The sequence below is a fragment of the Megascapheus bottae genome, chromosome 6 (genome assembly GCF_031878675.1).
Source record: "Megascapheus bottae isolate mThoBot1 chromosome 6, mThoBot2.hap1, whole genome shotgun sequence".
Lineage (NCBI taxonomy): Eukaryota > Metazoa > Chordata > Mammalia > Rodentia > Geomyidae > Megascapheus > Megascapheus bottae.
Window position 1 is genome coordinate 15,625,630 of NC_143514.1, and position 72,089 is coordinate 15,697,718.

The following is a 72,089-nucleotide window of genomic DNA, read 5'->3' on the forward strand; positions in this document are numbered from 1 at the left end:
TCTCTCAGCTCTGTTTCCCACCATGTGCTTAGGGACTTCCCAAGCTCAGACTCCATTCCCACCAACTGCCCATGTCTTCTGCAAAGAGACCAGAGGGGCCCTCAGCATCTGTGTCCGAAGGGCAGGCCACAGTGAGGCCTCTTCACCCCTAAGCCTTGCTCTTTGCATAGCAGCAAGCAGAGCATACCCCAGGTTCCACCACACACTTCTAACTCACCTGCCAAGGACACCCAGGAACTGCAGCGGACTTGACATGAACAAAGACGTAGGCACACACATTGCAGGCTGACATTGAACCATCTCATCTTCTGGATGCAGGCCATCTGGCCATCGAACAGAAAAACATAACTGGATGACTGAGCCAGAAGGTCACACCACACACTACTCTTGCCTTGCCTTGCCTTGCCTTGCCCTGCCTTGCCCTGCCTTGCCCTGCCTTGCCCTGCCTTGCCCTGCCCTGCCCTTGACCTTGCCTGTTCCCCATTTCCTGTTTCTCTTTCTCCCTCCCTTCCCTCCTGCCTTTCCTTCCCTTCCCTTTCTCCTTCTCTTTCCTCTTCCCTGCTGGCTTCCCTTCCCTTCTCCTTTCCCTTCTCCCCTCCTTCTTCCCTTCCCTTTCCCCTTCCCTTCCTTTCCCCTCTCCCTTCCCCTCTCCCCTCCCTCTTCCCTTCCCTTCCCTTCTCCCTTTCTCCTTCCCTTTCCCTTTCCATTTCCCCTTCCCTTCCCTTCCTCCTCTCCCCTCTCCCTTCCCTTCCCTTTCTGCTTTCCTTCCCTTCTCCCTTTTCCCTTCACTTCCCTTTCCCCTTTCGTTCCCTTCTCCCTTTCTTCTTCCCTTCCCTTCTCCCTTCTCCTCTCCTTTCTGCCTTCCCTTCCCTTCTCACTTCCCTTCCCTTCCCTTTCCCTTTCCCATTCCCTTCTCTTGCTCCTTCCTTCTCTTCCCTTCCTTTTCCCCTTCCCTTCCCTTCCCTTCCCTTCCTCCTTCTCTTCCCTTCCCTTCTCCCCTACTCTTCTTCCCTTCCCCCTTCCCTTCTCTCCCTTTCCCTTCCTTTCTCCCTTTCCATCCTTTTCCTTCTTCATCTTTTCTCTTTTCCCTTCTCCCTTCCCTTCCCTCCCCTCCCCTCCCTTCCCCTCCCCTCCCGTCCCCTCCCTTCCCTTCCCCTCCCCTCCCGTCCCCTCCCTTCCTTTGTCATCCTTTTCCTTTTCCTTCTTTTCTCCCTTCCCTTCTGCCTTCCCTTCTCTCTTTCCTTCTCCCTTCTTTCCCCTTCTCCTTTCCCTTCTCCCTTCCCTTCCCTACTTCCTTCCCATCCTTTTCCTTCTTCTCTTCTCCCTTCCCTTCTCTCTTCCCTTTCCTTCCCTTTCCTTCTTCCATCCTGTCCCCTTCCCTTCTCTTCTTCTTTCCCTTCCCTTCTCCCTCCCCTTCCCTTCCTCCTTGCCTTCCCTCCTACTTCTCTTCCCTTCCCTTCCTTTCTTCCTTGCCTTCCACCATCTATTCCTTCTCGTACTCTTCCTTTTCCTCCTGCCCCTACCTTCCCTGCCTTTTCCTCTCTTCTCCTTCCATCCATTGCCATTCTATATGAATGGTGTCTAAAATATGTGATAATCTTTCCTGTGAAACAGTACATTTCTCTTTCCTTTTTCCATATCCACTGACAATGCCAAGGTTTAGGTGTTCAATATCTATTGGCTATAATAGTCCTTTTGTTATGTTTCCTTGAAATTTACACTTTAAATCATGACAGAAAGCATCATTAAAAGATTCAATGCTGAGACAGAGCAGAAGATGGTGGCAGTTCTGAGTCTTTCTGAGCTCTCACCAAGATACCAGTTCTAGCATCATAGTGGAAAGTTCATACCCAAAGATCGAGCCTAAGTAAGTTTTAGCACCACAGAGATCTCAGTCAGAGGACAAATGCAGAAAACCAGAGCAAGAAGTAGTGCAAGCCACTTGGAGCTGCCATGGAAACAAAGCCTCTCTCCAGAACCTGAGCAGACAGCGCTTCTCAGCTCAGACCTGCCGGTTCCAGACAGAGCCACACAGAACCTGTGTGAGCCCAGAGCTGTCACCCGGCCGTGTGCAGACCTGCCACCTTCACAGAACCAGAATATGCAGCAATTTGCAAGTACCTCTGTGGAGACTTGCCACTTCTGTTGGTGGACTGCATTGGGAAGTAATTGCCTCCCCAACCAGCCAGCATCAGCGCCATCTTGACTGCTGGCAAAGACCCTGCCAAACCAACTGGAGCCTGAGAAGTGTTGCTGATAGCACCATCATTCAAAAGGGCAAAGGTTTGCGGCCATGCTCCTGGTAAACGAAGCTGCTGGCAGCTCCACCACTCCACCAGCTTTTTTTTTTTTCCTGCACAATCAAGCAAACTGATTGGAAAAAACTGCAAAGCCAAATCTCAGGAGAAAAAGACTTTTTTCTTTCCATTTTTTAAATCTTTTTTTCTCTTACTTCTTCAGTTTCCTTCTGTCAGTGTGGTCATTCACACACAGTGAAACACAGTGACAGGACTGGGTAGAGACTGGATACAATTTATATTTTTATTGATAGTCACCTGCTTTTTAATCTGTCGGTTATTAACCCTAGTATTACTTGTTTAAGAACTCACATTACTATATTAATCTTACACTCCTACATTACTCTTCTCTTACCTCCTCTCTTGTCTCTCATAGTGTTTTTCTCTTTCTGGTCCACTGTTCATCCTTCATCTTTTTTTTAATTTTTTTATTGTAATTAATAAAAGGATTACATGGTATTTGCCAGATAGAGGGTGCATTAATTCACATACATTGATACCCTTTCACATGTCTTGGTCCCCATTACCATCCCCCCCCCCGTCTTGGTTTTCCCCCCTTCCCTATCCAATTTCAAATAACCAAATACAAATAAATCCAATATATCAGATAACAAAGTGAGATACTGTAACAATATGAGATAACCAAGGGACAGCAAAGGAGATGAGAGATAACATAGTACATTAAGGACAACAATCATTCCTTATATGGCTTTTGTTTCAATATCCTGGAGGTCCTTTCAATTAGCTTCATGCTATATGGCCTTATGTATCAAGGTTTTGCTCTATTGCAGATCTCTGCTAGTAGAGCCCAAGGTTTCTACTGATTATGACAAATGAGGGAAACCATTGAGCCTAAGTTCCTTTGAGTCTGGCTTACTTCACTTAATATGATTTTTTTCTAAGTCTTTCCATTTCCTAACAAATGGGTCGAGGTCGTTTTTTCTGACAGCAGCATAGAATTCCATTGTGTACAAATACCACATCTTGTTGATCCACTCATCAACTGAGGGACATCTAGGTTGGTTCCATATCTTTGCTATGGTGAATAATGCTGCAATGAACATTGTTGTGGTAGTGGTTTAGTATGCCCTAGTTTCTGGATGGTTGAGTAAATGCCAAGTAGTGGAATTGCTGGGTCATAGGGGAGCTCTATGTTTAGCCTTTTGAGGCACTGCCATACTGCTTTCCATAGTGTTTGAATGAGTTTACACTCCCACCAACAGTGTAGTAGTGATCCCTCCTGGCCACATCCCCTCCAGCATCTGTTGTTATTTGTTTTCCTGATCCTGGCCTTTCTAACTGGAGTGAGGTGGAATCTTAAGAGTTGTTTTGATTTGCATTTCTTTTATGACCAGAGATGTTGAGCATTTCTTCATGTGTCTATAGGCCATTTTTGTTTCTTCTTCAGAGAAGACTCTCTTTAAGTCTTTGGCTCATTTTTTAATGGGATGGCTGTTACTTTGGAGATTAGTTTTGGAGTGATTCAATTTTTTGAGCTGTTGATATATTTTAGATATGAGGCCTTTGTCCATTGTTTGGTTGGTGAAGATCTTCTCCCACTCTGTAGGCTTCCTATTTAATTTACTAGCTATGTCCTTTGCCATACAAAAGCTCTGCAGTTTACTGCAGTCCCACTTATCCAGCCTTTCTCTGATTTGTTGTGATTCTTGGTCCTTATTAAGAAAGTTTCCACCTGTGCCAAGGAGGCCTAGTGTATCTCCTATTCCTTCTTGTAAAGTTTTCAGTGTGTCAGCTTTTACCTCCAGGTCTTTGATCCATTTTCATCCTTCATCTTTTATAATGCATGTATCTATAGTTGATGGTTATTGAGAAATACTGTGTATCTAGGTTTTCAATTATACTGTAGGTCCAGAGTGACTTAAATATCATAGAGATTGGATTATTTGTGTGGGGGGGGTTGATCATAAGACAGTGATGGGTGGTGGTGTAAGATTTGTCTGTAAGTGCACATGGAGAGAGAGAGAGAGAGAGAGAGAGAGAGAGAGAGAGAGAGAGAGAGAGAGAGAGAGAGAGAACCAGTCTAAAATAGTGAACTTCTATTATCTGACCAGCTGAAGAGCTCTAGGTTGGTTATATTTTAAAAACTGTAATCTTGTGCAGTATTAGTCTTGCTCCCATTTTCAAATGGGCAGAAAAAGAAACTCAAGAAAAATGGCAAATCAAGGATTGCATCTCCCACCCAATATATAAACAGGCAATGGAGAGTCAATGGCAAAAGTAAAGGAGAGTCCCCTAAATTCTATACGAATGCAATTGGTAAACATGATTAATGAAAAGTTTGAAAATATACTGAAAGAGCTACATGAATGAGAGAAAGCCATATCTAAACTAGAGGAAACCATAAAGAAGGAGATATGTGAATGTGAGTACATCTGCAGATTATTTCACCCAGCAACAATATACATTCTTTTTTTCAGCAGCACATGGAACATTTTCCAAAATAGACCACATTTTAGGGCATAAAACAAACCTGGACACATTCAGAAACACTGAAATTCTTCCCTGCATTCTCTCAGACCATAAGGCCATCAAATTGGAACTGAATTCCAATCTCCACCAACGAAAACCCTGTAACTCATGAAGATTGAACAACACATTGTCGAATCACCAATGGGTCATCGAGGATATCAGAACAGAAATTCAACAGTCATGAAATTTAACAAAAGGAGCACACAAAATACCAGCTCCTTTGGGACACAGCAAAGGCAGTATTCAGAGGAATATTTATAGCTCTGAGTGCTTTCATTAACAAAGTGGAAAAATCGCAAACAATGTAATGTCACACCTTAAGCGCTTAGTAATAAGAACTAACTTTTGAACTTCAGTGGGTAAGCTGGAACACTCCTGTCATGCCCACTTCATCCTATCTATATTTCTTCTCTGTGATACCTCCAGAGCTGTTGTGTCAGCTTTGGGCCTCAAACATTATTTTGACAGGTGGAAAAGGAGTACTGTGTGCTGTCAATATGAGCACTGAAACACATAATTATATATAGATATATATATTATGAATAGCAACAATCTGAGAATAACTGAAAATTGTGACTCATCAATCAGGTTTATTTCTTCTGTATGAGAAAACTGAGGCATCAGTTTCACATAATTATTTTGAGAGTGGATCTCATTGTAAGCCTTATGGCAACTCATCATTAAATAGCTATGAATAGATGTGTACATACATTTTCATACTTGAATAAAATACACTTTAGTAAGACCAATCCCATAGAAATATACATAATGAAGTACAGAAAGAATTGATAACTTTGCAGAAGTATTTACAGGTGATAAATCAGACAGTCCAGAGTGACAGTATGATTTTTATTTGGACGGAGAGTAAGCTGAAGTATGTATCTCATTTTCACTCATATCTATGATTCCTTATTTTAGGAAAATATATTCTAGGTAAAACATTCTAGTCCCATGTAGACTGCACTGAATTCAACCTTTTATTTTCCTGATTTTACTTCTATATAACATTGTTTGGAACATTCTCTTGGGTTTATAAATACATCCTCTTTTTTGATGTCTTATCTCAAGTTCCCCAGGGGTTAAAGCATCAGATGCTCCAGTGTTGTGGCATGGCACTTGCAACTTTCCACAGTAGAAGTCACAAACTGTATTTCTTTAGTATCTACTGGGTGAGTGAAGTATTTACTTCAATCTACATAGTCACAGTTATGTTTCCTTAGTGTCTACTGCATGAACCTTGACTTAATGACACATTCAGACTTATTTTTAATAATGTTAGAGCAGTGTGATGTAAGTTTGTCAGGATCTGAGCTGGGATGCGCTCACATTCATGTGGCCAGTAACAACACAATCGTACAAGGACTTGGGAGTCAAATCCTTTTATTGAATAATATAAGCAGGGACCTAAAGACAGACACTATGTAATTTTTCTTCATGGACCCCGAACACACAGATGATGGAGGAACATAGATTGGGAAAGCACTTAGCATATAGAAGTCTTTCAAAGTTTTAATGACATGGGGATAGCATAGGCATGCTACTGTACTGGTGTAAAGACAAAATCCAGATCATTTTTTGTTCTCCTCATATAACTAACAAATCCTGGCCCTGGTTTAAAAACCTAGATATGATTTTTCACGTTTGAAGAAAAGACAGAGTTTTCATCCGGAAAAAGACGTAGTAATTACTACAGGTCCAACTGGAAAACTCAGAATGACATTTTCTACATTTTTATACTCTGCTGTATTAATAGTGTAAACTCTTAAGACTTTAACTGGTTGGGAGTTCATTCTTTTAATAAATGATTTCAATTCCTAGCTAAGCTAAGCTCCTAACAACTGCATAGTGTAACACACATCCTTTATGCCAGTAAAATCTACTTTATCTCACAAAAAATTGACCCATTCCTGGAGAATAATTAGGGTTCCTCACTCTCATAGAAGTATTTTATACTTGAATCTGCTGTCTTGTCATGAGATAAAAATCACTTTTATGATGCTGGAGTTACTTAAATCCTAGATTTAACCCTTTGCCAGCTGTGATTTTTCCCACCACTTTGCTTTTTATGTTTTAGGTAGTCTTTATTGCTTCATACAAGAACAAAATCTGCAGAATTTTAGTCTATCTCAACTAACATATGTTTAAAATACTATCATGATTTCCAAAGCTAAAGATGATGCTCTCAGGCTTGGAGTTTGTCCTAGTGGTAGAGTGTTTGCCTAACATGCTCGAAGACCCACACAGAAAAAGCCAGAAGTGGTGCTGTGGATCAAGTGGAATAGTTCTAGCCTTCAACTTCCTTTTTTATATGTGTTCTTCAGACAGAAAATAGAATTTTTTATTGTTGTGGTAATGTATAGAGGGATGACAGCTACATTAGCCAAATAGTAGGTACAATATGATCAAGGATAATAAGGCCAGTAAAATTCATGAAGGAGAAATCTGTAGTGAAATCGTAAAACTTCAGAGAGGTTAGTGATATAGTAGGATCTGAATAATGGTAAAAACATGTACCATAAAGGTAATTCTGGAAAGTTTCTGATGCAAATTAGGAAGAAAGAATTGGTAACTGGAAAGAAGGGAGAAAGACTTGGCTAAATTGTATCCATGCCCAAATCCATGAGGTAAGCAGAATTTTCAAAAATGATGTCCTGAGAAGAGCTCAGAGTATTATGCTACATGAAGGAAGTCAATTTCAGAAGAGTGTATGTGGTGTAATCATATTTATATAAATTAACAAGAAAATGGGAGGTTACAGATGGTGAGAATGAGGAAGTACATGAACTAGCCATAGGTTTGCTATCATTTCATGGTTGCTGAAAATTTCTAAAATTAGATTTTGCTAAAATGTGCTCGCATTTTAAAATTTCTAAAATCACATTGGATTGACACTTGGACATAGACAAATAAATGTTATGATCTCTAAAGTACCTACCAATAAAGCTGTGCTATTTACTTAGGATAGGTAGGGTATCTATTGAAGCATACAATTTAAGAAAGATGATATTAACCAACATTCATTGTACTTATTAATTTGTTTTTGAATGGTAACTCATATAACTACTTAAAGAAAATAAAACTCCAGAGAGTAAAGGAGTGACATTATCCACAAAGAACTGTACACTAAACCTGCCTTCCATAACTGTAACCCCTCTATACATCACCTTTTTTAATAACAATTAAAATTAAAAACAATACAACATTTGCCTAAAGTGGTTTTAAAGTTTTCAAAAGTCATGAACATATTGTAAATTTAAATGTATTTCTAAGATATTTAATATCATTTTGTTGTTGTAGTTTTTAATTATTAATACCTGCTTGGCAGGTATTAATTGGCATACATAGTTGGTGTGAGAAACATTTGAGATAAAAATAAGATAATATGCCAGGCACAGTGGCCTGTAATCCTATCTACTTGGGAGGCTTAGATCTGAGGATCAAGGTTCAAAGCCAGCCTGGGCACAAAAGGACCTGAGACTCTTATCTCCAATTAACCACTAGAAAATGGTAAGTGGAGCTGGCTCAAGGGTAGGGTAATAGCCTTGAGCTGAAGAGCTCAGGGACAGTGCCCAGGCTGAGTTCAAGCCCAAAGACCCACAAAATTTAAAAATAAGATATTATTTATAGATGGGAAGTCAGAAATATTTTGCTTCAATGCACATATTCATCATAAGTTGACTAAATGAACTTGAACATTTAACTTATTTATTGCTTAGGCTATTCATTATAAAATAAAGATCATGGGACCTACTCCATAATGTTGATTTAGAAATAAGTAGAAAACAGTTTAAAACAAAATGGAATTTTCCTGGCAAACAGGGACATTTAAATTGATACTGTAAAATGTATTTGCTATCATTTGTCATGTCTATCTGTAAGAAAGTCAAAATAAACCCAAGTAGTCATCAGTGTTGCTGGATATTTTTGGTAATAAGCACAGAGATGATTTTAATATCTCTCTCATTTTCATAACATTTTTCTTACTCTGCACTGGAAATGATACATAAATTTTCTTAGTTAAGCACAAGCAAATATAAAACTCTCTGCCTTGGTAGACTGTCAAGTTTGGATATCATTATAAATATCCAAACAAATATATCTGGCTTTCCTTTTTAGATATCATTCTGGCTACTGTTACTGTTGAACTATAAAAGCTTACAGAAAAGAGAGAGCCATGATATGAATTAATATTTGACGATTATTTGAATGGTTCATTGCCCGATCTTCAGTCCTTTGGAACTGGTTTGATGTAGAATATCCATGGCTATTGAAAAGTGCTGAGGCTCCAATTTAGAATGTTTCTTTAGAGTTAAGAGGCACTCCATTTAATTTCAACCATTGGCAGTCATAGACAACCATGAGAGGCATTTGAAGAAAGCTTTGTGGGTGACAGAACCCATGTCTCTAGCAGCTAGCTGAAAAAAACTAAAGTCACAAACAAACTCTTAAAAAAAAAAATCACACGACTGAGCCCTACAGATTAATGAGACGTACAAACAAAAACAGACTTCATAGTCTGTCTTACTGGATGTGATGTTATTAACTATGCCATTAAATTTAAAAGCAAGCCATTAGATACTCTTTGTCTCTCTGTCAGTCTCAGAATTAAATGAAGAAACATTTAGCTGTAAATTCTCAGAACATACCAAGATGGGGGGAAAAGTGATGTTCTTATCCCTCGGTATTTCCACTACTGTTTCCTTTATAAATACCCAAAGTTTGAAAAACAGACCCCAGATATGGTAATGTTGCATTTCAATAACTTTTTATCTTTTGTGTATTCAGAAATCAAACACTTCTAAGCACTTTCTTTCCTCTACTCCCACAATGATCTTTTAAACTGTTTTGTGGTTTCTAAGCATAGTAATGTTGTGGTGCTTCCAGACATAGCCTTAGGCTGAAAATGCACTGAGTCCTAAAGTTTATTCTTCACAAATTTTCAGGCAGCCTGCATGAAGCCATGTTGAATTTCACATTCAGGCTGAAGCCACATAAATTCCATTCATTTGCAATAGCACATTGAATACTGAATATACTATAGGTAGATCTTAATTTGGTTAAAGCAAACATTCCTAGTCCTACCCAAAAAGAAAATCTAGGCAGATAAATAAATAATGAGATCAATTCCTATATGTCCTACTTAAAGGACTATGGATATTGTCAATTAAGTAATATACAATTATATAATATACACTGATGTATATATTATAGATTACCCTAGCTTTAACAGACATGAACATGATAAACAAATCATCCATTGAGTCACTTATAATTTTTTTCAAATGAGTGCATATTTATGATTTATATTTTAAGAGTATTTCATTGGATTTTTAATTTCCCGTTACCTCAGATTACATGTGCATGTTAGAATAAACATGCAAGCTAGAATTACTATGACTAGCATGCAGGAAGAGTCAGGTTCAAGTCCTCTGTACCACATACATAGAAAAGCTGGGAGTGGTGCTATGGCTCAAGTGGTAGAGCTCTAGCCTTGAGGAAAAAGATCAAGAACAATGCTCAGGACCTGAGTTCAAGCCACAGGACTGGGAAAAAAGTAACTATTATGGCTATCCTTTGCCAGAGTTTTGCATATTATGGTGCCAGCAAAGATTATAATAAAGATAAATTATGTTATGCTAAACATGGCATGTATATTTTCAGTGAACTTTCATATTAGTTCTTGTACCAAATTTACTATGCTTATTTATTTGGAAAAACCCAGATCAGATCATCTGAACAAATTCATTGAGTTTGTTTCTTTTGGAAATTTGGAATCAACCTGAGAAAAATTGCAGAGAAAGACAACAAAAATAAATATGATTATTATTGAATCCTATTACTTACTAATGTTTCTATTTGTGCCAGAATAAGAAAGGAAACAGGAATGCTAGGAAAATATTGAGGAGATACAGAGAAGACTAACTAGGGTCTTAGGCCTCTAATGAGTTTTTCTTTTTGCGTCAGTTCTGGGGCTTGAACTCTGGGCCTGGGCATTGTCCCCACCCAGTGAGTGAGAATTTTGTTATCAGGTCCTCTTATTTATACTCAGGTAGCACACACATATAAATCTGAATAAACCATCCTTAAATATAAAAAAATATTGATCACATGGGCCAGGAGTTTGGCCTAATGGCAGAGTGCTTGCCTAGCATGCACAAAGATCCTGGTTCGATTCTTCAGTACCACATACATAGAAAAATGCCTGAAGTGGTACTGATGCTCAAGTGGTAGAGCTCTAGCCTTGAGAAAGTCCAAAGAGAGTGCTCGGGCCCTGAGCTCAAGCCCAGGACTGGCACCAAAAAAATGATTGATCACAATCTATATGGTAAAATAAGTTGACTAAAACTTTCCTCTTCTTTAAAATATCCCAAATATTTTCTGTTTTTCACTTCTAATAACTTTCAGAGAATAAATACAAGCATGCACAATATTTGTGCATGGCCAGTGACAGAGACCCTTTTGCAACAGGGCACATGTTTATATTTTTTTGCTTCTGTTAAAGGTAGGCTTTGAAATTAGATGAGCAAATCCAGAAAGAGCTGCAGAGATTGTAATGTCTTCAAGTGTCAGTTATCTAAAAGCTGTGATAGGAGTCTTTTAAAAAACTAAAAAGTTCATTTCTTTTGTATCAATACATGTTTTTATTGCAGCTGAAATGAAGAATCATTACCTCCTCCTCGAAATGTATAGTGACCTTCCCTTTCACAGGTTTTAAAAGACAACAGAAACTTGAGGAAAAAGAAAGCAATAAGTACATGAAGGCATTATTTGTTATGATAGCAGGTGATTCTATAAAATACTTGGTATATAACAAATAACAAATCATCTTTCTTCACTTTCAAACATCATTCTATTAAAAATACTGTATGAGTGAGAATAGTGGTGACCATTAAAAATGAGACTTAATAGTAAAGTGGGGGAAATATGGGAAGTATTATTCCTGCAAGAAACAACCTGAAAGATGCTTTTTTTTTGTGCCTGAGACTTAAATGCAAGTTCTCTGACTTTGTCCTTTTGCTCTTTGATCTGAAGTACTCACTGCTGCAGTCCCTTTGCAATCACCCTGGGGTGCAGGAAAAAGATGTACTGGTAAGGATCTCCCATGGAAGGCAATTCTACCCCTACAACAGGCAACGTCTTTATAATATCTTAAAAGAAAAAGCCAGCGATTGAGATCACCTGCCTGACAATTTGTTCCTACTCTGTCCCAATGTAAAGTGACAACAAATTCTCCACAACTTCCTCCAGAGACAAAGACCAGGCAACACCTGTGATCTGACACTCTTTTAATGTTTTCTGTACCCCCTCCCCCCCCTCTCTCTCCCTCTCCCTCTCCTCCCCCTCCCCTTTCCCTCCTCTCTCCTTCTCCCTCTGTCTCTATCCTTCTCTCTCTCCTTCCTTCTCTCCTCCCCACTTCTCTGTCCATCCTTTCTTTCTTTCTTTCTTTCTTTCTTTCTTTCTTTCTTTCTTTCTTTCTTTCTTTCTTTCTTTCTTTCTTTCTTTCTTTCTTTCTCTTTCCTCTCTCTCTCTCTCTCTCTCCCTTTCTCTCTCTCTCTCTCTCTCTCTCTCTCTCTCTCTCTCTCTCTCTCTCTCTCTCTCTCTCGCTCTCTCGCTCTCTCTCTCTCCACACACACACACACACACACACACACACACACACACACACACACACACACACACACACACAGAGGCTTGGAGATTTTTAATGAATTAGGGGTTTTGGTATAGCTGCTACCACTTCTGGATCAGGCAGCCATGGAGGTACAGATCCAGGGTTCACTGTTGCTTAACATTGAGAGGCTCAAATTAGTTAAATCCCCTATGCTTGAACCAAAATCCAAGCAATATTATTTAAAGAATGAGATCACATTTTTTTCTTTTCTTAATGGATACAGGCATAGAAATAAATCTCTAGGGTCACTGACTGACTATGGAAATAATTTTATAAAACTTCAATGAGAATAGATGATGAGGAATGTAGTCTTTGAATATAAAATGTCACACAAAATTGAATCACTATAGCTTTTATCAAATAGCAATGCTAATTTTACTTGCAAAATTATCACAGTGATGTTGAAGGGTCAACTTATTAACAAAATATTACAAAGAATACAAAGACATAAGAATGTATAACATAAGCAAAGGAAAATAAGAAGTTAAAAAGAAACTGTTCATAAACATCTGGGAAAGGAAATTAATAGACAAAGACTAAATGCCTTTTTTGAACTCAATTAATTTTATGTCTTCAGGAATAACAAAAACATTGAAATGAAGTGAAATAAGGGTTAAAAATGTAAACAACCGCTAGTGTGACCTAGTGGTAGAGTGCTTGCCTAACATGCATGAAGACTCGGGTTCAATTCCTCGGTACCACATACACAGAAAAAAATAGCCAGAAGTGTGCTGTGGCTCAAGTGGTAGAACTCTAGCCTTAAGAGAGCCCAAAGATAGTGCTCAGGCCCTGAGTTCCAGCCCCAGTACTGTCAAAAAAGTGTAAACAACCCCAGGAGACAATATAGAAAATAGTTATGCAAATAGTGAAACTCATGAAAGGATTTAAAGGAGATAAAAGTGAAAACAGAATAACCTCCAGTTTTTTTTTAAATTTCTGCGTAGAATATTTTTTGATGTGCCAGATAATCTTCTGTTGCCAAGAATTGTTATCTCAAAATGTCATCCCAAGCAATACTTCTTTTATTTGGATTCTTCATAATCTACACATTGTGAAAATTTAGTGGTCTAGCACAAAAAAAAATGGACAACGCCAGTTGACAGAGCACATTAAAATGTGTTCACTGTTAAGAAGAATCATTAAAAAATGAAAAAGTTAAAGAGATTACCTGAGAGTCACACTTGAAATCTCAGAGGAATTATAAAAAGATTATCCCACTCTGTTTCTGATAACAGCAATGGTTGCATATGTATTAGTGTCAGTTTTGTTTACATGAAAATTACAGGTCTTGTCCAAGGAAAGTATTGATTTTATCATTTATAAAATTCTATTTCTATCAGTCTGGTGAAGTGGCCCCAACAGCTCATTTCTATTCTTTTCTATATAATAATTACCATTATTATATCAAAGCAAACAAACACATACAGAAACACATAAGGAAAAGATTCAAAATCAATGAAGGTACAAAGCACATGATGAAGACTTTAACACTCATTTTAGGGTTCTAGTAGATTGTCAAAAATTCACCAGACAAATGTAGAATATGATCCAAAAATAGAGTCATCTTGAAAATTCTTGGTAATTACAACTGGAAGGAAATATAAAACTCAAAAATAATAAACATTAAAGTAAAAACAAATAGAACTAAAGGACATTTCAGTGGTTTATTTCTTTTTTCTTTTTCTTTTTTTTTGCTAGTCCTGGGACTTGAACTCAGGGCCTGAACACTGTCCTTGGGCTTTTTTTTCTCAAGGCTACAGTTCTACCACTTGAGCCACAGCACCACTTCTGGCTTTTTTCTATGTATGTGGTACCGAGGAATCGAACCCTGGTCTTCATGCATGCTAGGCTAACACTCTTACCCCTAGGCCAAACTCCCAGCGCCCAGTGGTTTACTCTTAAACAGTCATATTTCTATGTTTTATAACATAGTTTACCATGTTGAATATTTGAATCTTCTCTTGTTCTCCCTGAGTATCTAGTACTTACATCATTGTACATTTTGCTTTAAAATATAACTGTTTTCTTCGTGATTCATGTGTTTTTCATTTGTCCCTTATTTTAATATTTCTTTAGAAAATACAAGTACATAACAAGAGCAAATAGTATAGTTTAGAACAAACATTTTGTTGTTGGGGAACTAGCATGACACACATGGCTAAAGCATTTTCAGGAGGTGATCAAGAAAATTGTGCGAGGTCTTTGCTTAAGCTGACAATATTTAGTTTGTTGGATATTTTGTGATTTAAAGCCATCTTGAAATTCTCTAAAGGGTCTTAGCTGAGATGCATCATTTAGACTTCCACAGACAAACTGTCTGAAGTAAAAAAAAAAATTACTCCCTAGCTATTCTTAACCTGTTATTTTGTCAAATAAAGAGATATATGAATTGTTCCATGGAATATTTAAATAATAAATGAGAAGAATGTTAGATGAGTACATTGTCCTTTAAAGCTGGAAAGGCATGTTTCTTCCAAGGAGCAATCACAATGCCAGAACCACAAAAATTTGGTGTCACTAATGGGAACAAAACTACTGGAGAAACAGGAAAATAGACTATATGTCTGCAGATGAGTTTTATTGCTAAAATATGGTATCATGTAGTTTCTAATGAACTTTAACATATATATATGCAAGTGCAGGCACATACAGCCATGTAAATCATCTTACCTTAAAAATATTTCATATTAAAGTATGGACAATGATGACTTATAGATCAAGAATATCATAGAAGATCTCTCCCACCTGTGGGACTGAGAACCCATATTTAAAAATTGCCAGTACATTTACCTAACCCAGCACTCACTTAACTCTTCAACTGGTCATTTGTGAGGGCTTCTTTATTAGGCTTATGTTTACTTTCTCCTTTACACTAAGAGTTGGTAAATCAATACCAAGAATAAATGTGTCATCAATTTAGGGAAATATTTATGATTATTTAATTGTATCTTATCTAATTTCCTCAGCTGGAAAACATTTATTTGCTTGCAGAATTTAGGAGGGAATGATAGAAATTTTGCATCAGGATGATGCAGTTTGCAAAATTTAGAGATTAAATTCTAATTAGTACTTTTTAAATGCAGATTCTGTTGTAAGCAAAATGATATGCAGAAAATGACTACTTTAAAATTTATTTATTAATATTTATTTACTTGTGACTAAGTTAATTGGGATGGGGGAAGGCAGTACTGAGGCTTTAACACAGTGCTTGGGCACTGTCCCTTAGCCTTTTCTGCCAAAAACTAGTGTTCAACTGTTTAGCCACAATCCCCTTCCACCTTTTGGCTGGTTCTTTAGAGAAGGCATTGAAGAGCTTTTCTGCTCCAGCTGACTTTGAACTGTTATTCTCAGATCTCAACCTCTTGAGTAGCTAGGATTTCTGCCCTGAGATACTGACTTAAAATTATTTTGTTCATGCTTATGTAGGAAATACCATATAGAGAATGAAATAATGTTAAAATTTATGTCAAGTATATAAACTGATGTGAGGAAGAAAGTAAGAAAAGTTCCCAGATAATCGTTTCTTTTTGTTGTGGTGGTGGTTGTTGTTTTCCAGTCCTGGAGCTTGAACTCAGGGTCTGATTACTATCGTTGGACTTTTTCAAGGCTAGAGCTCTCCCACTTGAGCCCAGCACCACTTTTGGCTTTTTCCATGTATGTGTTATGGAGGAATCGAACCTGAGTGGTTGTGCATGCTAAGCAAGCACTCTACCACTAGGCTAAACTCCTGGCACAAGTTCCCAGATAATCTTTAAGCTACATATAATCATAATGAGAATGTAACATTTTTCTTGCTAGAATACTAGTTCTTTACTGTAATTCACTTAGTTACAAGTGGTGGTTTTGGTTGCTAGTTGTTCAGTTTCACGAATGCCAGGTTCAGTATATATATATATATATATATATATATATATATATATATATATATCACTGCTCTCTCTCTTTATATATCAATATATATGTTGATATATATATCAATATATATATATCAATATATATATATCAACATATATATATCACTGCTCTATAACGACTGTATTTCTTGACAATAAAGTTACCACAAACTTTCGCTGTTTCCTTCTCAATCTACAATAATGTTCTTTTTTGACCTTAGACTTTCCTGTTTTACCCAACTGTCAGTTTGAACTGCCTGAGGCTAACATAATCTTTTTTGCCTGTAGCAAGCCCCTGCCTCTGGCCCCAGCTTCAATCTCCATCACGTTCCCTAACTCTCAACTCTCCTATAGATTATGACATGCTGAGCGTGATTTCTTTTAAGTTGGATTTAAACTGCAGTTTAAGGTCATTCTTCACATTTGGGACTTTTTTTTTAATATAAAGAAGCTAATATTTGAATTTGCAATGAGATTTTTTCTCCTTTTCTAAAACCTCATCATTATTCATTGTGAAGAAGGCTCATTTAATACCCTAAGACTGATGTACTCTGTTTGGTTCATATTTTCTGTAGAAGCTCAGTTACCTTTAACTCTAGATCTGTTATAGTCCCATGGAAATACAGTTAGTACCTCAACGATGACAGATAAAATATCATCACACCATTTTTGTCATCTGACTTAGATATTAAACTTTGCATTTTATAACTTATTCATAAAGTATCATTAGGTTTGTAAAAAGATACAAAAGTGACACTTGATTTTTTTTCACGAAATCTCCCAGAATTATTAGAGAAAAGGCTAGAATTATCTTCTTCCACTTGTATAGAATGATTCTAATATATAGAAAGAATTGTTGCATGGAAAGGAATGGAGATTGTTGAATTTATCCTCTATTTTGAGAATAAAAGGAAAATGCCAAAATATATAAACTAAATAGTAAATCCATATGCACTAGCTTTTCTTCTCTTCTGTTTTCATGAGACTGAAGCCACCTTTCCACTAAGACTATAACAGTCCTGGAAGACCAAGAGGAGGAAACATGTTTTATTTTAACATAGCAAGTTAGAAGAGTGTGATGAAGTAAACCTGCAGCATTTTTTCAGCATATGGAATTTAAGAGCTCATTTAAAGGTCATTTTGTTCTTTACTCAAACTAATTAACAGGGATATCAATGCAATCAATTTGTAATTATACATATGTGAAATATCCAATTGATTAATTACCAAAATAACACAGTCAATTTTTTCTAATCCAAATTAGTTTGCATTTAATATTATCCTAGTAGATTCCACACACTAATTTGTCAATATTTCCTAAATGAACCCTTTTTTACAAGTTCTGTAAAAATTGATGACTGAATGACCACCAGCTTCGCCTATCCCCTGTAAGTCTGATAATTTAAATAACTGAATGTTCACCATGTGTAAGCATATATAATATATATGTACACATATATATATCAAATTTACCTTCAAAAAGAACAATTTAAATACAATCAAAGAATTGCATGTATAACAGAAGTACTCATTTTATGTGTTTAAATTTGAGTTGAAAGCAGTTTATCCGTCTTTACATTTCCTTATGAATGGCATAATATCTTCCTTTCTGATGAATGAACAGAATTTCATTGTGTGTGTGTATATATATATATATATATATTGTATTTTCTGATTCATTCATCCTCACACTTGCAGTGAATATGGTTGTGCTGGCAGCTTTAGTGTGGACATGTCTGTGGTCTACAGGATCAGTGCTGCGGAACGGAATTGCATGGTCATAGGAAATCTCTATGTTTAGTCTTTTGAGGAAACTTCATACTGTTTGCAGAGTGGCTAGACAAGTTTACATTTCTATCAACAGTGTAGTGTTCCCTTTTGGCCATGTTCTTGCTAAAATCTGTTACTGTTAGTTTTCTTGTTAATGTCCATTCTAAGTGGGGTGAGATTGAATCTATGTTTGTTTGATTTTCATTTCATTTGTGGCCAGAGACGCTGAATATTTCTTCGTGTGCATATTGGCCATTCTTATTTCTTCTTCAGCAAACTATCTAATTCTTTAGCCCACAAATGTGGTTTCCTTTGGGATTTGTTGTTTTTGGGGTTAATTTTTGGAACTCTAAGTATATTTTAGATATGAGGCCCTTGCCTAATATATAGCTAGTAATAATCTCCCATTCTAGATTTATATATAATTATATAAATTTTACTTATAAATAAGTATACTTATACATGTGTATTATATGTAATTATATGATACTTTAGACATTTACATCATGAGACCAAGAGACCATATTCTTGGGAGAATATCACAAAGGCCCATTAGTTCTATGCATATGATAATATAAAATGATGTTTAGCAAAATAAACTCCAAGAAATGGAAAAAAGAAAGAAGATGAAGAATCAGTTTTTTCTTCTTTTTCTCTAGAGAAGCATTAAAATGAAGAATTTGGTTCAAGTTAAGATACCCATTCAAGATTTTTTATAGACAAGAAAGGACAAAAGGGAACTTTAATTTTATTTATTTTACTAAGGATTATTAAATCTATTCTAGGCAGCAAACACATTTCCAGGTATTTGGTAACCAATAATGGTGCAGTATTTTTTGTATTTACAGAACTTATAATTATGTGGTGAGAGAGGCTGCAAAAGAATCAGCAATGTGTATATTATGATAGAAAACACTAAATGCTATAGGAAAAGAGATAAATGAGCAAATGAAGGAGTACAAAAATGCACATTAGATATAGGAAGTAGCAAATTCAGTACTCAAAAGACTGAGCTGTGTAGAGATCCATATATTGTTGTAAGATGAAATTTGACACAGAAACAGGTATGTCTGTGGAAGTCAAATTGTGTTAATTTATTGTATTTTCCTTAGGAATAAAGCCTAATTCTATTTCCAATATTAATAACCACAAATTTTTCATGTATACATACAAGTAACTATCACACTTTACTGAGGAAGCTGATGCTGGGAGCTCACACCTGTAATCCTTGAAACTCAGGAGGTTGAGAGATGAGCATTGAGATATGAAGCCAGCCCAAGACTGACAATCTCTGAGAGTCTTATCTCCAGTTAATCACCTGAAAATCCTAAGTGAAGCTGTGGCTCAAAGTGGTAGAGTGGTATAGCCTTGTTCAGAGATAGCACCCAGGCCCTGAGTTCAAGCCTCACAAAATTACTGAGGGAAATTCAAGTGAGCTAGAGAAAAAGAGAGATAATGCCCATCTCTTTTGTAGACCTAGAAACCATAGAATACAATAGAGCTTGTACTATGTTCTGACAGATAATCATAGTTCTTGAGAAAAATAAAGTGTTTTCTTTTATCTATCCTTTTGTACCACATGTACCTTTTGTTTCATTATTTTTTACTGTAATTGTAGAGGTGATAAACAGGGGTGACAGTGAGAATCAGGTCATGAGGATAATTCTCGCTCTCTCCCAGTTCTTCTCTCCCGTCCCCACCTACTATATATGTATAGTTCATATTCACCTAGTGTCTGGTGAGTAACACTGCTGTCTTTGTTCAAACTTTACAAACTAACAAACAAAAGGGAAAGAAAAGAAAAACAGCAGGAACAAAACCTAAAAACAATTGCTTGTTTCCTTTTCTTGGAGTTTATTTCATAAAATGTATACGCATAGTTTTTGACCTTTGTCATCTGCTCCAGTGTATATGTTCCTTTGGCCTCAAGTGTGTAAATATCTGGTCACACACACACACATCATTTTGTATGTTGACTTGTAAATTAAGAGGAATATTCTAGCTACCACAAATTTGAGAAACCATGAAACCAATATTTCTTTCATTCTGGCTTACTTCATTTAATATAATTCTAGCAACACTTTTTAGTTTCTTATGAATTTTTGCTGTTTTGTGCAATTGCAGTCTAATATTGAATAACAGTTATGAATGATTGTAATAAGAAATGCATTTTTATGGTCTCAGATGGGAATCCCCCTCATTAAGTTATCTGTTAAATGAGATGTTCACTGGAATGTTCATGGAAGTGTTACTGATAAATACAATGTCTTACTATTTATAATTATCTCAGGATTTTATTTCAATAATAATAGAGGTAAAATTGTAGCTCATATTCTTTCAATAGTGATAGGATGATGTGATATTTTCCTTTAAAGTTTTGGTATTCTGGTTAATAATCTCTTACCAATCTAGGAAATCTAGAATAAATCCCACTTGATCTTTATGCTTTATTTCATCTAGTGAGGAAAAACATATATTTAGCAAAACTGAAAAACTTATAATTTGTAAGTACACATATATTGTACCACATTTTATGTCATCATTTTGGACTCTATTTAGTGGACAGCTGTTACTGATCTCATAATTACTGTTACCGTCATAGATAAACCTTGAGCTAACTACATTTGATTAGAACTGTTTGCACATTTAGACTGGTAATTTATTTTTACAGTATGCACTTGGTTTTAGAAAACCTAGATAAGGAAAATGTCATATGCACTCACTGTTTAGCCCTAGATAAACAGCACTTCCTGAGTCGTTTCCTCTGTGGAGAATTGCTTTCAAGATTCTTTTTCCTGTTGCTTTTGTTTTCTGTTTTTTTTCCCCTTTTATTGGGAGGAAACTATAATTGTACACTGTAGAACACATCTATCATCTTTGCTTTGATAATATTTACAATGCTTGTCCAGGGTTTATCAAGAAATATACAATTCCCTATAGTTACAGCTATTCAGACTCACAGTGAGAAATCTCAGTGGTGATGGAACTATTGATCATACACACATGAAAATTATGTCTGCTGTAGCAAATGCCAATAAAAGAGTTGTACATTAATCAGAAAATCAATACACTTGTCAATAAAAAAGCAACATTTGGAAGGATGATGTTGCTGAGAGATCTATTGGCTAAGGACCAGGAGCTATGTAACTCAGAAACTGACCTATTTCCTTGACTTCAGGCTGTTCTCAAATTATATATGAAGAAATAAAGCAGTGCCAAAATAAAAAAAAGCAATATTTAGAGTTTCTACTGTAACAGTAAATGCTGGCTTATTTTTATACTATCCTTTATTTTATTTTGAAATCATAATACATTTGCTTTTAAGACTAACCCTATCCTATCTGATAGACAGAATATGTATGAAAAATATGTTAAAATATGAAAAATTCATAAAAACAAATTTTCATTGTTTCTATGAATCCAGTTGGTTAGTGTTTTCTTAAAAGAGATTTTCAGTAATATTTCTGTATGTATGCTACTTAATGTACTCAAAACTATTTGAACATTTAAGACATATTATAAATGAATAAAAACTAAAGGCTAACTGCCACATCAAAGAAAACTCATTTTCCTCTCTAAAATATTTAAACTCAGAAAATCAACCAACTAATCACTTATCTTTATGTAACTACATAGCATAGATTTTCCTCCATTTTGTTTTTTTTATTTTATTATTTTGATATTTTTATTGTAATTAATAAAAGGGTTACATGATATTTTCCAGATAGAAGGTGCATTAATTCACATACATTGATACCCTTTCACATGTCTTGGTCCCTTTTACCCTCCCCCCGACCCCCCATCTTGTTTTCCCCCTTCCCTATCCAATTTTAAATAACCAAATACAAATATATCCGATATATTAGATAACAAAGTGAGATACTATAATATGAGATAACCAAGGCACAGCAAAAGAGCTGAGAGTATAGAAACAAAAGCCATATAATGAATGATTGTTGTCCTTAAGGTACTATGTTTACCTCCATTTTGTTAGCTGTATTTTAAAAATACTTTGAAAAGACATTAAAAATGACTTTGTGTTGAAAATGGTCCAAGCTGTAATAGTTATTATTCATATTGTGTTTTTCCCCCATTAACTGAATGTTTTCAGTTAGAGCTTGGCAATCAGGAGGAACCTATGTAAAGAGGAATAGTGCAAAAGAAAGAAAGAAAGAAAGAAAGAAAGAAAGAAAGAAAGAAAGAAAGAAAGAAAGAAAGAAAGAGAGAAAGAGAGAGAGAGAAAGAGAGAGAGAGAAAGAAAGAAAGAAAGAAAGAAAGAAAGAAAGAAAGAAAGAAAGAGAGAAAGAAAGGAATATTTCTTCAGTTGTTAAGAATAATTGAATTATTCTATGCTGCTGTCAGAAAGAATGACATCGCCCCATTTGTTAGGAAATGGAAAGACTTAGAAAAAATCATATTAAGTGAAGTAAGCCAGACTCAAAGGAACTTAGGCTCAATGGTTTCCCTCATTCTTCATAATCAGTAGAAACCTTGGGCTCTACTAGCAGAGATTTGCAATAGAGCAAAATCTTGATACATAAGGACATATAATGTGAAGCTAATTGAAAGGACCTCCAGGATAGTGAAACAAAAGCTATATAATGAATGATTGTTATCCTTAATGTACTATGTTGTCTCTCATCTCCTTTGCTGTCCCTTGGTTATCTCATATTGGTATAGTATCTCACTTTGTTATCTGATATATTGAACTTATTTGTATTTGGATATTTGAAATTTGATAGGGAAGGGGGTAAAACCAAGACGGGTGGGGGGGGGGAGGGAAACGGGTACCAAGACATGTGAAAGGGTATCAATGTATGTGAATTAATTCACCTTCTATCTGGCAAATATCATGTAACCCTTTTACTAATTACAATAAAAAAAAGTATAAAAAAAAAAGAAGAGTATTTAAGGTCGGAACTTGAAATAAACTGGGCTGCAGTCTTTACCTGGGCTGCCGACCTCCCGGACCCCCCCCCCAAAAAAAAAAGAATAATTGAATTATTTGAATTCCAAACCTAAAAATTCTAATGTAATTGGTATTATTGTTTTATATATGTATATACTATTCTGTAACTAATGATCATATTAAAATTGTTTAAAATCTTAATTTCCAAGTGTATGAAAACTTTCATAAGTTGATTTTTATTTTTAAAAAATCCTGCCTCGGGGCCGGGAGTTTGGCCTAGTGGTTAAAGTGCTTGCCTAGCATGCATGAAGACCCGGGTTCGATTCCTGGGTACCACATACCTAGAAAAAAAGTCAGAAGTGGTGCTGAGGCTCAAGTGGTAGATAGCCTTGAGAAAGTCCAAGGACAGTGCTCAGGCCCTGAGCTCAAGCCCAAGACTGGCAAAAAAAAAAAAAAAAAAAAAAAAAATCCTGCCTCATTTCTGTTAGTCTTGTGATGGCTTCTTGCATACAAAAGGCAATGTGTAGTTGACAAGGGTACCAGGTTATATTATTCTTTTAAGTAATCAGATATCTATAAGAGGGTAGTGTGTATCAATTACACATATTATAAATAAAATGTAAATATGTTGCCCAAAGTTAAAATTTATAGCATTATAAATGTACATATTCTAAAATAGCTTTCAGTACAGATGTAATTCCTTCATTAACAAGAATCATAGTTTGTTATAAACAGAAAACAACTTAATTCAAAATACATATAGATTGGACATTTTACATTGCATTCTCTATAGTAGTATAATGAGATGTTTTTTTAATCACCAACAGTAATGAAGGGAAGAAACCTGAAGACAATTATCACTACCCTTGGTATGTTCATATTTTATTGAAACTAAATTACCAAGGCAATTTTCACCTTACTAAAGAGGTCATATCATAAATATAGGATCATTTTTTTCTCTGTTTCATTTCCAACCAAATACCTTTTAACTTAGAGAGTGTAGATGAGAAGTGGCTTGAATTGGATAAACTATTAATTGTTAATGATATAGAAAGCTCCTTAAATTGATTAGAATATGCATTTGCATTATATAAATGTATCCTTTTGCAACAAGCAACTGAGGTCAAGTAGATTCTTCCAAAGTTTTGCTTTGTTATTCTCTGTAACAACTTGCTACAAACATATGTTAATGTATTAGAAACCTACATAATATCAAAGTTGTAATGGAATTACACCAATGATTGATATGTAAATGTATGTAATCTATGTATTTGTTCTCAGTGATTTAAAACTATGACCTTCTTGCTTTTTTACTTGAAAGACAATTTTTAAAAATATTTTGATGATATTTGCTTACAAAAAGGGACATAAAAGGTAAAGTCATGAGATAATAGAAAAAAAGAAAAAGAATAATGTTTAAAAACAGATGATAATAAGTGAACTCAACATTTAAGTAAGTTAACTAAAAATATATGAAAGATAAATTATTGCACATTTTATGTAAATAGTAGAAAAATGCATTAAGAAAGTTAAGGCTGCTGTGAAAACTATTGTAGAAGAAAATATTAATTATTTGGAAATTACTTTCTGGTTAATTATCACTCTTACTGTTTTCTGTGATTAGCTTAGCCAATCAAACTGTCAATAATTAGGTTTTTTAAAGTATGTATTCTACACATATTAATCTATTACTTTTGAGATGCACAAAATCTGCTATCAAATCACTTAACTGCATCAAGGTGAGAATAATTCACTATGTTAACTCCTTTTGCCAAAGTTTTTTTAAACAGTTTAATTATTTTATTTTGGAGAATCTTTAATTCTAATAATATTATTCCTTTAAGCAATTATAATTTATATGGAATTTGAAGCTGATTTTATACATTGATTAATACCATAAGCAATCAAATTCAACTGCTAGAAATATCTGAATCTCCAAGTCATTAGACTGTGTAATTTAATAGAGACTCATTTTGAAAGCAGGGAATCAAATCATGTTTCTGTTTAGAAAACCAAATTATGCAAATATTGTGTTTTTAATTATTTAGTTTAGCTCTTTTGTAAAACTTTCACTCTTGAAAATTAATTTTTCAGTTATTACATACTAATTTAAGTATCAGTTTATCCATCTGCATGTTTATGCATATTCTGAAGAGAAATATGACTTACTTTCACTAAACATGTTATACAGGTGCCTGACTTTTAAGTAGTTGATCCTTGTCCTCTCCAGAATGCACCTGGCTTCCTAGGGCCTCTATTGTGCCACATATTTCTTGATCATGCAGCTTAATGAGTATAACGTAGTGGATTGTTATAACATTTTACAACATATCCGAATAAATTTCTTACTATTCTCAGATAATAGGGGCATAAGAGGCAACAAAACCCTGCATGGTGGGAAAGATAAAGATGGATTTAAAGGTCCTATGAAAATATGTGCTGTTGTAAATCGTCTCTTCTGATAATTAAAAAATCCAGTCACCAAATCTGAAGCTGAAGACCATGATAGTTTGTTATAGTAAACACTACACATGAGAACAGCGCGGGCTCGGGCCTCTTTGAACTGGTGAATGTCTCAGGCTGTCCTCCAGACACCTCTATATTCTGTAGCTTCGCCATTAGCCAATCAAATGGAGACAATTGAGACCATCATCCCACATCCTTCAAGTACCTTGTCTATTTCGGCTTCTTGCCCCCAGGTGCATTATTATTTTTTTATTATGAACATGATAGAATGGCAATTTTTGTTTCTCCATCTTCTCTGCTGCTATAGGAAAGGTTTAGCCCTCACACAATGAAATAATTCTGGGAACAATACCAGACACTATGCATGATGACCTCCCTTATAGGGGCCATAAATGCATTCATGGCCCATGTTGAACCATAGGCAGGACTGCATTAGTGGCCTTAGCAATCAAAATGACTTATTAGATGTCTTCCTGAAATACGTGGGGTAAAATAGTTTGCGTAGTATCTGGGCATGCTTATTTCTGGAGACTGGACTCTTCTATCTGTAGATTACTATCCAGGAAAGTGCAGGATCTCATGCCTTCTTAATATGTGCTAAGTGCTCTCAACCTCATGATCTATTCTTCATTTTGTGTGTGTGTGTGTGTGTGTGTGTGTGTGTGTGTGTGTGTGTACTGGTCCTGGGGACCGGGGATTGATCTCAGGTCTTTAGCACTGTCCCTGAGTTTTTATACTCCACCATTTTAACCATATCTATTCTGGCATTTGTGATGGTTGCAGATTTTATTTTACTTTCTGTGTTGTTGTTGTTGTTGTTTTTATTTCTTTCTTGCCAGTCCTAGGGCTTGAACTTAGGGCCTGAGAACTGTCCTTGACTTTTCTCAATAATGGCACTCTACCAATTGAGGCACAGCTCTTCTTCTGGTGTTTTCTGTATATGTGGTACTGAGGAATTGAATCTGGAGCTTCATATATCCTAGGCAACCACTCTACCCTTAGGCCATGCTCCTGGTCCTGTAGCTGTTGTTGACTTCTGTACCTTCTGTCTTGTATGCAAGTGTATCTGATTTGTGGAGGGGAAGGGGAAGCACAGAAATAGTGGACAAATGGTGATCTAATTCAGCAGTGACACTCAGTAGATACTATGTTGAAAACTATACAGCTTATTATAGAGGGAGGGGTTAAGGATGGAAAAAAATCTGGGAGAAAATGAAGAAATAGTGATACTGTTCAAAAGAAACATATTCAATACCGGACTTATATAACTGTAAACCCTGTACATCACCTTACAATTATATATATATATATATATATATATATATATATATATATATATATGATGAGCTTTTTTGCCTGGACTGGCTTCTAACAGTGATCCTCAGATCTTTGTTTCCTGGGTAGCTAGAGTTACAGGTATGAGCCAGCCACTGGTGCCAGATATTCTTCTTCTTTACAAAGGTCAACTTTAAGCTATCCACCTGTTTTACTCTTGTTCAAATTATGTTTTATAGGCCATCCCTTAAATACTATGGGTTCATAGTGACTTGATTGCCACTTTGCCGTTCATAAATAATTAAAAGTTAGGTAATTGTTATCCTCTAGCTTCCTCATTAAAACATTGCTCTATCTATTCAATTGTTTGGTGTTTTAACACATACGCATTGCTCTCTTTTTTACCATCCAATAGAACTTTAAATTATGTATTAACATTTGAGTCCAATTTCATGCTTTTTCCAACTAAGTCAACTTAGATATTCAAATATTGCATAATTGTACAAGTGAAGGGAGTGAGATATTGAATTTTTTATGTTATTCTAAATCATATGTAGTGTGAATTCATATGGGGTGAATATAATGTAAAAATAATATTCAAATTTTTCCTTCTTAGAACAAAAAGAAAACAAAAATTTCAAACTAAAATAAATTTTAAAAATTCCCATATAAGCAGCCGTAGGAAGTAGAGGAATATGGGCTACTTTGGCTAGTAAAGTTATAATTCTTATTTTTATTTCTTTCCATTCAGTTCTTTGGATTTTCTTGCCAGTCACCGGGGGTTGAACTCTGGGCTTGGGTACCATTCTTGAGCTTCTTTTACAGAAGATTAGCTCTCTACCACTTGAGCCGTAGAGACACTTCTGGCATTTTCTATAATTAATTGGAGATAGGAGTCTCACCAACTTTTCTGTCCAGCTAGCTTCCAACTGGGATCCTCAGATCTCAGCATCCTTAGTAGCTAGGTTTATAAACATGAGCCACCTATGCCCAGCTTCTTTTGGATTTTTAATTTCTATTATGTTAATGTTTTGCTTAACTACTTTGGAACTTCCTTCACTGAAAGTTGGAGCCTTAACCTTTCTAAGATTCACCAGTGGAGAAGATGAATTATCTGTGGCTAAATATTGAAAATACTAGATAAAAATCCAATTTACCCTCACACAACTATTTATGTGTCCAAAGATTCAATAGAAACACTGAAGTCTTATACCTGGAATTAATACATGATAAAAATTAATAACATCATTGTTAGCTTCATAATTTCTCCAAAAGAGAATGCTATACATAGAAATCCAGAGGAGTTAATAAACAATAACAAGATCTATAGTCAATATATTAGAGAGTAGGTTTTAGAATCAATCTAATTCCATCTTTTTTTCTTTTCACAATGAATATAAAAATTACCTTCCTTTTATTTATTAATGGGTAGAGTTACAATCAGTAATAAGATTTCAATTTTAAGCTAGATTTAAGTAAATATAGTGGAATAAAACAGGAATGCTGAGTTCTGTGTTTATCTTTAATAGAAACAAGAAATATATCTCCTTTCACTATTTGAAAATTATAGCATAACTGTAATTCACATAAGTAATTATAGTGGCTTCTTTTGCAAATTACTCCTTTCTGTAAGGATTCCACTTCTTTAAACAAACCTTTACGGACTTGCCTTATATAAATCCTCCAGGATATTTAGCTTCAAATAATGCCAGTCAACTAGATATGGCAAAAATAAAACATAACTCTCTCACTGTGTCTGTGATCATATTAAACAATAATTTTACATTTCCCTCTCTGGAATAAATTTTATGATACAGACATATTTTAGATTTTTTCAGATATTTCCTTCCTATATCTATATTTTATTATTTTATTCTATTTTATTTGTTTTTGGTTTATAAGGGCTTGATCTTGACATGGGCAATGTCCCTCAGCTCTTCAGCTCAGGGCTACTGCCCTACCCTGGAGCCAAGCTTCACTTCCCGTTTTCTAGAGGTTAATTAGAGATAAGAGTCTCAGGTGCTTTTGTGCCTTTTGTGTCCTTTTGGGCTGGCTTTGAACCTTGATCCGCAGATCTCAGCCTCCTAAGTAGCTAGGATTACAAGTCTGATATACCATGCCCAGCTATCTATATTTTATATAAATCAAATATTGTCAGGTTTTAGTATCAAGATCTGAATGATTAGGAGTCATATATTGTAATGTATTTAACTGTCTGATCTCTTCAGGGATATTAAGGTATTTTTTTTTACTCTGAGTTACTTTTTTCTCTACTTAGTTCTTCAAATCTTTCTCATTTTTAATGTGATTGTCACTATTATTATTCTAGTGTTTGTGATGATTATTTCTGAATGGTACAAGTTTTGGCAAACAATAAAATGTTCTGTTTGCTATTTGTTTTCTGACCCAAAGCAAAAATATTATAATAAACACTATTATATGATTGTTCATATATATATATATTCTTAGTTTACTTATTAGACAGTGATACCAAATATTACAGCTTTTTACTTGGAAAAATATATATTAAGTAATATAAGCCAGTCCTAGGGAACCACGGGCTGAGTGGTTTCTCTAATTTTGGTAGCTAGAATGTGCCTATCAGTCCATAAGTAAACACATTAATGAATCAAATGAAATATAATACACTCCAGGGAGTGACCATGCAGTATAATTCTTTACAAAACCGAAGGCAAAGTCCAACAAAATTAATATCAAGAAATAAGTATTTCCAAGTTGTGGGACAGTTGGAAAAGTTTGGGATCTGGAAAAGAATGGAAGGGAAGAGAATTCATTGTATATACATACCATGGAATTGAGAAAAATACTGGAAAGGTTGCATCAAAGGGAGGGTGAAGATGTGGATGTGATAACAGATAAAGATGCATGTGTCTATAAAATGCTTTAAACCTAATTAAAATTAGGGAAAGGGCGAGTTGGGAGGGGTAGGTAATAATGTTCAAAGGGGGGAGAATGTTCAATATGCACCATGTTCACTGGATATAGGGAATAGCCACTCTTGTACAGCTACTTAAAGATAATTAAAATATTCAAAAAGTAAAAATAAAAGAAAATAAACTTTACACCTTTAAAAAATATTCATAAGTGATATTTTAAATAATAATAGTAATGTTAGTAGTATAATTTGTTTGACAGAAGGTTATTGTCATAATTTATTGGTGTCAGAAAATTTAACATTTAGGAGCTGGTTATATTATATATTTTCTTTCCTATCTTAGTAAGTACAAGTAATTAATGAAGTATGTTCAAAAATTTTAAATTCATGATATGAATTTTTCTGATTCTTCCGTGCATGTCTAGAGCTTTGTAAGAACTTATAACACAGTGGGGGATTCATAAATATTAAATTAAATTTTATACGACATACCTACATCTAGTTAGACCAAGAGACTGTATTTATTTAATGTAAAACCAAGTATAGATTACTTGCACTTGATTATATTTATTCTGAGCTATTACCTGTATTATAAATAAAAATACTCGAAGAAAATAAGAAACACAACTGAAAAAAGAATGCACTTACATAGCAATTTTAGATTAAACTTAACATAACCTTAGTATTAGGTTAGCAATCATATCTAAAAATTACATGGACATTGTGTGAAATTATTAAGATTTTAATATAGTATTCCTTTTTGCTACATATTTTCTTACCATAGTTGTGAGGATTTTTAAAATAAAGATGTATGCTATTTAAAAATATAGCAACATTTCTCTGTAAGGAAAATTGAAGAGTAAAATCCTCTTAACACCAGTGATCTTTACAACACAATTCATTTAAGAAGAATTTAAGTCTTCCAGGAGTCTTCTTTTACATTTGCTTTACAAATGAGAGAAAATTTAGTGAATTGATTTAAACCTTTTGATTATATCTTGAAAAATAGGGATGATGGAGCAAATTATAGTATAGAAAATACTATACGATAACCTCAAGGTCTAGTTGTAAGGCGAGGCAGAAGCATCTGTATACGTTGGGTAGAGGTAGTGACTTGTGGATGAAGGTGAGCTTCAGTTCTTCCAGTGTCACTTAAAATCCTTGCATCTTCTTGGAAGAGTAGATGAGGAAGGTTTAGGGTTAATTCATTGTCCTATAGTGTGAATTCTAAATCCCACTATCTAAAACCATCAAGGATTTATAATCTGTAATCATCCATATTTGTGTTCATGGATCTTAGCCAAACAGGTCAGTGTTTCTAGAGCCTCCTGCAGAAAATACATCCATCCTGCCTTCACTTGCAACACTCTGTTGTAGTATTGAATGTTCTCTAAAATCTTGACCACTCTTTACACAGCGTGCTAGTTGTTTATTAGACATTATTTATGGCATGATTACTGTGTTGAATATATTACATACAACACGAAGAATAAATAGAATACATGATTGGGTCATAAATAATTCATCATTTAGAACATCCTGTTTCATGGTACAGGGAAGGGTCACAACCCAGGAAGCCAATCCATTTTAAATTTGTGAAACCTCTGGAGAGATTCCAGCCCTGTTGATAGTTGACTTCAAATTTGTGGTTTCTACAATTGTAACATAATAATTTCAATTGTTTTAAATCATCAAATTTATAATTTGTTACAGAAAGAACTAAGATGGTAAAATTATGCAATTTGCTTCCAAAGAGAAAATATTCATTAGCATTTTAATGACAATAGACAATAAAATAGGAGGGGATGGAAAACTGCAGCAAAATAGCCAAAAAAAAAGAAAGGAATTTCCTGTACACCTGACTTCCCTAAAACCGTCTAACCTATTTGGTACATACGAATTTTTACAGACAAATATGGCAGACCATTCAGGCTGACAACTGATTTGGGCCAGATATTTACTAGTAAGAGCAGATGTAGATAAACAAAGGATCAAAGAAAGTCTACAGTATTACCAACTTTCAAGACTTCACCTTTGCTACTCGGGCTTGCTGAGATATGAGGATCATGATTTAAAGAAAGCACAGGCAGAAGAGTCTATGACGGTCTTATCTTTATTTAACCAACAAAGAAGTGGAAGTAGAGCTTTGACGGAATAAGAACAGTAAAAAAATCCCAGTGAAAGTGGAAGTTTCTGAGTTCAAACCCCAGTTTTGCTACACGTATGTACAGACACGCAGACACACACAGACACACACACCAACAACAACAAACAGAAGAATGAACATCTCCATGGCAGAGAGACTGATGTAGTAAGAAAGAATGAGTATGAGAATTGATGAGCCAACTCAATTCAATACCCATCAAGATTCCAAAGTCATTCTTTAACAAGATAGAGGAAGCAATCCAAAAATTCATATGAAATAATAAAAGACCCCCAAAAGCAAAAACAATCCTTAGTAGAAAAAACAGTGCTTAAGGAATATCAACAAAAAACTTCAGGCCTGTGGAGCACGTCACATCAGGGAAATGGAAACCTATTCTGTAAAAGGAGTCCTAACTTGTGGCCCAGTGCTCATTCCCTGGTTTTGGGTCTGCATGGCTGAGATGGTGCCTGCTACCTAGTTGGAAGGTGTGGCTATGGTTTGTGATGTAAAGTAAGACCACTTCTGGGATAGGCCCTGAACCCTTGGACAGCACATGATTGCTATGTTAGCTGAATGGTCCTCAATGAGAGTACCTCCCCCACCCTGCCCACCTTTGTGCTGATAGGTGCCTGCATCCTATGTTAGCTGAGTAGACTTCCTCAATAAATGAGTTCCTGCCTTGATGGGTCTCCCTGAAGCCTCTGATTGTCCTCCGGGGAAGGAGGGCTGGGTGTAGGTGGTCAGTCAGCCTTCCCCATTCTCAGCTTGTCCTGGTCGGGCCATGTTCTCCTTATCCCTCCTGCAGGTCGGGAAGGACCGAGGACTAAAAGCCCCGACAAGGCACTATTACAGAGGTATAGTAATAAAAGGAGCTTGGTATTGGCACAAGAACCAAGCTAGAGGACCAATCAAATAGAATTGAATTAAGACTTAGAAATTAACTCACCTATCTCTGGTCACCTAATCTGCCGTGAGTCAAAGAAATAGGATGAAAGAAAAGACAGTTTCTTCAACAAGTGGTGCTGGAAGAACTGGTTAAGCACCTGCAGAAAACTAAAGTTGGATCCTTATGTCACCCTGTAACAGAATTAATTCCAAATAAAGACCTTGAGGTAAAAACAAACATCCTAAAATGTTTACAGAAAGAAATAGAAGATACACGAGGTTTCCATATCATAGGTCAAAAATATATTAATAAGGTCTCATAGCATAAAAATTACAGAAACTTTGGACAAATTGGGCTGCATTCAACTACAAGGGCACCTTTATGGCAGAGGACATAGCTAGCAAGTTAAATAGAAAGCCCACAGAGTGGGAGAAGATCTTCATTAGCCAAACATCAGACAAGGGCCTCATATTTAAAATATACCTACAGCTAAAACAATTGAATCTCACAAAAACAAATCCTGCAGAAACAACCATCCCATTTAAAGGTGGGCTAACAACTTAAAGACTGATTTCTTTGAAGAGGAAAGAAGAATGTCCTATAGACTCATGAAGAAGTAATCCACATTTCTAGCCATAACAGGAATGCAAATCAATATAACTTTGAGATTCCATCTCACTCCAATTAGAATGGGAACAAAAACTTAAGAAGGGGCATCAATGTGTGACTATCTGGCAAATATAACTGTAATCCCTCTATACATTATCTCGTTAAAAAATGAAAAAAAATCTAATAACAACAGATGCTGGAGGAGATGTGGCTAGAAGGGAAGGCTACTACATTGTTGGTAGGAGTGTAAACTTGTCCATCCACTCTGGAAAGCCATTTGGTGATTCCTCAAAAGACTAAACATAGAGCTCTCCTATGACCAAACAATCCTACTCCTTGGCATTTACCCAAATGTCCAGAAACAGGGCCATAGTAAATCCACTAAATCATGTTCATTGCAGCATTATTTACCATAGGTAAGATATGGAACCAACCCAGATGCCTCTCAGTAGATGAATGGATCAAGAAGATGTGGTACTATCCAGGGAGTGGTTGCCCATGCTTGTAATCCTAGCCTCTCAGGAAGCTGAGATCCGAGGATCAGGGTTCCAAGCCAGTCCAGGCAGAAAAAGACCTGAGACTCTTATCTCCAAGTAACCTCTAAAAACAACAGGGAGTGGGGCTTGGCTCAAGGTTAGGGTGGTAGCCTTGAGCTGAAGAGCAAGGGACAGTGCCCAGGCTGAGTTCAAGTCCCATGATTCCCTATTTTTCTTTTCTTTTCTTTTTGTCCTGTTGTTCACGTATAAGTCTTTGGTGTTGTGTAAGGGAATTCAGAGAAATGAAGGGACAAAGGGTGAACAAATTCAGCAATTGTACTCACTAGACCATAGGTTGAAAATGAACTTTACAACCTACATCCCACTCTGTGGGATGGGAGGGAAAAAGTGGAGAGAAAAAGGGAAGAGTTGACACTGCCCCCCAAAATGCGCTTATTGCATGATGCATATAACTGTAACACTTTTGTACATTGCCATTATAATAAACATATATAATTAAAAATATAAAAAGAGAAGTTAGTGAAATAGAAAAATGGAACCTGATATATATATATATATATATTGTTTCTTTTTACACAAATTGTTATCTCCCTCTTTCTAGATTTTCCTAGACTGTGAAACAAATAATCAATACAATGTAAGCTAGACTAAGGATGCAGTTCTGTGGTAAAGTGCTTGCCTAATACAGGCATGTCCCTGAGTTCTGTCACAAATGCTATCAAGACAAATAAAAATGCATACTGATTATCTCAATTTCTCCGTGAAAGGCTCAGTCAAGTATATCCGAGTTTTCCAAAGGCCTTGGGAGATGAAATAAATGAAATAAATAAAAATGAAATCTACATTACTAAAATATTTGACTAAATTATATATAAAACTGTTTACAAGCCATGCACCAATGTCTGTAATCCCAGCTTCAGAAGAGGCTGAGACTGGGAAGATTTCAACTCTTAGTCATTCCAGGTGGAAAAGTCCATGAGACTCCATGAAAAAGAAGGAATCTGGTAATGGTGGCACTTATCCTTCCTTCATCCTGGTGGATAGAGTGAAAGACATGAATTTCATTATTCTAATCCCATGACCAAGCAGAAAACATAAAACTACCTCACAAAAAACCAGTGCAAGGAAAGGCTAGAGGCATGGCTCACTGGCAGAGGATCTGCCTAGCAAGGGTGAGGCCCTGAGTTTAAATGAGAGTACAGGAGAAAAAAAATAATAAAGCACAACATAAAAGCCAGAATAAAGATATTTGTAAGTAAACTAAAGATGAAATTATCTGGTAATATAATTACTTAACTACAGGAAATATTAGATGTTTTCCCTAGGCTAAAAGCAAGTGATGCCAGACTGTTAATTAGATTAGGCACACACACAGCCAAATAATATAACACAAAAAATATAATTATGTGATTACTGCAACAGATAGTGCACTATTTTACATAGTATTTCTTCTTAAGTGATCTAGAAGGAGATTACATAAAACAAAAGTACATTTAATATTCATATGTAATGATGTGCTTAAGACATGTTGTGAAATGACAATAAATACTCAAAATAATCAGGAAGGAACCAAGGTATGTTGAATTTACAAAATGACACTGGGTGGTACATTGAATACAAAAGTAGCAATTAAAAGAATCAAAATAAGAAATAAAGTTAATATGAGAAATACATCAATATATTTCGCCCCATTTGTTAGGAAATGGAAAGACTTAGAAAAAAATCATATTAAGTGAAATAAGCCACACTCAAAAGAACTTAGGCTCAATGGTTTCCCTCATTTGTCATAATCAGTAGAAACCTTGGGCTCTACTAGCAGAGATTTGCAATAGAGCAAAACCTTGATACATAGGGCCATATAGTATGAAGCTAATTGAAAGGACCTCCAGGATATTGAAACAAAAGCCATAAAATGAATGATTGTTGTCCTTAATATACTATGTTATCTCTCATCTCTTTTACTGTCACTTGGTTATATCATATTGTTACAGTATCTCACTTTGTTATCTGATATATTGGACATATTTGTATTTGTTTATTTGAAATTGGATAGGGAAGGGGGAAAACAAGATGAGGGGTGGGGGGGGAGGGTAATGGGGACCAAGACATGTGAAAGGGTATCAATGTATGTGAATTAATGCACCTCCTATCTGGAAAATATCATGTAACCCTTTTATTAATTACAATAAAATATTAAAAAAAGAGAATAGGAAATAATGGAAGTAAAGAGTTCAACTTCATGAGCTTTGTTCAAATAAAACTAAACCACAATTCTTCAACTCAATACCCAGTTCAATTACAGAAACCAAGACAAGTTTTCTGATGCAGGGTGGATATATAAGTTAATAAAACAAGAATGCAATGTCTGGAAATGTGTATATACATTTCTATGCAAATGAGACATATGTGTGTATGTATGTGTGAGTGGTACAGGAGCTTACAATTTCATAGCTTGTTTTCTCAGTGGTTGCTAAACCATTTTAGCCACTTCTTCAGTCTGACTTTTGGCTACTTATTTTGACGATAAAATTTTTCTGACTTTTATTTCCTGGCAGACCTTGAATTATGATCTTGTGAATTTTATGCCCATGAATAGCTTGGTTCCCAGGTATACTGATGGAGTTGAATCTTGCTTCCATTGTTACTTTGCCTATTCAAAGCCTTGTCTGCCATGGAGCCAATCAAAGGACCCCTAGTTTACTGAAAACGGAAATTCTTCATAAAATTTCAACCAGGTAGGGCTGATTTATTTAGAGCTTAACTTAAGCACTATTACATAAGCCACTGCTACTCAGCTCAATGTCTTTAATTTTAATCACTTCCACATTTATTTGCAAAGTAAACATAACATTACATTCTATATTTGAGGAGTTAAAACTAGTTATTATATGGAGAAAAACCTATAAAATTTTGGGTTGTTTATATCTGTTTTAGTCTATCTTCAAAATTATCCTTAATTGAATACTAATTTAATTGTTCTTTTCAAAAACTTTTCCATACATTCTAAGTTGTATGTGAAGTTATGTAATGAGATTAAATTTCATTTTGTTATCTTAACAATTTCAAAGACTTAGATCATAAAAGTTTTGTGTGTATTATAAACAAGTTAAATTAACAGAACATTGATATTATGTCCACAAAATATTTACATAATTTGTGCAAATATTTTTGCCATATTTCCTGCAGAACAAGAAAAATGTATTCACATAAAATATGTTTTATTTATAAATAAAATATGAAGTCATTATTCTATGTTGGCAAGATTCTACAAACTTAATAACATCATTATACTATATTTGGTAAGAGTCTAGAAATCGTTGTTTGGTTGTGCACATTATAATGTTACCTATCTTCATATGTTGAATAAATATGTGATTTATAATCCACTCACATAACACCCCTGAATAAATTGCAACCTTGAATATTTTACAATAGTGATAATTAAATACAGCATTATATTTTTTTAACTTTTGCTAATACTCAAGTGCATTTTTATATTTTGTTCTTGTTGTTTCAGGAGTAGGAAATGTACTTGAACTGTAAAATTTCAGTTTCACTACATTCTATCCTCACAACCAATTAACATATTTTATGACTTTATTTGGCTGACCTCCAAGTTTAGATTCATGACACAATATTTCATAATTATTTTACATAATGAAGCTGAATCTAGCCCTGCCTAGTTAGTGGTGGTAGCTACCAACTACTGAAATTACTGTGTCTATAGACAAATGTCTATTGATTTTTAGTTATTTGTAGATCATGTGTAACACCTCCTCAGATTTACTAGGACCATAGTCATTCATCAACAGACCTCTGGGTTACAATTTGAATTAGACAGGAAATACCCAGGGAATGTAGCATCCAAAATAAGCATATGGTAGTCAGGCGCTGTCAGGAGTAATCCCTTGAAAATTCAAATAATTACAAGAGGGAAGGAAGACAGGAAGAAATGAAGGAAAGAAGGAAAGAGAAGGGAAGAGAAAGAAGAAAAGAGTGAGAGAAGGAATGAGGAAGTGAGAGAGGCAGAGAGGAAGGTCAGGTGTATAAAAATTAAGAAATACAGGTTGTGTAAACCCTGACATTCTCACTTACTTACTTGATAACAATTTCTAATACATGCAATTCTGAAATCTGTCATGTTCAGGCAGCCTTCAAGATGGAAAGAAAATTATTGGGGTGTGTGTGTGTGTGTGTGTGTGTGTGTGTGTGTGTGTGTGTGTGAAAGAGAGAGAGAGAGAGAGGGAGAGAGAGAGAGAGAGAGAGATGATATAAGTAAATCTTTGCTTTGTAAAATGGCATAGGCAACTTCCAGTACAAAATTATGAGAAACATGTAGTATCACATATGAAAAGGAAACAGGAAGAATTTAGGACAATCTTTCTATCTGTAGTAAAGTTCATGACATATTCAGTTTTGCCATGGGAGGAGTTAGGATTGCATCTCTGCTTTGTGCAAGCCTAGTGGTTGGAAATAAAATGTTAATTCATGTCAGCTTTTCGGCTGATGGAGCCTTTCATTCTTTGTGGGGAGGCATTTACACCCGCTTAGAGCTGGGGACAAATCTCAAGTGGTATCCCACTCTCCTAACAGTTGGAGGCCCTGAATTGAATTCTCTGCACTGTCAAAAAAAAAGAAAAAGAAAAAAATCAATCTGCTAGTGAATTAGTGATAGATTTTTGAAACTATTAGCAAAGAAGAAACATTTCAAAAGAACAATCCAGGAAACTACATAAAAGGAGTTGGAGTACTTTCGAACAATTTGAAAGTTTTTTTTCTTTTTTTCAGGTCTAAAGATTGAAAAGTAATCAGTTGGGTAGGTTAGAGGTTAATTGTACATGTGATAAATAACTATCACAGTTTCTCATGGGGAGTAAATAGTCAAAATAAACTTAAATATGTCCTATAGAAAATATTCATAGAGAATCTCTTATACATTTTTTCCATCTACTTCTTAAAATTTCCTATTGGAAATATTAAAAGAAACCACCAATCACTTTGTAATTTGTTGGATGTTTTTTGAAATTGCCTATATATCATTCACGGAAATTTCTATGTTTACCAAGTTTTACAAGCATTTTAAAACTGTATATCCCATTTATAAGGTTATAAAAGATCTTCAATTCCTGACAATCATGAAATATCCGTGCCTTCCATGGAATTATTTATATTCTGTACTCTGTATCCATTTATTTTTATTTATTTTGGGGGGAGTCATGGGGCTTGACCTCTGGACCTGGGCGTTGTCCCTGAGCTCTTCAGCTCAAGGGTACCACTCTTCCCCTTGAGCCACAGCACCACTTCGGCTTTTCTGGTGGTTAACTGTAGATAAGATTCTCACAGACTTTAATGCCCAGGCTGGCTTTGAACCATGAGTATTAGATCTTAGCCTCCTGAGTAACTAGAATTATAGGTGTGAACCACCTGCTCAGATTGTATCCATTTATTCTTATATGAGTTTTGATGTACACTGTTTTTCATATGTCATTTCATCTGAAGTAGGCACAACAAGTTGTGCTAGATCAAAGACAAGATTATTATTAAATTTGACACAGTAAATATCAACACATCTTTAATGAGAAGCAAGTTAAAATGGAAACTCCACAAAGGAGCAAAGAGGAGCCATGCTTTCTCTGTTTATGAAGAGATTGAAGAATGTTATATTCCTCCTTTATTATTTTTCTTACTCCAAACCTTTTGATAGTAAGTAATTTAACTGTCCTAAAACTAGACATTCTTAGGAAATTTTGTTTTTGCAACATGGAGATACCTTCTTAAAAGACAAATGGGCTTAAGGGCCAAAGTGTTTCCCATCTCTAAATCTTAGTTACTCAGAAAGTCATGGTGCCAACCAGCTCCAAACCAAAAACCTACATGACTCTGTCTCTAAGACATAATGAGCATAAAGCCAAACTGAAGGGATGGCTAAAGTAATATAACACCAGGGAAACAAGGTGCTGAGTTCAAAACACGAAATAAGCATATAATAAAATAGATGACGAACATAAACAAGTAGCAGATAGATAGATAAATAGATAGATAGATGATAGATAGATAGAGAATGTGAGTAAAGTAATAAATAAAATATATTCTAGAAGCAGTGCAAAAGTTGTATTCTAACCCTACAACCTTGAACTTTCTCTGCTTTATAAGTTTGGTTTATATGGAAGAACATTAAGATCTCTACTGTCTTCTTCCCTCAGAATTAATGTGGAAATAGCTGATGGTATATTGTAGGAAAAGTTCTCTCTCTATTGATAAACATTATATATAAACAATATATATAAACAAAGGGAGAAGGTAGAAGTGTGGCACAATTGATAAGACTGTTAACAAATAAGTAAAAGACATACATATAATGTCATAATGAAAATCCCATTTGAGGGTAGATATTGATATACTTTATTTCAAAATTCCGGTAGAACTATGAGAAAAAAACCCAGAAGCAAATGTAATTAATATTGGTGCAGAACAACAATATAGAAATAATAGTCCTTAACAGATATTAGCCTATTACAAAATTACACCACTATAAAATTAGACTACCACCTGATGAATGTAACTGTAACTCCTCTATACATTACCCCCCAAATAAAATACAATTTAAAAATAACATTAGACTATTATTATAAAAATGATACTTGATGACCTAGTACTAAATAGCGAAGAGAAAAGAGCTGATAGAGATTTAGGTTAATGTGCTATATGGAAAAGTAGCATTTTAGGTCAAACTATAAGTAGAAGACTGAGAATAGTATCACAAAAAGTGGTTAGTCTTTATAAACAAATGGAAATGTTATATAATTCAATTAGCATTAATTATAAACAACTACAAACAGTTAAATTGCTAGAATTTTTATTGCTAGATTTTTAAATAATCCTAATGAGTTTGTATCCATTCAGTGTTGCACATGTAATGATGCTTGAGTCTATCTCTTGACAAAGGCAGTCTTAAACAGAGGATTCCAATAGTGTAACTCCTTGGCACAATTAACTTACCATCTAATAAATAAAATGAACACTAGGAAGCTGGATCTTGAAGTGCCAGGGTGGGAGAGGTCAAAGGAAGAGGATGAAGGAATAGAACTAGAAAGACTGTGTGGGCAAATACATTTCATAAACTTCAACAGCCATAGCTAAAAATACAAACAGGTAAGTTGAGGGGGTAGGTGGGGTTGAAAAAGATGGGGAAGGATTACCGAATGGTGACATTGATTAACATGCAATATATTTATGTGTTGGTGAAACCCTTTTGCACAACTACTTAAAGATAATAAATTGATAAAATGAAATTTTAAAACAAAGATTAAAAACACAAAGTAATTTAAAGACACAAAAATATAAAATTCACAAGAATCCAGGTCAATAATTTTTCTCTTTTTTTAAACAAAGGGACTCTTCTGTAACCACTGTGGATGCAAGAAATAGAAATTAAAGTTCTGCTATGATCTTTTCAATGTGTACGGAATTTATCTCATTTCCCCATGATCTTGATGTTGAACTCTCTAGTTAGGTTTCGATTGTTTCTGAGTTTTCCATAGATTGCATCACCATGGAGGATGTAGCTCTTTACTTCTATTTTGCTTTTCAGTGATATTTGTAGTACAAATCCAAGCAGTTAAAGTCAGTATGTGTTTCATATAATTCATCTCATAAACATATGGAATTATGTTTGTTAGTTCTTTTTGTGTATTTGGCATTGGGATTGAAAATCGAATGCTGTGCACATTAGGCAAGCATTCTATCACACTTGAGCCATGACCCCAGCTTATTAATTAATTAATTTATTTATTTATTTATTTATGTGGGTCATGGGTCTTGAATTCTGGGCCTGGGTGTTGCCCAGCTCAAGGCTACCACCCTACCCCTTGAGTCATAGTGACACTTCCAGTTTTCAGTGGAAGACTGGAGATATAAGTCTCGTGGATGTTAGTCCCTGGGCTGGCTTTGAACTGTGATCCTCAGATCTCAGCCTCCTGAGTAGCTAGGATTACAGGTGTGAGCCACCACGCCTGGCTCTTTTTTTTTTTTTTTTTTACCAGTCCTGGGCTTGAGCTCAGGGCCTGAGCACTGTCCTCGAACTTTCTCAAGGCTAGAGCTCTACCAGTTGACCCTCAGCACCATTTCTGGCTTTTTTCTATGTATGTGGTACCGAGGAATCGCACCCGGGTCTTCATGCATGCTAGGCAAGCACTTTAACCACTAGGCAAAACTCCCCGCCAAGCTTGGCTCTCTTTTATATTTTGTATTATGTTTCTGTAATAGGGCTTTCTAGTCTTGACAATGTGCACGACTTCAAACTCAGGACCTTCTTGTCTTCTTCTACTGAACCGGTTGGATTACAGGATTGAGTCAAGATGCATGGCACTTTCAGGTCTTCTCGACATCTGCATCTTTGATGATGGCTAAGCAGTGTTTTTTTCATGTTAAATTTTCTGTGAACTATATTTCAGTAGACAGAGTTCCAGTTGTACATTTACTTTAACATGATTATTTAATCCAATATCAACAGATGTCATTCATTCAGTCCTCATTTTATCCTTCATTCATTTTAATTCTCTTTGTATAAATTGAGATGTCACAAATTAAAATTTCCCACCTTCTTACAAGATATTAGAACCCTAAAGGATACTGGAACAATTCAGCTTATGCAGAGGTGCCGGGCTTTTCTTTATTCCCCTCACAATAGCGTGTAGTACGATGCTCTACTTCAGCAATGGAAGTGACCTCTGAAGTAAGAAAGCCAGGGGGAGTGTAATGCACAGCTGTGGTGTAAGGTGGCACAAGTACATGATACCCTCATCTGCAAGCCATTCTCCTGTGCCTTGGCAAATGGGCTCACAACAGAATGTTGATGTCATGGAGTCTTGTAGTTTATGTGTACATAATTATATTCTTCTGCTTTTACACAAAAATGCAAGCAGTAGATATACAACTGTGACAGCAGCTGAGTCTGATGAGCAGCACTCTGCCTCAAGGACGCTAGCTGACCTTCAGGTGCAGACTGGATGCACAAACTGCTTCAAGACTTAGGGAAATTTGCAAGAGTTTTAATCCTACCAGCAATTAAAACTGATGGAATTCATGTATGTTTAATACTAAAATCTCTCTACATAAAGCACACTCATAACTTTTTGCTAGTCTTTACATATTATTTTCCATGGAATATTGTTTGTTTCCATAACTTTTACTTCTATGGTGTCTAAATCTCTATTAATGCTATGTAGAGAATTTAAATTGTATTCTGGACATTACTTATAGCTGTTATTTATCAGACTGCAAATATATTCCCAACTCTATGACTGCCATTTCCCATCTCATATCAGTGTCTGCTGGTGAAGCAAAGTTTAGAATACAATATAAATATGAAATTTACTCCCATTTTTCTTATAATGTTTACTTTTTATACTTAAGAAGTTGTTTCCTGTTCTACAATTACATATATATCCATAATGTCTACATAATATGAAAAGTGATATTTTTAAACTTAAATATTATAAATAAATTATAATTTCTTAATTCAGTTGCAATTTTCAATTGCCTTTTCCATATGTCACAAAAGTAGGGAGAGATACAGATTTTGTCCCATGAAACAGAGCAAACAGCGTAGCACTCATATAGGCAAATTGTATACTTATAAATATAATATGTATATTACAATATATATATCACATTTATAGTATATATAATATAAATTTCCATTATTCAGTACAATTGCATTGCACTAAGCAATTTGATAAGGAGTATTTAAAAGATATATCAAACCTGAAATATAATCACCTCCAAAAATATATACAACTAATTTATTTAGGAATTACTTAAGATACAGTTATCTTACAGGAAGATTAGAACATATTAATGCTTATCTCCAAAGATACCTGAACAGTGGTGCTGACTTTGGATCAAAATATGGGAGTAATGGTCCAATGTTCTAGTAGTGGATTGTACCATGTGCTATTTAAATGTTGATATTCTTTCATTTTGACCTTAAAAATATTAAATATCAACAAAAGCTGAATTATAACTGGTTAAATAGCCTGATTCCACACCCAAAATTGAGGGTATTATAGCGACCACTGGAGCATCTTGCTCCAACTCCATCTCCTCCCATTCCTACCCGCAAAGTGTTTTTGCACTCATTTTTCTGGGTTCAGTCTGGAGAGAAATCCTGTTCCTGAGGCTGAGAAAGCTTGCCCAGAACAGCCTTTGGATTTTTTTTCCATATATTTTTTTATTGTAATTAATAGAAGGGTTACATTATATTCACTAGATACATTGATACCCTTTCTCATATATTGGTCCCCATTTCCCTCCCCCCAAGCCCAGCCTTCATCTTGTTTTCCCCCCTTCCCTATCCATTTCAAATAATCAAATACGCATACATACAATATATCAGATAACAAAGTGAATACTGTAACAATATGAGATAACCAAGGGACAGAAAAAGAGATGAGAAATAACATAGTACATTAAGGACAATAATCACTCATTATATGGCTTTTGTTTCCACATCCTGAAGGTCCTTTCATTTACCATCATACTATATGGCCTTATGTATCAAGATTTTGCTCTATTGCAAATCTCTGCTAGGAGAGCCCAAGGTTTTTACTGATTATGACAAATGAGGAAAATCATTGAGCCTACGTTCCTTTGAGTCTGGCTTACTTCACTTAGTATGATTTTTTCTGTCTTTCCATTTCCTTACAAATGGGGCGATGTTGTTCTTTCTGACACCAGCATAGAATTCCATTGTGTACAGATACCACATCTTGTTGATCCACTCATCAATTGAAGGGCATCTGGGTTGGTTCCATTTCTTTGCTATGGTAAATAGTGCTGCAATGAACGTCGTTGTGCTAGTGGATTTGGTATGTCCTTGTTTCTGGACGACTTGGAAAATGCCAAGTAGTGGAATTGCTGGGTAATAAGGGAGCTCTATAGTCTTTTGAGGCACTGCCATACTGCTTTCCATAGAGGTTGCACAAGTTTGCACTTCGACCAACAGTGTAGTAGTGATCTCTCCTGACTGCTTTCACTCCAGCATCTGTTGTTAGTAGATTTCTTGATCATGGCCTTTCTAACTAGAGTGAGGTGGAATCTTAGAGTTGTTTTGATTTGCATTTCTTTTATGGCCAGAGATGTCGAGCATTTCTTCATATGTCCATTCTTATTTCTTCTTCAGAGAAGATTCTAAGTCTTTGGCCCATCTTTTAATGGGATGGTTGTTTCTTTGGAGATTAGTTTTAGAGTGATTCAATTTTTTGAGCTGTTAACATATTTTAGATATGAGGTCTTTGTCCGTTGTATGGCTCTGTAATAGGGTCTAAAGTTTGGTATTGAAATTCCTCCCGCGCTGTTTTTTCTGCTAAGAAGTGTTTTAGCTATATGAGGTCTTTTATTATTACATATGAAATTTTGGATTGCCTCTTTTGTTTCTTTAAAGAATGACATATTGATGGGTATTGCGTTGAATCTGTAGATAGCCATTGGCAAGATTGCCGTTTTCACAATGTTAATTCTTCCAATCCAGGAGCATGTGAGGTTTTTCCATTTCCTCAGTTCTGCTTTAAGTTCCTTTTTCAGGGTTTTAAAGTTTTCATCAAAAAGGTCCTTTACATTCTCAGTTAAGTTAATTCCTAGGTACTTTATTTTATTTTCTTTGTCCCTATTGCAAAAGGAGTTGCTTTCCTGATTGTTGCATCATTCCTCTCATTGTTGGCATACAGGAAGACAGTTAATTTTTGAGGATTAATTTAAGTGTTTGGGGTTTTAATGTATCTTGGCCCCTGAAACTTTTTCTCCTTTGGTTGTCTTTTATTTTCTTATGTACTTTGTTAAGATCCTACTATCTTCTTCACAATTCAGTTTTATAATGTTGAAATGTGTGTGTGTGTGTATGTGTGTGTGAGTGTGTGTGTGTGTGTGTGTGTTTGATGTGAACAGTGTGGACAAATAGCTATAAACAAAGAAAAAGGTAATAATATTTGTATATAAGACAATTTATACTTAGTCCTTTTTTCTTGAAATCTTTTCTGAAACCTTGTTTTCTTAACATTAAATACATGTAATTATTTACATTAGTGTGCTAGATTGTCTTTTATTTACTTTATCTATAAGCAATTATACTTGGATGGTGAACATTCTCAATTAACTATGATGGATAGATGGAACTGTAATGTAATTAACAGAAAATATGAAATAGGTTCAGGAGATCTGCACAAAGTGAAGTAAATGAATAAAGCATATTCTTCAAAACATAAAAATCACCTTTATTTAAGCAATACAGTTATTCATAAATAAAATGTCCAACTACACATGACTCCTGCTGACCTTAGTAATATTTTAGATTCTTACATTTATATTTAGTGTTACAATACTAAAAACTTAAGGCATTGTATCAAATGTCACAGTCTTCTGAGAATTTGTCATAAAACTTAGGCTTCAACTAATGCAGCAAAAGAGGTTCTTGATTTTAACAAACAACTTTGTTTCCTTCTTTTCTGTTTATCTATCTGCTAGGAGGCAAAATGTAGGCATGTTTTTAAGAGTGGATTTAATTATTTACCAAGTTACTAAATCTCCTGATTAAGTTGAGGTTTACTGAAATCAACCAACAAATAGTAAACAAAATCCTTGGGTGCCAAAACTGGTTAGCCCCTTCTACTAGAAAGTTGTAGATTTGTTGAAATCTTTATATTTTCCTTTCACTCTGGAAAGATACAATTAAATTGTCCTTGATGTAAGAGAAGATAAATTATAATGGAAGACATAAGCATTAACTCATAACTAATGAAACTGAGGCAAAGAGACAGCAGCACTCTTCCCTCTGCTCTGCAAAATTTCTTTGTGAAATGTGTAAATTATTCCTGATGGGTACTTCAAAAGGACACTCCAGTGATCATTGTCATAGTAATGCTTGAGAAATGTCAATTTTGTTTTATTAAAGGAACAAAAGCACATTCTTAAACTATTGGGATTTGACCTAAATTCTCCTTCTGTATAATTTTTCTATAAGCAACATGTGTGACACATATGTCCTCAGAGAAACCAAGTTACTGGATCAGAAAGAAAGATCCTTATCTTTGTTCTGTTTCCTATGCTGTCTCTAACATAAGGGAATTCCTACAGGCTCTTTTAACCAGGCTGTTAAAAAAAATATCTTTGATAATTAGTGTGGTAGGAGAGTTAGTTATGTCTTCTCTGTGAAAAATACCATGTCCTTCACCAAATACTAATTATGAAACACTAAGCCTCCTTCTCCCTTTGGTCTCAAACTTGAATTTCTGAGTCTATGAAGTCCATATACAGCAATAGTCCTAAATTAGTGAGAATTAAAAAACAATTGTATGTGAATATTGTGGGCTACTTCCAGCTAGAATTAAGTGAATTTGCTTTAGGAAGAACTCTTTGTCTCACCACATTGTAATGCCTGTAATCCTAGCTATTCAGGAGGCTGAGATCTAAGGACTGTGGTTGGAAGACAGCCCAGACTGGAAATTCCTAGAGTCTTTTAGCTACATTTAAACACCAAAAATCAAAAGTATAGCAGTGGCTCAAGTAGTGGAGCACTATCCATGTAGAAAAAAGTAAAGGGACAGTTTTTAAGGACTGAGTTTAAGACCCAGCATGAGAAAAAAAAGAAATGTTTTTTTTTAATTTTTATTGTAATTAATAGAAGGGTTACATTATATTTGCCAGATAGAAGATACATTTCTGAACAATCATTGCTACCCCTTCTCATGTTTTTCTCCCTATTTCCCTCCCCCCACCCCCATCTCTCATCTTGTTTTCCTCCCTTCCCTTTCCTATTTCAAATAACCAAATAAACATATATACAATATATCAGATAACCAGGTAAAATACTGTAACCATATGAGATAACCAAGGAACAGCAAAAGAGATGAGAAATAACATAGTACATAAGGACAACAATCACTCATTATATGGCTCTTGTTTCTTTATCTTAGAGGTCCTTTCATTTAGTTTCATACTATATGGCCTTAGGTATCTAGGTTTTGCCCTATTATAAACCTCTGCTAGGAGAATCCAAGGTTTATACTAATTATGGCAAATGAGGGAAACCATTGAGCCTATGTGAAATGTTTAAGCTTGTGGTTTCCTCTTAGTAAGCTTCAATCAAAACGAATAATCCCACTTAAGATGATAAATTTTCACTATTTGCAACATTTTTACATGAATTCAACCTTCCTTTCCTATTATAGTGTCATTATTGTAGTAGTTTTAAATAATGTCTTCTTCATTGTTTGAAAAATATTCCCAATGGTGGATTGAACAAAGTTGAGATTCTGCAAATAGGATTTTTTTTTTTTTGCCAGTCCTGGGCTTAAGCTCAGGGCCTGAGCATTGTCCTTGGATTTTCTAAAGGCTAGAACTCTACCACTTGAGGCTCAGCTCCACTTCCAGCTTTTTTCTAAGTATATGGTACCAAGGATTCGAACCCGGGTCTTTGTGCATGCTAGGCCAGCACTCTACCACTAGGCCAAACTCCCGGCCCAAGTAGGATTTTTAAAAAATTTATTTACTAAGATATGAAAGGTAAGGAAAGTTACAGTCACATATATTTCAAACACTACTTGAAAGAAAAAACAAAGCAAAAAACAATATGCAGTGGTAAAACATAAAGCTTGCCATAATAAAACATTGTTATTGTTACATTATGTAGATATCAAAATGAAATTATGCAGAGAATTTTATGATTATTAATGATATATATTGGATAATATGTTAAAATATGATTGCCCATTTCTCTTGATTTGTCTAATAATAAAGAAACATTAAATAAAATGTCTAATTATAGGAAATATTTCTGGCTTACTCTTTTTTTAAAAAGATATTTTTATTAGCCTGGCACAGGGGCTCACATCTGTAATCCTAGCTACATAGGAGGCTGAGAATCTCAGTTCAAAGCCAACCCAGGCATTCAAGATTGTGAGACTTCTCTCCAATTGCCCACTAGAAAACCAAAAGTGGTGTTGTGGCTGTTGTGGCTCAGTCGGTACGATGGTAGCCTTGAGCTGAAGAGCTCAGGGATAGTACCCAGGTCCAGAGCTCAAGCCCCATGATTGCCAAAATAAATTATAGTTTTATTGCAAAGGTGATATAAAAAGGGGTTACAGTTATATATGTCAGATAATGCACATATTCATTTTAAAACAATGTCACCTCCTCTTTCGGTTTCTCTCAGATTTTCCCTTCTAAATCCTTTCCTCCCTTTTCCAGTATCCTATATTAATTTTACAAAGTGGTTTTATTCTGATACTTCCATAAATACATATGATGAAGCATGATCAAACTTATATATTATTTCTTCTGTTCCTCCACTTTTAAAATAATTTAATGGATTTATTTATTCATTTTTAAATAAAAATATGAAGTACTTTAATGATCATAACTTGCCTTTATCATCTATTAAGTAAATATTGAGGATTAATTAATTTGTATTTAAATACCTAAGGAGAACTGGCGTCATTGATTAGCCGTATTGATTGATTTCCATTACAATAAAATATATGTGATTATTTATATCCCCTCCTGAATCGAGAATTTCCCAAGTGATTGAAATGCGATAGTTTGAATACTTCCACAATCATTTCTACTAAGATATAATTGATTATCTTCTGTAAATCATAGTGATAAATATGATTATTTATGTGAATTTATATGTTCATTGTTGAAGTGCAATTCCAAATATCTGGTGTACATGAATGTTAGTAAAGCTTAAATTCTCATAATATTAAAGGTGGAAAATTTGATAGTTGTAACACAAGTATTTCTGGCAAAACATGTCTGGAAATATTTGTTACAAATATTGTACTCAAATGTAATAACAGTAGAAAAGAGCCACAGAAAAAATTCTTATACTTCTGATAAAATTAGTAAGAAATTAAAAAAGAACAAGAAATATTAGTTAACTTTGTGTTGCTATGACAGCATCGCTGCCATTCAGAATTGAAGGTAGGAGAGGTTTATTTGGTCATAGTTCAGAGAGTATATTGGATGTCAGGGTATCAGAGCATCAGCAGAGCATGGTGGATGGGGTCCTTGCCTCATGTTAGAGAGAGAACAGAGAAAGTAAAGGAGTTTCTAGGGAAGGGTATTGTCTGAAAAAGCATGTCTCCAGTGACCTACTTGTTCCACTAGCTTCTGATTTCAAAAGTTTTCAAAACCTCTCAAAACATCACCAGCAGAACAGCATTCTATACATACATCCGTCTATGAGATATTTCACCTACAAACCAGACTATTCCATTTCAGGTCCCCAAGGATGCAAGACCATATTTTCATGCAGAAGGGATCGACTTCTAAGAGTTCCCTAGGCTTCAACACTTATGATATTGTTCAAAAGTCCTAATGCAATCTTTTCAGACTCAAAATATCTTTTTCTGTGAACTTAGGTAAATGCAGAATAAAGATGTCTATTCCAAAGATAAAAGAGTCATTTGAATTCTAAAAGGATATGCAGGAGGGGAGCCAAGTACTGGTGGCTCATGTTTGTAATCCTAGCTAAACAAGAGGCTGAGATTTGGGGGTTTACAATTTGAAACCAGTCCTGACCAAAAACTCTATGTGTCTCCATTTCCAGCAGTAACTAGCAAAAACTATGAAACTGGAAATGTGGCTTAGATCTTACAGTGTCAGCCAAGGAAGCAAGCTAATGATGTATAAGTTCAAATCCCAGTATTAAGAAAGGGGCAGAGTGAAGAGAAAAGCAAAACTGGAATTCAGCAGGGAAGTCATTAATCATGTGTCATTCAAAGCCAGCATTAAGCTTATTTACATGATTTTATAAAGCTCCAGTGTTGCCAGGCAGCCCTCGCCTATGATCTTGCTAGGAACAAATATGTTGAGTCTCTGGGGATGGCTCAAATCACTAACGCCTGCATCTTTCTGTGGAAAAATACTCCATGTGCCTGGCATGCCCAACACTTCCCTGGTCTCCTTTCCAACTCACAATTTATTCTCACTGGGACTTCAATGCCCATGTTCCCATTAGGAATCCTGATTCTGCTACACATTGCCTAGACTCCTATAATTTCCTTTCAGTGCTTTTTAGAAGCCCCTGTGACCCTTCCTGTCAGCTTTTTCCAGGCCTACAAAACCAGCGACATAGACACTGTCAAGGTCAGTCACCAGCTCTTATGGGAGCTGGGGTCCTTTGGGTCCCTGTCTCTGTGAACCTAGGAAGGTGAGCAAGCTGAGCTGATTCCTTAGCCTAGGGATGCTTGGAAAGCCATGTCCTAGGCGGCAAAACCTTAATAGGACCCCATGGAGGCTCACTCTTCTCAAATAGGCAGGCTTTAACACCTGGGATCTGGCCAGTGTTCTTAACTATTACTCACTTGCCTTTCAGGAATCTTTGTTATCCTCTGAAATCAAATTGCTTGGTTACTTTTAAATGACATTAATCTCTTCAGAAAAGATTCCTGCCACAGCTGAATCTCCCCACCAACTTTTCTGACCAAAGTATGAGTTTTTTAAGTCTTCCTAATCCTTTCAGATGGACAGCCAGTAACTTTCCTCCAATGACATTCCTTCTCTCCACCAGGTTCCACCAGTTTTCAGTGGCACTGCAATCTAGGGAGAGAATATTAAACACATGGGCCTTCCTAGCACGTAATTCACAAAACTAAGTGATCAAAATTATCCTCACCGTGGTCTGTGCATGCTTCCCTTAGGAGGACAGTCAGGTCCCAGCAACGTCATAGTTCTGAGATATTCCACAACTTAAGGATCAAATAGTTCCAAGGTAAGTAAACATCATATAAAATCCATTTGAGAGATTCATTTAAAATAGCTCATTAACAAGCTGCCACGATCATTAAAGAAAAAGTTGAGAAAGTGTCATCATCCATCAGGAGTTTATTTAGAGGTAAGTATTAGAATCCCAAGGCTTGGAGAACAGATACAGTGTCTCCTGGCCTGTGAAGCTTTATTTAGGAGGTAGTCTTCTCAGGGAGGATCCTCTAGCTCTAGCTAGACACTTACTTCAGCTTAAAGGCTGGGGTATTTGTAGTGGGGTTATAAGAAAGGCTAGGTTAACTATTCCAAACTCCTGGCCAATATGCCAGGTTTTAAAAACTGGCAAATGGAAACTATTGAGACAAATAAAATAACATAATTTAAGCTCTTCTTTTCTTTTTCTTTGTCAGTTGTGGAATTTTTTTTTATATTTTATGACTTTTTTCTTACATTTCTTTTTATGAAAGAATTTATTAACATTGATTTTTACATCATATTTCAAAGGACATGTTTAACAAGTGTTCAAGGAGGAAATCTCTATATACAATCACTGGCACTTAGTTTTTAGAACATAATCAACATTAGGCTAAGGGTTTGTATGTCATAGAAATATTAATTTATGAAATAAAACATTATATCTATAGAGTCATAGGTTTTTACGTCTAGGTAGTTGTGTTTATATTTCCAATACCATGTCCATAGCATTGGGTATGCAAATATTGAGTCCTCGCTCTTATGCTGTTTGGATCTAATAACCACATATTAAGAATACCATGCACCTTCTGTTCCTTTGGACTTGACTTGTCTCACTCAACATGATTCGCTCTAGATTCACCCACTTCCTTGCAAATGCCATTATTTTATCTTGTCTGATGGCTATGTAGAATTCCATTACATATATATATATATATATATCACATGTTCTGTAGCTATTCATCTGCAGTAGGGCATCTGGATTGTTTCCATCGCCTGGCTATTATGAATAGTACAGAGATAAACATAGCTGAGCAGGTGTCCTTATCATATCTTGGGTTATGATGTTCAGGGTAGATGCCCAGAAGTTGTATGGCGGGATCTGAGGGAAGGTCAATTTTCAGTTCTTTAAGAAACCTCCACACTGCTTTGCAGACTGATTGCCCTATTATTAAATACCAAAGATGCGCTCAAGTTCTGTTTCCTTGTTGGTCTGAGGGAGATGGCAATTGGATCCACTTTCTTTGGTTGTTCTCTCACATTCCTGTCATTTGCACAAAACTATTTTAAAAGCATTACCAGTAGAATTCAAACAAAACTGAGACTACTGAATGTCAGAATAATAAAGGATAACTCCAAAACTAATCTCCAAAGTAACACCCATCCCATTAAAAGATGGGCCAAAGACTTAAAGAGAGTCTTCTCTGAAGAAGAAATAAAAATCGCCTATAGACACATAAAGAAATTCTCAACATCTATGGTCATAAAAGAAATGCAAATCAAAAAACTCTAAGATTCCACCTCACTGTAGTTAGAATGGCCAAGATCAAGAAAACTAATAACAACAGATGCTGGAGGGGATGTGGCCAGGAGGGATCACTACTCCACTGTTGGTGGGAGTGCAAACTCATTCAACCACTATACAAAGCAGAATGGCAGTTCCTCAAAAGACTAAACATAGAGCTCCCCTATGACCCAGCAATTCCACTACTTGGCATTTACCCAATTATCCAGAAACAAGGGCATACTAAATCCACTAGCACAATGATGTTCATTGCAGCACTATTTACCATAGCAAAGATATGAACCAACCCAGATGCCCCTCAGTTGATGAGTGGGTCAACAAGATTAGTATTTATTCACAATGGAATTCTATGCTGCTGTCAGAAAGAATGACATCACCCCCTTTGTAAGGAAATGGAAAGATTTAGAAAAAAACATATTAAGTGAAGTAAGCCAGACTCAAAGGAACATAGGCCCTATAGTCTCCCTCATTTGTCATAATCAGTAGAAATCTTGGGCTCTCCTAGCAGTGATTAACAATAGAACAAAATCTAGAGACATTAGATCAAACAGTATGACACTAAATGTAAGGACCTCCAGGGTAAGGAAACAAAAGTTGTATAATGAATGACTGTTGTTCTTAATGTACTATGTTATCCCTCATCTCTTTTGCCATCCCTTGGTTATCTCATATTGTTACAATATTTCACCTTGTTATCTGATATATTTTATATGTGCTTAATTGGTTATTTGAAATTGGATAGGGAAGGAGGGAAATCAAGATAAGTGGGGGGGGAGGAGAGTGGGAAGGAAATTGCGACCATGTCATGAGAAAGAGTATCAATGTTTGTGATGTTATGCACCTTTTGTCTGGTGAATATTTAATGTAACCCTTCTATTAATCACAATAAAAAATATTGGAAAAAAAAGAAAGGCTAGGTTAACCTACAGAGGATTGATAAGGAAGCCCCTGAAGGTCAAACTAGGAAAGTTGTTAGCCTGGGTGTTTGTTTCTATAAGTACTGGCCTGGGTTCCAAATGGCTTCTAAGCAAACAAGAGGAGAAAGTGAGATAGGAAACGTTAAACGCTTCTCTGGGTCCTTAATAATACGTAAGCTATTCAGACTTAACAATAAGGATAAATGCATTATATTTTATATGGGATCCATGAATTTAATAAAGATATTATGCATAATACAATAATGAGTCAGAACAATATTATTTTGGATTGTATATGGAATGTCTGCCTTCATGTGTTGAAGACTTACTCTACAGTTAACATTTTATCTAGAGATCATTGGGTCATGAGGATACTAACCAGGCCCATAAACTAATCCATTAATGAGCTCAGAGCTGCACTATTTAGTAACTCTAGAGATTAGGTCACTTAGAGCTTGCCTTCGAAAGGGTAATTTTGTATGTAGTCTTCCTGTGCTGGCTTTTTGAATCATGGCAGAGCTATGAGCAGCTCTGCTTGTATCCCATCCCTTCTGTCATGACATTCTGACTCCTTCAGGCTTAACCAATGAAATTAGCCAACTACAAACTGGAATATTTGTAACTATGAAATAAAATAAACCATTTTTACATTGAATTACTTATCTCTGGTATTTTATTACAGTGACAAAAATGAATGTGTGAGTAGAACTCTCTATATATACGTATATGTTTGTATATATGTCTATATACATATATTTTTATTTCTATTCATATATACACACAAATTTACAGACAACTAAATAGTTGGGTATACAAATGTAGATTTGACTGAGGATTCATTTGTATGAGTTATATATAGATACTATTTGAGTCTAGATGAGTCAATATATCAATGAAATAGAAAGAAGAAAAGAGGAGTCCACTCAGAGATCAGAGTTAGCAACATTTATCCACACTATAAAAATGCCAACAAGCCTGGTGAGGTGGCTCATGCCTGTAATCATAGCTACTTAGGAGTCTGAGAGCTGAGGATTAAAGTTCAAAGCTAGCCCTGGCTCAAAAGGACCTGAGACTCTTATCTCCAATATTAATCACTAGAAAATGAGAAGTGGGGCCTGGCTCAAGCGTAGGGTGATAGCCTTGAGCTAAGAGCACAGGGACAGTGGCTAGGCCAAGGGATAAGGTGGTAGCCTTGACCTCAGGGACAGCACCCAGTCTGAGTTTAAGCCCCATAATCCACCAAACAAATAAACAAACAAACAAACAAACTCTGGTGGCTCACTCCTATCATCCTAGCTCTTCAGGAGGCTGAGATCGGATGGTTACGGTTCAAAGTCATCCCAGATAGAAATTTATGTCAGACTTTTATTTCCATTAAACTACCTACAAGCACTATACTTAAACATTTGGTGACAGTATCCAGGTCCTATGACAAAAGGGATGAAGGGAGGAAGGGAGAAAGGAGGGAAGCAGGCAGGCAGGTAGGCAGGCAGGCAGGCAAGCAAACAGGCAATGAAACAAACAAGAAGGCAAAAAAGAAAGGAACACTTAGGACATAAATATGTTGATTTATAAAACCTTCAAATTTTAAATTCTGTAGTTACCAAACAACATTATTTGACGAGGGTTATATGAAAGATTTAGAGATACTTAAAATAATGTACTTATTATGGAGAAAGGCAATTCATTCAAAAAAATCATGAGGCCAAGAGTTTGGCCTAGTGGTAGAGTGCTTGCCTAGCATGCATGAAGACCCAGGTTCAAATCCTTGGTACCACATACATACAAAAAAAGCAGGAAGTGGTGCTGTGGCTCAAGTGGTAAAGCTCTAGCCTTGAGAAAAGTCCAAGGACAGTGGTCAGGCCCTGAGCTCAAGCCCAGGACTGGCAAAAAAGAAAAAAAAAGTCACATCTTTCTTAGGTATTTTGAGACAGAATGGAACAATTCCTTTACTTATTTGTTTATTTGATGTTGGGCCAGGGCCTTGAACTCGTGTTTTTGTGCTCAAGGCTTGTGCTTTATTACTTGAGCCATAGTTCTTTTGGTAGTTAATTGGAAATAAGGATCTCATGGACTTTTCTGTCTGGACTAGCTTGAACTTTGATCCTCAGATCGCAGCCTCCTGAGTAGCTAGGATTGAAGGTATGTTTCACAAGCACCCAGCTAGAATAAATCTTTGAAAAAATAATGTTGTAGATTAACAAATATTCTTTTTATCTATATGACAACTTAAAAAAATTCAGGTTATTTTCTACGGAGGAGCTATTGGGCTAGAATTCACTCCCTGGTATTAAACCATATCTGTGTATGTATAACTAATGTATATTGTATCTGTAATTATTTACATTTTTCAATTTTCTTTTGGATACTCCTTGGCCTTGGTGGGATAATTTGTTGCTATGTTCTTGATGGGTTTCTTTCCAATATTAGATGTGGTCTTTGAAGAGATTTAGAGTGAAGAAATGACCCTTCCTGTACAGCACGTCTAGTTTGCATTTATATAGGCACATCTGCAAGTTTTAATCCGGCTAAGCATAAAGTTACTACTGCAAGGAGGCAACCAGCTAGAAAAACTTTTCGAACTTGTTAAAGTAAGTTGTTTTTTCTGTTTTGTTTTGTTGTATCCAGATTGTCCTTCAAATACAAGATTACTGAGAATTTTGTTTATAATCCACAATTCCACAATAATATAAATTTGTGAATAAAGAAACAGTCTTTCTTTTAGGGAGTGCAATTAAAATGTTCTTCTATATCCTAGAGGTCCTTACATTTAGCGTCACACTATATGGCCTTGTGTATGTAAGTTTTGCTCTATTGTAAATCTCTGCTAGGAACACCCAAGGTTTCTACTGATTATGACAAATGAGGGAAACATTGAACCTATGTTCCTTTGAATCCAGCTTACTTCACTTAATATAATTTTTTTCTGTCTTTCCATTTCCTTACAAATGAGGCTGTTGTCCTTAATGTACTACGTTATCTCTCATCTCTTTTGCTGTCCCTTGGTTATCTCATATTGTTACAATATTTTACCTTGTTATCTGAAATATTCTATGTATGCTTAATTGGTTATTTGAAATTGGTTAGGGAAGGGGAAATCAAGATGAGCGGGGAGGTGGAGAGGGAAATAGGGACCATGACATGAGAAAGGGTATTAATGTTTGTGAATAATGCACTTTCTATCTGGTGAATATAATGTAACCCTTCTATTAATTACAATAAAAATATATGGAAAAAATAAAATAAAACATTCTTCAAGGAAGAGTAAAACAAAAAAATCAGTACTTATTAGTTCATTGGTATGATAAGTTGGATATGTAATAGCCTGATCTCAATATATTAGCCTAGCTCAATTGCATATGTTAATAATGCCTTTTTTGATAAGAAGTCTAGTATATATTATATATAATATATGTATACACATACAAACATGTATACAGGTATACATATATACATATGTGTGTGTTGTGCAAATATATATACATATATATTTAATAGACAGTTATAGCTGGCTAAGGCCTTCTCCCATTCTGTTGAGTATCCTTTATGCTTAGTGATAATGTCCGTAACTGTGCAAGAAAATTCCATATTAATATAATCTTATTTGTCAATTCTCTCCCTCTCTCTCTCTCTCTCTCTCTCTCTCTCTCTCTCTCTCTCTCTCTCTCTCTCTCTCTCTCTCTCTCTCTTTCTCTCTCTCGCTCCCTCTCTTTCTCTCCCTCTCTCTTTCTCTCTCTCTCTTGTTGAATCCCTGGAATTTTCTTCAAGGAATGTCTACCTAAGTTCTATTGTTTACCCTCTGCTTTCCAGTGATAGTTTTGAAGTTTTATGTTTTGTATTTTTTATCTACTTTTAATTGATATTGTAGCGTGGTGAGAGGTCAGAGTCCAACGTCAGTTTTCTGCAGCTAGAAACTCATTTCTCACAGCACCATTTGCAGTTTCCAAATGAATTTATAGGATTCTTTCCTATTTCAGTAAAGAATGACATTTTAATGAGTTTCGCATTAAATTTACAGACTGTCATCCGTAATATGGATATTTTCCCATTATTGATTCTATCATTCCAAAATCATGGGAAGCCTTTCTGTATTTTAATATTTTTTTCAGTTTATTCCTTCAAGATTTTATTGTAATGACTCTTTTCAGTAAACATTAAATTTGTTAATTCTCTTTTCATTAAATTAAAATAGTCGATAAAGTCTTATTTGAATTGTGTATATTTAATAAGCATTTAACTCCTCAGATATGTACATATTAACGTGCTATATCTCTGTTATTGATTTGGTGCATTATTCCATGTGATTCAATAATTCACTTTCTCTAGCTGTGGTTTTCAGTTTTTTCACAATTTGTGAAGCTGTGTTTCACGGCCCAGGGATCAGTTACATTTGATAATATCAGAGTTTGAGAGGAGCCTGAAAAGATTATTGTTAGAAATATTCTGTACATATGAAAACATTATCTCATATCATATTTCTACACAGCTTAAATCAATTTGTTTTATAGTGTAATTCAAGTAAACCACTTGCTTATTGATTTTTCTGACTGTTTGACCTATCAATTACAGCAAGACAAACTGTTATAGTCTGCAGTTGTGATGGTGTATTTGTCTAATTCTCCTTACAGTTCTATCTGTTTTGGTTTCCCTTATAGTGCCTTCATTTTCTTTTATTTAGTTGACTATGCATTTAAAATGAGATTCATCACTTAAGAATCAATACATTGATCAATATATATTGGCTCATTATGTCCCAATAATTATCATTATTTTGAAGTCTATATTCTTTAAATATATGTTATTTCTGAAGTCAGTATTCTTTAAATATATGTTTTTTTGCAACTGTCCTCTCAGTACAGTTATTTTTTTTAGTATCACATATTACATGGAGCATAAAGCAAATGTTTTTTCACAATTATGGAGGCAGAAAGCAAAATATTTATCTTTTAATGACCATTTTTATAGGTTAACATTTTTTATTGTGATTAATAGAAGGGTTACATTTTATTCACCATATAGAAGGTGCATAACTTCACAAACATTGATACCCTTTCTTATGACATGGTCCCCATTTCTCTCCCACCTTCCCCCCACTTATCTTGATTTCCCCCCTTCCCTATCAATTTCAAATATCCAATTAAGCACATATAAAATATATCAGATAACAATGTGTAATATTGTAACAATATGAGATAACCAAGGGATAGCAAAAGAGATGAGAGATAACATAGTACATTAAGAACAACAGTCTAATGACTATTTTTATTTTAATTTTCATTTTTTTGATGAAAGAGGTATCTTGTGTATTAAAAATTCTTTGTGTTGGGTCCAGGAGTTTGGCCTAGTTATAGAGTGCTTGCCTAGCATGCACAAAGCCCTGGGTTCAATTCCTTGGTACTACATATATAGAAAAAGCTGGAAGGGGTAGAGCTCTAGCACTGAGAAAGCTCAAGGACAGGGGCCTGGAGTTTGGCCTAGTTGTAGAGAGCTAGCCTAGCACACATGAAGCTCTGGATTCGATTTCTTGGTACCACACACACAGAAAAAGCTAAAAGTGGTGCTGTGGTTCAAGTGGTAGAGCACTAGCCTTGAAAAAGCCAAAGGAACTCAGACCCTGAATTCCATCCCTGAGACTGGCAAAAAAATTTTAAAAAAAGTTCATTGTGTTAATTTTTAATCATGAAGAGTAAAGTCTACTCTATTTATATAAACATAGTAAATAGTAATAATAATAGTAGTAATAATGTAATTGTGGTTTAAATTCATCTTCAGAATTCAAATCAATCTTAGTATTGAGAGAATGCCCATAAATAATCTGTGGAATGAATATTAATTTTCACATTTTACATAAATTTAGATTATTCATAATTAGGAAATACAGGTTTTATTTCAAAACTTACATTAATCTATACTGCTGTAGTAAATAGTATTCTTAAAATTTTGGGTAGATGTTTGTGTCTAGCTAATGTGAAGACACAAATTTTTATTCTGGGAAATTGATCATACCACACAATTCCTTCTGTGTTCTCAGTCTATTAACTATGGCTGTATTAAGGTACTATACCTAAAACACAAATATACAACTAAGAGTTGTAAGTTAAAATTAAGGGTAAAGCGGCTTTATCCTCAGCAGAAAAGCTTTCCCACATATTCAGAGAACAATGGGGGTTTGAAGAATTCTATATAACTAAACAACTTTAAAACCATCTAGCATTCACCTGGTCCTAAAATATGTTTATACTTAATTAGATTCAGGTCACTTTTCCAATTCCTAAATTTGCCTCTTCCACCCATAATTGAAAATTTCATATGATTAGGACCTTGATCAGCTAGAATCTTAGGAAAAAATGAATTGTCTAGACAAGCTGAGAGAATGTAAAGAGAGCACTATTAGAAAAGAAATCCAACTTGTCCAGTACTCTAGAGTTTATGTGGACTGTATCATGACATAAAGAGGAGAAATCAGAGGTCTAAGCTCAGTGGAAGCCACGCCAGCCATATGATCAGCACAGACTTTCAGGAAGCATAGTGAAGACACAGACAAATAGAAGAAAAAGGAGGAGGAATAAAACAAAAACAAAAGCCAAAAACACCCAAGAGTTCTCTTTCTCCTATTCTCTGTTCTTTGAAAAATATCTCCTCTTGGCCAAATCCGTCAACACAAAACAATATATGAGAGGGAGCTCATGAAACAAACTAGGTTCAGCTTCCTAAGAGACACCTCACAGAGGTCATAGACATCAGCATACAAGTTGAGCATTATATACAAAAGAACACCAGCATAGTTAATGATTTAAGAAAAAATACTGTTTTAATGAAACCTAGAGTGATTCTTCATGCCTGAGGAGTAGATGAAGAAAAGTGGAATTGGGAAAGATATAATAATAATAATAATAATAATAATAATAATAATAATAATATAGAGATTTGGGCACTAGATTGATAAAGGTAAATTGCAATTTCATTTTTATTTTCACTTTATTTTATTTTTTTCCAATATTGAATTTGAACTCAGAGCCTCAAACTTGCTTGACTTCTTTGTTCACAGCTGACAAATTCTACCATTCCAGCTATACCTCTAGTCTGAGTTTTTGCCGTTTAATTGAATATAGAGCCTTGCTGACCTCCCTGTGGTTTCACATGATGATATTGTGAATTTCTGTCTTCTGAGTACAAATATGAGCCACCAGAGCCTTGTTGAAAATTTTTGCTTATAGACAAAAGATATAGATAAGAAAAACAATGGCATGATATCATGCCCCAGAAACATTGAATACTATGATTCGGAATATGAAAACGGTAAAAAATACAGTGGTTTTTGTTTTTCCCTCTGTGTGAATTATTTATGTTAAATATTTCTAAAATCATCATTCTTAATCCTTTAGGACATGAGCAAAGATCATTTCCCTTCAGACATATCAAAACAGAAAGCATGACTTTTGCAGAAGCAAGGCAACACTTCATTGTTAGAAAAGGAGGAGGAACATTTTGGTTCCATCAAACATTATTTTGTGGTGGTAATAAATTATACTTCACTTCAGGTATAGCACAGGAATTCTGATCGTCTCCCTGGTGATAATCCTGGTTGAGGTACCGTTAGGACAAGTTCATTTGAATTGGGCCAAATGAAGGGAAACACCAAACAAAGAAGAGATTATTGCATGTACATAATTTCATAAGGATCTCATAGTAAGGCTCTTTGCTTTCATAAGTTCTTAATGATTACACTAATTTCTTGAAAATGTAGACTAATGTTTTGTTACCTGAAACATTCTAATACGTGCCTATTGCATATTCTTCTATTATTTAGATAATTTATTTCCTCAACATTTTGAGTATGTATTTAAGTTATATATATAATATCATTTAGAGGTTTATGTACAGTGTGTTTTTAAGACAAAGTCTACATTTATTCCTACATTTTGACTTTTCCATTCCTGTGAACTTGAGGACACAAAAATTTTTTCAATATCAGTTCAAAAAAGATGGAATTTCCACATATTTATTACTAATTTTTTCCATATCATTTTCTTAGGTATGTAGACATAAAGAGCTGTCACTGTTCAGTGTGTGATATTCAGAAATATCTTATTTAAACAAGAACAATTAATTTTTAAGCACCTGTATTTTTATTAAAACTATAATTTATACTTACAATTTATCTAATTACATTATCCAACTTTCTTTTAATAAGTTATTTTTTATTGTCTTGTGTATACATTAAAATCTTTATTATTACACTTTCACACATGCTTATACTGTATCAGCATTCTTGAAGAGTGGCTGTATTTAGCATTAATTAATTTGATTTTTTAAAAATTTAATTAAATTTGATCTAATGATTTAATTTAACCTAATTCAATAATTTAATTCAGCTTTTTATTTATTTAATTATTTCGCCAGTCCGGGGGCTTGAACTCAGGATCTGGACACAGTCCTTAAGCTTTTCAAAATCTTACGCTCTACAACTTGAGCCACTGTAACAATTATAGCTTTTTCTGTGTATGTGGTACCAAGGAAAATTGATGCAAAACAAAAAAGCACACCCACACATGGACTATACTTCTACATCATGTATGCCATCACATTATCTACATCTGAATATTTGAGAGTCTTAAATTCATATTGCAGGAAATTAACTTATCAAATGTATACCCTTCCTCTAAGCTACGTCAGCTGAAATCTACATATATGGGGTATAGGCCATGTGTGAGTGTGCTTCTTTATTTTGTTTTATTTTTCTTATCTGTTGATTCTCTTCATTTACTCATTTATCCTTTTAACTTACTGTAATAAGTATACATGAATCATGCTCATTAATATCCACAATATTCTGCAAGGTAACAGAAAGTCAGACTATGTAAGTTATGTATAGAGAAAGTGGAATAAAGGCATTATTTACCAATACTCACATAACATGAAAATAAGAATGCAAAGTAAATCTCTAAGCCAATATGACATCTTAGAGTTTCTAACATCCCTAGTGACATAAAGAAGGAGGAAGACAGCTTATTTTGGAACTGGAAAGGAGACGTGTGGTAGCAAAGTAACTTTGTAAAATCTGCTTGAAAAAAAATAGTCATAGTTTAACAGAGTTGTTTAAATTCCTTGTATTGGGTTGGCATGAAAGCAAGCCTTTATTATACCTTTGTTATTTTGTTCAATGACCTTCAATCAGGTAACTGGAATTCTTTGTGATTTATATCTTAGTTTTGTGGGTACCACTGGAGTTAGGCTTTGTTACTCTATGCAGTATTTCCCTTGGTGTGGCTCATTCTTTCAGACCTGGCTGTCCTGAGCATTTCAAGATGGTCTGACACTAGCCTCTGGCCTCTCCTTATGAAAAGCCGGTAATGCACAGGAACAGCCCTTCTACAAGCTCGTAACAACCAAAATGATTTCTGAACATTGTTCATTATAAGCACTTCTTCAGAAAGCCTGGGTTAACTAAGCTATTGCTAGAGGCTATTAAAGGATGAATGGGAGAAAAAAGCCAAATAACTGAATAGAATAGGGACAGAATAAGAGGGAAAGACTTGCTCACTGACACTGCCCTTTGCCCAAAGATTCTCAGAATTTAGAACATTTCTCTTAAAAGCACAAATAAAGGAAACTATTGATGGAAAGTGAAGGGATCAGAGTTTCGGAGAAGATTGCAAACAGAAGATGAAATGTAGCACAGAAGCTTGACACTAGCTGTAGTTCATGCCTGTAATTCTAGCCACTTAAGAGGTTAGAAATGAAGCTACACCCAGTTGGAAATTCAGTGAGACTCATCTCTGTTCTCCAAAAACCCATAGACAGGGCTGTGGCTCAAATGGTGGAGTGTTAGTCTTGAAGAAAGAAACATATTAAGTGGCAATGCATAGGCCCTGAGTTCAAAACAAAGAAAAAGCCATACACTAGAAAGTTACATAGAAGAGATTCCCAAACCAATATCCCTGCTATCTATCCCTCAATACATAGTACCGCCTACAACTAAATAACAAATAGATCCTCTCAGCAATGGTGATGTCCAAATCGCATTGATTAATTTATAATATTGAGTGATAAAATCTGAAATAACAGGCACCAGGGCCGTTCTGTCTGCAGTCTGAAAATGAGCAGTGTGGTCATTATTAATGCCTCATTAATTACTCATTATTTACTTATTAATGACACATTAATTAGTTACTCATTAATTACTCATTACAGGTTTCCTTCGCTTTCACTACTTGGGGTTATTTATTTGATGGTGGGAGTTATTGGTAATAGTGTATGCATGTATATTGTAACTTTTCCTTCTGTAGATTATTCAGAGATTTCCTAAGGGATGCCATATGTAGATTATTCAAAGATTTCCTAAGGGATGCCATAGTGAACCTGAGATTTCACGATTTCACACACACACACACACACACACACACACACACACACACACACACACACACAGACTTTCTGCTTCCATTGTACTATGCAGCACTTGATACTGCCTGTTGACAGATTGTAACCAAGTTGGTTCTACAAGGACCCATATTCATTGGTCTGCATTTCCTTGGACACTGAGGAGTAGCAGTCCAAACTGCCACTTCATGCATGTTTTCCTCCAAAGCATGAAGACTAAGGGTGCCAGAATCTTAAGATTGAGCTAATACTTGGTTCTGGGTGACTTCCTGTACATTCTCTTTTTCAAAGCCAAAGAAAATACAATCAAGGTTTCTACTGATTATGACAAATGAGGGAAACCATTGAGCCTAAGTTCCTTTGAGTCTGGCTTACTTTACTTAATATGATTTTTTCTAAGACTTTCCATTTCCCTACAAATGGGATGATGTCACTCTTTCTGACAGCAGCATAGAATTCCATTGTGTACAAATACCACATCTTGTTGATCCACTCATCAACTGAGGGACATCTAGGGCTCTCCTAGCAGAGATTTGCAATAGAGCAAAACCTTGATACAAAAGGCCATATAGTATGATGCTAAATGAAAGGATCTCTAGGATATAGAAACATAAGCCATATAATGAATGATTGTTGTTCTTAAGGTACTATGTTATCTCTCATCTCTTTTGCTGTCCCTTGGTTATCTCATGTTGTTACAGTATCTCACTTTGTTACCTGATATATCAGATATATTTGTATTTGGTTATTTGAAATTGGATAGGGAAGGGGGGAAAACAAGATGAGGGGTGGGGATGGGGGGAGGGAAATGGGGACCAAGACATGTGAAAGGGTATCAATGTATGGGAATTAATGCACCATCTATCTGGCAAATATCATGTAACCCTTCTATTAATTGCAATAAAAATATATGAAAAAAAAAGAAAATACAACCAAGATGCCTGAAGAGTGCCAAAACTGTTCTAGGAGAGTAAATGGATATAAAATGAGCACTAGAAATATCAAACTGTGTATCATTCAGGAATGTGGTGTCTTGAAAAGAGTGAGAAAGGGGAGGCAGTATATGTACATATATGAATAGTGATAATAAAGAATAGTTGTAATAATTTTCAAGTAAACAAAATGTTGAGTAACCTACAAACAAATCATAACTTAAAGAGAAATTGTGCTGGACACCAGTGGCTCATGCCTGTCATCTTAGCTATTAAGGAAGCTGAAGGCTGAGGATTATTGGGAAACACTTATCTTTAATTAATAACCAAAGCTGGAAATGGTGATGTGGCTCAAAATGGTAGAGCACTAGCATTTAGTACAGTAGTTCAGGGACAGCTCCTAGGTTTTGAGTTCAAGCCCTGGGATTGGCACCAAAATAGGAGAAAACAAAACAAAACAAAAGATGTACATTGTAAGCACTTTGTTGAAAAAAACATTAAAAAAGGCAATATTTTTTAAAGTAAAATGATTGTGAATATAATGTGTACTTTAAAATACAATAAACATTTTGATACTTTTCATTTGAAAAAACTATATGAAATAAGCAGTCCTTAATGTTATAGTGTACGTTTTTGCTTCATTTACTGTAGATACATTTTAACAGAAAAAATTACTTGTTACAAATAAATTTAAATAATTATAAAGTGTTTGTGTGCATGAAATCCAACAAGTAGTTGCACAGGGTTAAATTTTCACCATTATGTATACATGCCATGACCCTATAGAATTCAACGAAAATTAATATTTGGGAAAATTTTCAAAACTTTTTAATGAGGATATACATGAGAAAAACTATTACTTTTAATTTTAGTTTAATAATACAAAGTCTCATGGGGTCAGGTTTTTAACTTGGCATTCAAAATCAGTACTGTAATGGTTTTTGCTTTATTTTCATAGAAGTCTTAAATTTTTATTGTTACTTTGGGACTTTTAATATATTAACTAACACAATAATTTAGGAGCTATCATAACCTGAAAGGCAATAAAAGATGAATGATAACCAGGGACAAAACAAATGTCAGCACTGTAAGTTTTCTAAGAAGGGCAGAAATCGATGTAATTTATACTTCATCTTCAGCAAAAATCGACAGACTTCTTTACAGTACCCCATCCTGAACTGAATATTATACATAGTTGATGTCTCTGAATTTAAGCTCAAATATAAAAATTCTCAGGTTCCTAAACAGTAGACCAAAAGGCATTTGACCTCTGAGTTGAATCCTACGTGCAAGAAGTTTGTCTTATATCACCTATGTATACAGAGAAAGATTGCAAAACATGAACCCTCACCTGATATGATAAAAGATGCCCAAATATAGTAAGGATTATCTAGTATCTCAATCATCTCACATCTGAGCAAAAATCATGAATAAATGCTCTCATCAAAACAGCAGAGGCCAAGAGCAGCAACTTCAAATGGATTAAGAGGAAGAGAATGATAAAAACATAAGAAGGGGTATCAATGTGTGAGAAGTAATGCACCTACTATCTGGCGTATGTAATCCCTCTCTATATTACCTCGATAATAAAAAATAAAATAAAATTTTTAAAAAATTGGGGAATAAGAGATATACCTAAGAAACAAACAACAAAACAACCATAAAATTCACAGTCATTTTTATAGCTCCAATTTTGTAAATTACACCAGATTAAACATCCTATACAACAATGGATACAGCAAGAAAATCTTCATGGAACAAATGACCAGGAAAGAAAACTTTGGAACATATTATACAATGGTTCAAAATCATGCTTGTAGTATTTGTAAATAACATATTTGTAAGAAATTGTTAAGAAAAAAGTCAATGTAAGAAATTTGAACCAAAGAGAAACAAAATCAGAGTGACTGGGTAACAAGAGGACTCCAGGTATGAAGCAGAGGGAGGCAAAGGTCCTTCCAAGGCAGCTCATGGATCATGATAATTTCTGTGTTTCTTCTCTGCCTTGCCCCCCTTGCAAGTTAGATTTATCATAGAGATTGCAAAACACATTAGTTAAACTATTAAGAAAAAATTACTCTTAATGTATCTTAAAAAAATAAACCTACCCCTCCACTATGTATCAGTCTCTATTATTGTTTTCTCTTCAAGGTTCACAGAGAACAATATCTGAAAGATATGGCTGATAAAAATGTACTTGTTCAGTTTATCCATTATCAGATATTCCCATCACATGATTCCACATATTTAGGAAGGTGACAAAAATATAGTGATGCACAGGGAACCTTCTTACTGAGAAGGCTGAGATCTGAGAATCGTGGTTCCTAGTAAAATGAGACAGAAAAGTCAATGAGTTGTTCTCCCAATATCCAGCATAAAGCTAGAAGTAGAGGTGTGGGTCAACTGGTAGAGTACCAGACTGGAGAAGAAAAACTGAAGAGAGAACACAAGGCCTTGAATCTGACCATGAACAAAAACAATAAAATCACAAATAAGCAAACAAACAGAACCCTAAAATACCTATTTTTGTCCATAAAACTCTAACATCGTGTTTTCTCTAATTATATGAAGATAACCATGTAGTTATCTATTTTGTTAGGCATGATTACTGTACCAGAGATTTTCTTTTTTTTCTGTGCTACCTATGCCTTTGATGTATTTTGGGCTTTTTGGTAGTTAAATGGAATGAGTCTCAAGAAGTTGAACTGAGCTGGTGTTTGAAGCATGATGCTCACAGTTCAGCCTCCTCAGAAGCTAGGATTACAGTCATGGTGACTGGTCTTCTCTCAGAGTCTCATTATTAAATTAGAGTTATATTTAGTAGAATTGTGTTAACACATTTGCACATTAATATGGTAATTTACCATAATTATCTAAATTTAATCTGATAAAATATGCACTTCAGAAGCAGAAAACAGTTGTGTTTATTTCTACTCTATATCTATATGCAAAGTACAGAAGAGTCACTCATTTCCAGCACTTGTGAATAAATTAGAATGCATACATGAACCAATACAATCATTTTACTGTTTTTGTTTTTATAAAACATAACAATACTACCTAGAATGTTTATATTAAAGCTTTTTTGTTATTTTTCTATTGATTATTAAGACTAAACAGGCTTCATTTCACATACTTAATGTGATAGTGTTGGAGAAATCTAATTATATTTGTCAATTGTTTATTATATCATTCAAAAATATTCTTCATGGTATATCAAAAAATCTCTAACCATTAACAGATGTGGGATAATTGAAATATTAACTTATGTAGGGGTCATGTCTAAATAGTATTGACATTTAAAATAATTTCAGTGTTGCCTTTATATGTCATATACAATTATGTCTATGAAAAGATAATGTATATTTGTAAATTAAGTAGAATAGCTAGCTTTCTTAGTAAATAACTGGCATAAATACTTTGAAAGTTGTTTTTAAATTTTTAGAAAATATTTAATATTTACTGTTTTCTAATTTCTTAAAAAGCATTACTAGCTGAATGTGTATGTGTGTTCATGTGCGTGTGCGTGTGTGTGTGTGTGTGTGTGTGTGCTAGTCCTGGTGCTGGAATTCAGTGTTAGGTTAATATTCCTAAGATTTATTTTTGCTCAAGCTTAGTGTTATACCACGGAGGCCACAGTTCCACTTTTGCTTTTTTGTTGTTGTTGGTCGTGGAGCATGGTCTCTGGGTCTGGGCGCTGTCTGAGCTCTTCAGCTCAAGGCTACCACCCTACCTCTTGAGCCACAGCTCCACTTCCAGTTTTCTAGTGGTTACTTGGAGATAGGCATCTCAGGGACATTGGCTTTGAATTGCAATCCTCAGATCTTAGTCTCCTGAGTTCCTAGGATTACAGTGGTGAGCCACCGTGCCTGGTTACCCTCCTGGCTTTTTGGTGTTTAGTTGAAAATAAGATTCTGTGACTTTCCTATAAGAGCTAGTTTCATGTCCTCAGATCTGAGCCTCATGAGTTGCTAGGATTACAGGCATCTAGCTGTCATCCTACTGGGACAGCACCTAGCTCATCAGCTGATAATATATTTCATCAATAACAAATAGTTTTTTTAAAAAAAAGAGCTGTTTTAATTTTTAGTATATGAATCTGAGACTTACAGTTTAATAAGAAAAATACTCCAGTAAAGTATGCAATAGCTGAGAAAACTAAGCACAGGCAAACCTAACCTATGAAGTCAACAACACATACATTAAAAATAGTGCAGATAAGATCTCTCAAAAACACAGAAATTCAATAAAGACCAGGTAAATTGAAAAAAAAGACATTCTTCTCTGTGAGAAACCGAGATTTATCCTTTGCCTATTGTGTTCAGGTTGGTTCCAACACAAATTTCAAGGGACCTAGCTAAGCTTCAAGCATCAGAGTCCCTTTCTTACCGGTTGAGTAAAAAGACTATTCTTAAGGAGAAACATGACACAACACAGATTTCTATTTCATGTATAGACCATTCCTGGTTTCTCTTTTTGAGGTAATTGCCTTCTTTTTAAGGGGATCAAAAACCAACCCACAAACTGCTCTCTCCAATGAAGACAAACAAGAGAGCTTTGAGTAGACATCAATAAATAATATTCCCTCAAAATTTGTCTTTATATTTCTATCTTATAGGTAAATTCTTCTCTCTGTCATGTTTTAAATAGAAGCCCCTAATTTAATTCTCTGTCCCATTTCAATTGAAATTATGTGTTTCATTGGAGACATTTCAAACATTTACTGACCTGGCTGGCTTCCATATATTTATAGGCATGACCTATTGGTGCTCAGTAAATATTTGTTTGAGAAAGATTCATTTTATTTTTAATTTTACAATTTCCCCCAGATCTAATGTCATTAAGTGATTTATCACTCTTGCAAACTTATCCATACATTACAAAAATATGGAAAATATTATCAACAATAATTAAATAATGATAAAACAATAAGTTATTATGTGTATCAAGAGTTTGAATGCCTTGGAAAGCAGGGATTAAGCTGAGCACATTGCAATGAGGCTTTTTATTTGGCACATTCCATTGGTGAAAAAAAGTATTGGTTATAAAATAAATAGTAGTATTTATCTGCTATTTAAAAATACGGTACTAGATTCTTTGGATAGTTTGAGCATACCAAACTATGCCCTCTGTGCCCCTTTAAGAAGAAAGAATGGCAAGTAGCCTCATTCCATTTGTGATAGAAATGTTAAAGTAAAATGAATTTGGTTACTAGGGATTTCTTAATTATTTGAATGTAATGGTTGTGGTGAATTGCATGGGAATTAAGCCAGATGGCACTGTCTTTATTAGAGAATAATTAATCATTAAGTTAGAAAAAGATTATGAAACAGGTAAGAGTGTGAGACAAAGCATGTTACATTTTTAGAGCACAGCAAGAGAGACATGGGTGGTTTGTGCACAAATGAGGGGAAGAAAAGAAGAATTAGTGATGCCAAAGTATTGGTATTCAAAAGGAGACTCAAAGTGGAAATACACTACTGGAAAATGTATATGCGATTCAAAAAAAGTACTCTTGTAAAACAAAGGGCAAGGGTTATTCAAATTTAATTTTTATGCCAATATCCACCTATTACCAAAACTATATTATTGGCAGAGTTAGGATCATGAGAATGTTGGATTTGTTTGAAAATGAGAAGATATTTTTCTCATTTTTACATTATGCAAGTACAGTTTGAAAATATAAGGGCTGATAGTTTTAAACATTAGTAGCATTTCAGAAATTGTTCATATGAAAGACAAATGTTTTAAATGAAAATTGTAGACATAATTAGGTTTGTATAAATTTACTTATTCAAAGTAATTTTGGTTTTATATAAATTTAAATCTTTACTCTGAAATAAGTCAATATATGAATAATTTACAAGAGTCCACTAATGTAATAAAATGCAACAAAAGATGATATGTTTATATACTGAGTTTGTGTCTGTTATAAAGTTCATACAACATTAAGTTAGAATGGTAATGAATATGCAGGAATAGATTAATAATTTTTATCTTTCAGCACCATTAAATCATTACCATATTTAAACTAGTACTAACTGTACAGTTATAAAGAAGTCATAATATAAAATATAAATATAGGTAAATGTAAAATATAATGTAAAAAGACATGTATAAAACATTTTGCTAATACAAGACAAAATCAGAAAAATAAGAAGCATGTAAGTAGTGGGAAACAAGGGTCTAGAACTTTTAGAAAATTTGAGAGCTCAGAGAATTTGTGATCTAATTTGAGAGAGTTGCTAGGCCAAATACAATGAATTTAAAAACACATACTTTGAGAGATTTTGCTTTAATTTTTAGATTAAGAATGCAATTCCAGGGAAGGTATTTAATGGTGAACCTTGTAAAATTGAGAACAGTAATCTCAAGTTTTATTACATAGAAACTTCTACATACTATTGACTGACCCTCTCTAAAAAATATCTAGAACAATTTGTTCTGATAAGAACTGAACATAAAATTGCATATATGTGTTGGGAGCCAGAGTGGAATCAAACTGTACCTTGACTTGCATCAGATGATGGCTATATTGTCTTATTGCTTTCTGGCCCTATTCTATGTAAATGACCTGAGAATTACCATATGAATGTAACACCTGGAGGTTCCCTGGGAGAGGAGGAGGGAAGACGGGGGAGTGGAAAATAAACCCGGCACTCTCGGCAGTCTTTGCCTGGACTGCGGACATCCCGGACCCGGTGTGTCTGTCTCTCTTCTTTTTCTTCCTAGTCCTTGTCCCCTATTTCAGGAACCCCAATCTGCGAACCCTGGTTTGCTGCCGGTTGGCCCC